The sequence below is a fragment of the Ambystoma mexicanum genome, chromosome 6q (genome assembly GCF_040938575.1).
Source record: "Ambystoma mexicanum isolate Mex_15411 chromosome 6q, UKY_AmexF1_1, whole genome shotgun sequence".
NCBI classification, from domain to species: domain Eukaryota; kingdom Metazoa; phylum Chordata; class Amphibia; order Caudata; family Ambystomatidae; genus Ambystoma; species Ambystoma mexicanum.
The window spans coordinates 1,619,427,569-1,619,499,657 of NC_090937.1; the positions used below are offsets into that span (position 1 = coordinate 1,619,427,569).

Consider the following 72,089-nt stretch of genomic DNA (forward strand, 5'->3'; position numbering starts at 1 on the left):
ATGTATTTATTCTTTGTCCTTTTTTGTATAAACTTATTATTGTAAGGTTGATTAAATTCAACTAATTCAATAAAGGAAAAAAAAATAGGGCCCTGACATGTTAGGATTATGTTCGGTTTGTGTGGTCCCTGGGCCTCTTCACTTGGCTCAGTGGTGGGACTGCAAATGCCTGCATAAGGTCACCACTAGGGGCGCACTAAAACCCCAGGTGGAACTGTACATAAGAGTGGTTATTGATCAGATGGAAATGTACATAAAGTTGGTTATTGACCGGTTCTCTATAAGGAAACTGATGAGTACAGTATCAAGTGGAGGGGCTGCATCACCCACACCCATCTAATGGCAGCCATTTCCACATGTGCATGCTTTTACAGCGATTAGGAGATTTGGAATGTTGGCAGTTTCCCTGTAGACAATGCACAGGCAGAGAGCAATAATGACTGCTATACGTCATCAGTCCCACCACTCCAGTCTTTCACTGTTGCCTCTTTTTGATGTAAACAGACAATTCTGCACTAATTGGTTGGAATGGTCCAATAGCAAGAATTAACCCCTCCTTGGGACATTGCAAGATGATAAAGTCCCTTGGCCCCACTTAAACGCCCTTGCTTTAATAAGTCATTTAAGTTGTCCAGACGGTCGTTATTACCTGGTAATGCCCTCAGAATGTGGCATTATTGTTTAAGTTTAACATCTCCGAAAACAGATGGTAAACACTCCTTAGCAGCTTTGCGCAGCCTAAAGTTCGCCCAGGTGCACGCATTATATTTTGGTGGTGTATTTAAAAGAAATGTGGATGACCCTGAAAACAGTGCCACCTGGTACCTGGAGAGTTCTACCAAAATCTCTGAGATTCATAGCCCAACAGTTCCCAGACAGTTTAAAAACCTAGCCACATTGCATTTTCCCACACTGTTGCCTTATTGTACAACTCTGGATTGTTGTCCCCTAAACTCATCAACATCCATTAAGAGCATTTCCACCCCCCCCCACCAACTTGGTGAACATGCCCCTCAAATGTTGTACTTTAAAGAACCAAGTAGGCTTCTGCAGCATGCACGGCTCAGTATGTCCCACTTACCTGTTGCTATGTAAAGAACTACTCTGTTCCCTAGGGTGAGGGCCAAGCAATATGAATACCTGAAATAACAAATAAATAAATGCAAGGATCTCCGAATTGTCATTCCCCTTGTACAATCACTTGAACATTAAATCCTGCCCAAAACACGTGTCCATGGTCTCTGACCTGTCCTTTCCTATTCAGTACCCTTGCATCCAATCTTCTGAATCACCCTTTCTTCTCCAATACTCTTGTCCATGGTCTCTGACCTGTCCTTTCCCATTCAGTACCCTTGCATTCAATACTCTGAATCACCCCTTCTTCTCCAATACTCTTGTCCATGATCTCTGTATCCTATTTCCCTATTCAGTACCCTTGGATTCAATACTCTGAATCACCTCTGAATCACCCCTTCTTCTCCAATACTCTTGTCCATGATCTCTGTATCCTATTTCCCTATTCAGTACCCTTGGATTCAATACTCTGAATCACCTCTGAATCACCCCTTCTTCTCCAATACTCTTGTCCATGATCTCTGAATCGCCCTTCCCTATTCAGTACCCTTGCATTCAATCCTCTGAATCACCCTTTCTTCTCCAATACTCTTGTCCATGGTCTCTGATCTGTCCTTTCCTATTCAGTACCCTTGCATTCAATACTCTGAATCACCCCTTCTTCTCCAATACTCTTGTCCATGATCTCTGAATCCTATTTCCCTATTCAGTACTCTGAATCACCTCGGAATCACCCCTTCTTCTCCAATACTATTGTCCATGATCTCGGAATCCCCCTTCCCTATTCAGTACCCTTGCATTCAATACTCTGAATCATCCCTTCGTCTCCAATACTCTTGTCCATGATCTCTTAATTCTACTTCCCTATTCAGTACCCTTGCATTCAATACACTGAATGACCCCTTCTTCTCCAATACTCTTGTCCATGATCTCTTAATCCTACTTCCCTATTCTGTACCCTTGCATTTAATACTCTTAATCGCCCCTTCTTCTCCAATACTCTTGTCCATGATCTCTGAATCATCCATCCCTATTCAGTACCCTTGCATTCAATACTCTGAATCGCCCTTTCTTGTCCAGTACTATTGTCCATGATCTCTGAATCATCCTTCCATATCATATTCAGTACCCTTGCATTGAATACCCTGAATCACCCCTTCTTCTCCAATACTCTTGTCCATGATATTTTAATCAGACTTCCCTATTCAGTACCCTTGGATTCAATAGTCTGAATCACCCCTTCTTATCCAATACTCTTGTCCATGGTCTCTGACTTGTCCTTTCCTATTCAGTACTCTTGCATTCAATACTCTAAATAAACCCCTTCTTCATCAATACTCTTGCCCATGGTCTCTGACCTGTCCTTTCCTATTCAGCACCCTTGCATTTAATACTCTGAATCACCCTTTGTTCTCCAATACTCTTGTCCATGGTCTCTGATCTGCCCTTTCCTATTCAGTACCCTTGCATTCAATACTCTGAATCACCCCTTCTTCTCCAATACTCTTGTCTATGATCTCTGAATCCCCCTTCCCTATTCAGTACCCTTGCATTCAATCCTCTGAATCACCCTTTCTTCTCCAATACTCTTGTCCATGGTCTATGACCTGTCCTTTCCTATTCGGTACCCTTGCATTCAATACTCTGAATCACCCCTTCTTCTCCAATACTCTTGTCCATGATCTCTGAATCCTATTTCCCTATTCAGTACTCTGAATCACCTCGGAATCACCCCTTCTTCTCCAATACTATTGTCCATGATCTCGGAATCCCCCTTCCCTATTCAGTACCCTTGCATTCAATACTCTGAATCACCCCTTCTTCTCCAATACTCTTGTCCATGATCTCTTAGTTCTACTTCCCTATTACGTACCCTTGCATTCAATGCACTGAATCACCCCTTCTTCTCCAATACTCTTGTCCATGATCTCTTAATCCTACTTCCCTAATCAGTACCCTTGCATTCAATACTCTGAATCACCCCTTCTTCTCCAATACTCTTGTCCATGGTCTCTGACTTGTCCTTTCCTATTCAGTACTCTTGCATTCAATACTCTAAATAAACCCCTTCTTCTCCAATACTCTTGCCCATGGTCTCTGACCTGTCCTTTCCTATTCAGTACCCTTGCATTTAATCCTCTGAATCACCCTTTCTTCTCCAATACTCTTGTCCAGGGTCTCTGATCTGTCCTTTCCTATTCAGTACCCTTGCATTCAATACTGTGAATCACCCCTTCTTCTCCAATTCTCTTGTCCAGGATCTCTGTATCCTATTTCCCTATTCAGTACCCTTGGATTCAATACTCTGAATCACCCTTTCTTCTCCAATACTCTTGTCCATGATCTCTGAATCCTATTTCCCTATTCAGTACTCTGAATCACCTCGGAATCACCCCTTCTTCTCCAATACTATTGTCCATGATCTCGGAATCCCCTTCCCTATTCAGTACCCTTGCATTCAATACTCTGAATCACCCCTTCTTCTCCAATACTCTTGTCCATGATCTCTGAATCATCCATCCCTATTCAGTGCCCTTTCATTCAATACTCGGAATCACCCTTTTTTCTCCAGTACTCGTATCCATGATCTCTGAATCCTCCTTCCCTATCCAGTACCCTTGCATTCAATACCCTGAATCACCCCTTCTTCTCCAATACTCTTGTCCATGATCTTTTAATCCTACTTCCCTATTCAATACCCTTGCATTCAATACTCTGAATAAACCCCTTCCTCTCCAATACTCTTGCCCATGGTCTCTGACCTGCCCTTTCCTATTCAGTACCCTTGCATTCAATATTCAGAATCACCCCTTCTTCTCCGATACTCTTGTCCATGATCTGTTAATCCTACTTCCCTATTCAGTACCCTTGCATTCAATACTCTGAATCACCCTTTCTTCTCCAATACTCTTGTCCATGATCTCTGAATCATCCATCCCTATTCAGTACTCTTGCATTCAATACTCTAAATAAACCCCTTATTCTCCAATACTCTTGCCCATGGTCTCTGACCTGTCCTTTCCTATTCAGTACCCTTGCATTCAATACTCTGAATCACCCTTTTTTTCTCCAATGCTCTTGTCCATGATCTCTGAATCATCCATCCCTATTCAGTACTCTTGCATTCAATACTCTAAATAAACCCCTTATTCTCCAATACTCTTGCCCATGGTCTCTGACCTGTCCTTTCATATTCAGTACCCTTGCATTCAATACTCTGAATCACCCCTTCTTCTCCAATACTCTTTTCCATGATCTCTGAATCCTATTTCCCTATGCAGTACTCTGAATCACCTCTGAATCACCCCTTCTTCTCTAATACCATTGTCCATGATCTCGGAATCCCCCTTCCCTATTCAGTACCTTGCATTCAATACTCTGAATCACCACTTCTCCTCCAATACTCTTGTCCATGATCTCTTAATCCTACTTCGCTATTAAGTACCCTTGCATTCAATACTCTGAATCACCCCTTCTTCTCCAATACTCTTGTCCATAATCTCTTCATCCTACTTCCCTATTCTGTACCCTTGCATTTAATACTCTTAATCACCCCTTCTTCTCCAATACTCTTGTCCATGACCTCTGAATCATCCATCCCTATTCAGTACCCTTGCATTCAATACTCGGAATCACCCTTTCTACTCCAGTACTCTTGTCCATGATCTCGGAATCCCCCTTCCCTATTCAGTACCCTTGCATTCAATACTCTGAATCACCACTTCTCCTCCAATACTATTGTCCATGATCTCTTAATCCTACTTCGCTATTCAGTACCCTTGCATTCAATACTCTGAATCACCCCTTCTTCTCCAATACTCTTTTCCATGATCTCTTAATTCTACTTCCCTACCCCTTCCCTATTCAGTACCCTTGCATTCAATACTCTGAATCACCACTTCTCCTCCAATACTCTTGTCCATGATCTCTTAATCCTACTTCGCTATTCAGTACCCTTGCATTCAATACTCTGAATCCCCCTTTCTTCTCCAGTACTCTTGTCCATGATCTCTGAATCCTCCTTCCATATTTAGTACCCTTGCATTGAATACCCTAAATCACCCCTTCTTCTCCAATACTCTTGTCCATGTTCTTTTAATCCTACTTCCCTATTCAGTGCCCTTGCATTCAATACTTTGAATCACCCCTTCTTCTCTAATACTCTTGTCCATGGTCTCTGACTTGCCCTTTCCTATTCAGTACTCTTGCATTCAATACTCTAAATAAACCCCTTCTTCTCCAATACTCTTGCCCATGGTCTCTGACTTGTCATTTCCTATTCAGTACCCTTGCATTCAATACTCTGAATCACCCCTTCTTCTCCAATACTCTTTTCCATGATCTCTGAATACTATTTCCCTATTCAGTACTCTGAATCACCTCTGATTCACCCCTTCTTCTCCATTGCTCTTGTCCATGATCTCGGAATCCCCCTTCCCTATTCAGTACCCTTGCATTCAATACTCTGAATCACCACTTCTCCTCCAATACTCTTGTCCATGATCTCTTAATCCTACTTCGCTATTCAGTACCCTTGCATTCAATACTCTGAATCACCCCTTCTTCTCCAATACTCTTGTCCATGATCTCTTCATCCTACTTCCCTATTCTGTACCCTTGCATTTAATACTCTTAATCACACCTTCTTCTCCAATACTCTTGTCCATGATCTCTGAATCATCCATCCCTATTCAGTAACCTTGCATTCAATACTCGGAATCACCATTTCTTCTCCCGTACTCTTGTCCATGATCTCTGAATCCTCCTTCCCTATTCAGTACCCTTGCATTCAATACCCTGAATCACCCCTTCTTCTCCAATACTCTTGTCCATGATCTTTTAATCCTACTTCCCTATTCAGTACCCTTGCATTCAATACTCTGAATAAACCCCTTCCTATCCAATACTCTTGCCCAGCCCATGGTCTCTAACCTGTCCTTTCCTATTCAGTACCCTTGCATTCAATATTTAGAATCACCCCTTCTTCTCCGATACTCTTTTCCATGATCAGTTAATCCTACTTCCCTATTCAGTACCCTTGCATTCAATACTCTGAATCACCCCTTCTTCTTCAATACCCTTGCCCATGGTCTCTGATCTGCCCTTTCCTATTCAGTACTCTTGCATTCAATACTCTGAATCACCCCTTCTTCTCCAATACTCTTGCCCATGGTCTCTGACCTGTCCTTTCCTATTCAGTACTCTTGCATTCAATACTCTGAATCACCCCTTCTTCTCCAATACTCTTGCCCATGGTCTCTGATCTGCCCTTTCCTATTTAGTACTCTTGCATTCAATACTCTGAATCACCCCTTCATCTCCAATACTCTTGCCCATGGTCTCTGACCTGTCCTTTCCTATTCAGTACTCTTGCATTCAATACTCTGAATCACCCCTTTTTTGCCAAAACTCTTGCCAATGGTCTCTGTCCTGTTCTTTCCTATTAAGTACCCTTGCATTCAATACTCTGAATCACCCCTTCTTCTCCAATACTCTTGCCCACAGTCTCCGACCTGTCCTTTCCTATTCAGTACCCTTGCATTTAATACCCTTAAACACCTCTACTTCTCCAATATTCTTGCCCATGATCTCTTAGTCCAACTTCCCTATTCAGTACCCCTGCATTCAATACTCTGAATCACCACTTCTCCTCCAATACTCTTGCCCATGGTCTCTGACCTGTCCTTTCCTATTCAGTACCCTTGCATTTAATACCCTGAAACACCTCTACTTCTCCAATACTCTTGCCCATGATATCTTAGTCCGAATTCCCTATTCAGTACCCTTGCATTTAATACCCTGAAACACTTCTACTTCTCCAATACTCTTGCCCATGATCTCTTAGTCCAACTTCCCTATTCAGTACCCTTGCATTCAGTACTCTGAATAAACCCCTTCCTATCCAATACCCTTGTCCATGGTCTCTGACCTGTCCTTTCCTATTCAGTACCCTTGCATGTAATACCCTGAAACACCTCTACTTCTCCAATACTCTTCCCCATGGTCTCTGACCTGTCCTTCCCTATTCAGTACCCTTGTCATGAATACTCCCTATCACCCCATCCTGCCTGGTCTGAATTCTCTTCTCCTTCAAATACTCTTTCACATTATAATTCACCATTCCCAAGGCAATCTTCTTCTGCACACATTTTGATTTTTTTCCCCTTCTCTACATACTTGGTTTGCGATCTCTCAGTTGTACCCTGCTCTCTAATCAAGAGTCTCTGATTTGGCCCTACACCCCATAACTTCCTACATGATCTGTGATTTGTTTCCCTACCTCTTCCAACTGCACGGAAATCCTGAATCATTTCCTATCTGGTACGCCGAACCAGGAAGCAGCAACTCATCGCTGACAGCATGATACGCTTGCACACAATCTCTATGATGTCCCAAGAAACCCCTATAGTCTCCTCCATGACACCTGAAATCCCCTTCACAATTCCATATTTCAGCTCACAATCTCTGATTCATCCCTCCACGTCCAATACTTCATTAAATTGCCTTGCAATTGTATCTCACCATCTGATACTCTTATCCACAAAATATAACTAAGACAAGAAGTCATGCCCAACCATATTAAGCAATAGCGTGGCTTGGCTATTGAGTTCGTTTTGATTGCTTTAAAAACGGAGAGTTGTCAGGGTTAGGAAAGGTTGTGTAAAAGGTTTGTACTTTAACATTGGGGTTAGGACCTCTACTTAAAACAGAATCATGACAATTAGAGGATGATACACTTGACTCCTCAACTCCCAAGATTCAAACCTTATTCTGTTCCGATGACTTTTTTCGTAACCTGTTCTTTGCATAGTTTCACCTGTTCATTGACAACATGCCATTATGTGTTTGGGAATTATAGGACTCGCGTCCTCAGAATACTGCATCTCTCCTGAAGGAGTCATCACTTCCCCCTGACAGCCATCTCCTCCACTGTGATCCTCCTTCACGTTACCACCCCAAGGTTAGAATCAGATAGTGGCTGCCTTTCTCTGGTCACATGGGAGGAGAGCTTAGGTTGTGGTTTTGTGATTATTCTGCAGGATTAATTACAGTATCCATGGAAAAAAAGAGAGGAAAGGGAAAATGAGTGCTACTAATTATGGCCTCTCTGGCGAATGGTCAATGAAGCACTCACCATGGAAAGATTAGCTAAACCAGGAAATGGGCAATCAGACAATAGACAGTTCCTTGGGACACATTGTAAGGATTGAATATGCACACCCCCTCCAACTTCAAATACCACTTACTGCAGCATAGAGGACTCACGCAAGGTGCTCTGTAGAGAAGGATGGCTATATGTTTATTCTGCCTGAAGCTTGCATCGCGTCAAAGCAGGTGGGTTCCACAGGAATCTGGTGTGAATGCCTCCAGTCATTGTTAGTTCAAGATGCCCGGGCACTCGTTCACCCTTGCAGTGCAAAAGTGGGGCGCAAAGGTGATTTTGGATGAATTTGACACTTTACTTTTCCACTATGTGAATGAAAGGATTACAATTGCTACTTTTTTGCTTCTCCCATCCCTGCAATGTAGGTTTAATAAAAAAATAACCCCCAGATACTTCATTTAATAAACGCTGGTATTCCTGAACAGTGCTCCGTTGGTTACCTATTAAGCTCATGCTATTGAAAAACCTATACATACATAGGGCCTCATTACACGGATGGCGGTAAGGATGTACCGGTACCGGTAAAATACCGGTACCGGTAAATCCTTACCGCCTTACTACGAGGTCCCGTTGCGGGTTGGGGGATTTAACGCCTGCTTTTTGCAGGCGTTAAAATCCAACCCGCTAAGGGACCTCGGAGCTAATTACGGCACCGCAAAATTGCGGTGCCGTAATTAGCGCCTTCCCCATTCCCATAGAGCCCTATGGGGCAGAAATGGGAATGGGGAAGGGCAATGGTGGAAGGGGGATTTACCGCCCCTCCAACCTTGGAATGGGGCGGTAAATCCCCTTACCGCCAAGGCGGTGCCGGTATTTTACCGGCATGAGCCATGGCGCTAATAGCGCCATGGCTCACCGCCTACCGTGTAATGAGGCCCAATGAGTGATAAAATTGACTACATATTTAAATTATGCATAGTTCTTGTCTCAAAATTGTATATTGCAACTATATTGATAACATATACAGGTGTTTTTCCAGGGTGTTGATCATATCATGCCAGCTTTTGAAGGCTTCCTAAGATTTTAATTATGTGATAGAATGTCATATCTATACATCATAACAACAAAATGGAAGAGTTTGTGAACGAAGGATGGCCGAGTGAAAAAGTGGATCCTTTTGAAGCCCAAATTTTCATACAGCTTCAGTGCGGAATACTGGACCATGGTGGTCTCCAAAATCACGCCTTCACAGCCTTCTTGTCTGGCAAAGCTGATAACTGTCTGGCACAAAGCTTTCCCAATTCCACAGCCACGGCAAGCCTTGCTCACCGACAGCCGTTTCAGCTCGACTTTCTTCCCTCCACCTGCACCGTAGTATGGTTCCGCGGCAACCAGGCCAACAACTTCCCCATTAGACTCTGCCACCCAAAAACAGGCCCCTTCTTTCTGAACATAATGGGCTTGTATGTCCAACATGTCTTCTCTGAGCATGACATGGACATAGGAAGCAAATATATGATAAGATCCAAACCAGACAACTACCAGGACTCCAAACAAACAAGTTACTAGACAGAAGATGAGTTGCAGTACAGAAAGGGAAGACGACGTGAACCCCAAAATCTGAGCCAGAAGGACAGCCAACAGGAAAAACTTAGTTCGTGGAAGCTTCATGACATATTTTCTTAAGGCAGTCGCTTGCTCTTTTGTACCACTGGCAAACAGGTCCCGCACTGTCTCGTAGTCTGTGTCCTTGTACCTCCGTATGTGGTAGTCCGCCATGATGCTGAGGTTTGGTGCGCTTATGGAGAAACAAAAAGAGAACCCTTAAAAGACCATACAGTTCTAAGGAAAAGAAAAACACAGAGCACTTTTGGGGACTATTTCAGAAATTACACTAACCAAAACAAGGAAGGTTATCAGATGAACTCTCTGTAAGACCCGTCTTTGATTTACACAGAAGTCATGAAATGATACTCGGGACAGGATCTTGGAAGTGTTGATGTAGTCTCAGAAGCATAAGAACATTTAAAGGATGTGGCCTATGCACCTGTAGGAGGGGCCAAGTAACAGAGCCATATTTTTATTCTATTACTCTATTACTCAATTTATCTGCTGTTAAAATGTAATAAAAATGTATGTTAAATACAACATATCCTTTGCCGATCTAGCGATCTTGGTACATGCACTCTTTCCTCTCGCTGATTCTGTCTCTCCTTGTCTCAGTCTGCGTCTCTCTCTCTCTCTCTCTCTCTGTAAATTTGAGTCTCATTGACAGTTGCACCTGTATTGTTTTTGCTCTGTCAGTATGGTGTGGTGTGCTCTCACTGTCTCTCTTTGTTTCTCTGTCTCTCACTGAAGATGAAAGTCCCGTTGACAGGTGCACCCTTATTGTTCTTGCTCTGTCAGTGCAGTGTTTTATGCTCTGACTATCTCTCTCTGTCCCACTGTGTCTATGTCTCTCACTGAAGATGAGAGTCGCATTGACAGGTTCACCCTTATTTTTCTTGCTCTGTCACTGTGGTGTGGAATGCTCTGACTGTCTCTCTCTATCTCACTCTGTGTCCCTTTCTCAGTAGACGAGAGTCACATTGACAGGTGCACCATCATTGTACTTGCTCTGTCATTGTGGTATGCTCTCACTGTCTCTGTCTCACTCGGTGTCTCTGTAGATGAGAGTTACATTGACAGGTGCACCCTCGTTGTTCTTGCTCTGTCAGTGCAGTCCTGTATGCTCCCCCTGTCTCACTCAGTGTCTCTGTAGATGAGTCACATTGATAGGTGTACTATCATTGTTCTTTCTCTGTCAGTGCAGTATTTTATACTCTCTGTCACTCTCTCTGTCCCACTCTGTGGCTCGGTCTCTCTCTGTAGATGAGAGTAGCATTGACAGTTGCACCCTTATTGTTCTTTCTCTGTCAGTGTTGTAGAGGAGCAGTTACATACCTCTGTAGAAGATCCCAACCCTCTACCTCCTATTTGTTGGAAGCCTGAAATTGTGCCATGTTTGACACCTGCAGTTGTGCCAATACCACAATGAATAGTCGAAAGAAGGTACCCTCTGAGACGACCCTATCGAGTGTATCCCCGAAGAGACAACAATCTGAGGGAAGAACTCCTTGAAGGAATATGAAAAGGAGCAAAGAGAGAAGCTAGTGACGTCACAAGAGACATATGTGGTGTCCCGCGAATGCTGGCTGATGAGAATGTATGGATCCGAAAGAAACTAATGACGAAGCTAAAAATCGAGTAAACATTTGTATGCAAGAAGAAGATTGCACGTGTGAGAAGTAATGCAAAAAATTAACCGTTCAATAATTGTACAGATGTTGTAACGCAAGGTAGATTAAGTAATCTTAGAAGCTGGCAATATGTAGTGAATGGACTGCAGGCGAAGCCGCCACTGTATAGGAGCTGGACATCAGTGTCACAAATTTAGTAAGCCAGGACCCATGAAGAGAAAGGAAGAGAATTGTGTTGCAGCAAGAATAGGCTGAAAATGGTGGAGCTCCATGCCAAAGCTGTCTGGCCTGGTATCGGAGCTGAAGCAGCCAAGGTCGGTTATCTATTCTTGAAAGCAGTGAGCATGCAAGGATGAATCATCTCTTGTTAAGGTGCAAAGAAAGAACACCAAGGGTGTAAAGTTTGATTCATTTAAGACATTTAAATGCTGCAAAATGGACCAAATAGGGGTCTCCTGTCACGTGAGCCAAGGATGAAAATAGAGTTGATCTTGGAGTCGTAGAATGATAGTGAGTGCCTACACTCCCATATATTCCCGGAGACAAGGATACTTTGCAAGGCCAAGCTAAAAGACACTCTTAATGGCAGGAGACTTGGGTGATGAGAGATTTTTGGCTAATTGGGTGGGGAGGTAGAATCAGGCCCACATCCGTGCACCTGGGTCTGGGCTTACATGCTGCTAAGTGAACCGAATGTTCCAGACATGGCACAAGTGTGCCAACCAATTCTAGAGGGCCATATAACGAAAGACCTTATAGTTTGAGGACCAATGATAAACTGTGTACTTAATAGTTTTAAAGAAGATATGTTTTAGAGGTAGGCTTATATTGTCCACCTGACAGTGGGCAACCAATCACAATCCCAGTTATTATGCAATGTGTACTTAGATATTCCCCTTAAGCCTATCACATTCTTTAGCAGGTCTTCTATTATTTGCCATGTAGTATGACATCACCTCTGACATATTTTTTGCATATAAGGACGTTTTTATGAGAAAATCATAGAGAGACTGAGTGAATGTCTGTTGATGTCCGTTGTAACTCCCTGTTTTAGATCATTGTTAATGAAACAGTATCTTTGCCATCTTCCTGAGTTGGTTCAATTATGTGGTGTCAGAGTTATTCTGTAACCCCATCCGTTGCATGCACGTTACTAAAGGGCCATAAACTCAGTGTGGTGTTGTAAGCTCTCACTGTCTCTGAGTCTCTGTCTCTCTCTGTAGATGAGAGTCGCATTGGCAAGATAACCCTTGCTGTGTCAGTGTGATGTGGATGCTCTCACTGTCTCTCTCTGTCCCACTATGTGTCTCTGTCTCTCACTGTAGATGAGAGTCACATTGACAGGTGCACCTTTTTTGTTCTTGCTCTGTCAGTGTGTTGCAGTAAGCTCTCACTGTCACTCTGTTAGCCCCTGTGTCCCTGTCTCTCTCTGTAGATGAGAGTCGCATTGACAGGTGCACCCTCATTATTCTTGCACTGTCACTGTGGTGCGGTATGCTCTCACTCGTTCTCTCTATCTCACTCTGTGTGTCAGTCTCTCTGCAGACGAGAGTCGCATTGACAGTTGCACCCTCATTTTTCTTGCTCTCTGCCTGGTCTGGTAGACTCTCACTGTCTACCTCTGTCTCACTCTGTGTGTCTCTTTCTCTGCAGACGAGAGTTGCATTGACAGGTGTTCTTGCTCTCTGTCTGGTGTGGTAGACTCTCACTGTCTACCTCTGTCTCACTCTGTATCTCTTTCTCTGCAGACGAGAGTCGCATTGACAGGTGCACCCTCATTCTTCTTGCTCTCTGTCTGGTGTGGTAGACTCTCACTGTCTACCTCTGTCTCACTCTGTGTCTCTTTCTCTGCAGACGAGAGTCGCATTGACAGGTGCACCCTCATTCTTCTTGCTCTCTGTCTGGTGTGGTAGACTCTCACTGTCTACCTCTGTCTCACTCTGTATCTCTTTCTCTGCAGATGAGAGTCGCATTGACAGGTGCACCCTCATTGTTCTTGCTCTCTTTCTGGTGTGGTAGACTCTCACTGTCTACCTCTGTCTCACTCTGTGTGTCAGTCTCTCTGCAGACGAGAGTCGCATTGACAGGTGCACCGTCATTGTTCTTGCTCTCTGTCTGGTGTGGTAGACTCTCACTGTCTACCTCTGTCTCACTCTGTGTCTCTTTCTCTGCAGACGATAGTCACATTGACAGGTGCACCCTCATTGTTCTTACTCTCTGTCTGGTGTGGTAGACTCTCACTGTCTACCTGTGTCTCACTCTGTGTGTCTCTTTCTCTGCAGACGAGAGTCGCATTGACAGGTGCACCCTCATTGTTCTTGCTCTCTGTCTGGTGTGGTAGACTCTCACTGTCTACCTGTGTCTCACTCTGTGTCTCTTTCTCTGTAGACGAGAGTCGCATTGACAGGTGCACCCTCATTGTTCTTGCTCTCTGTCTGGTGTGGTAGACTCTCACTGTCTACCTCTGTCTCACTCTGTGTCTCTTTCTCTGTAGACGAGAGTCGCATTGACAGGTGCACCCTTTTTGTTCTTGCTCTGTCAGTGTGTTGCTGTAAGCTCTCACTGTCACTCTGTCACCCGCTGTGTCCCTGTCTCTCTCTGTAGATGAGAGTCGCATTGACAGGTGCACCCTCATTATTCTTGCACTGTCACTGTGGTGCGGTATGCTCTCACTCGTTCTCTCTATCTCACTCTGTGTGTCAGTCTCTCTGCAGACGAGAGTCGCATTGACAGTTGCGCCCCCATTTTTCAGGCTCTCTGCCTGGTCTGGTAGACTCTCACTGTCTACCTCTGTCTCACTCTGTGTGTCTCTTTCTCTGCAGACGAGAGTTGCATTGACAGGTGTTCTTGCTCTCTGTCTGGTGTGGTAGACTCTCACTGTCTACCTCTGTCTCACTCTGTATCTCTTTCTCTGCAGACGAGAGTCGCATTGACAGGTGCACCCTCATTGTTCTTGCTCTCTGTCTGGTGTGGTAGACTCTCACTGTCTACCTCTGTCTCACTCTGTGTCTCTTTCTCTGCAGACGAGAGTCGCATTGACAGGTGCACCGTCATTGTTCTTGCTCTCTGTCTGGTGTGGTAGACTCTCACTGTCTACCTCTGTCTCACTCTGTCTCTTTCTCTGCAGACGAGAGTCGCATTGACAGGTGCACCCTCATTGTTCTTGCTCTCTGTCTGGTGTGGTAGACTCTCACTCTCTACCTGTGTCTCACTCTGTGTCTCTTTCTCTGTAGATGAGAGTCGCATTGACAGGTGCACCCTCATTGTTCTTGCTCTCTGTCTGGTGTGGTAGACTCTCACTGTCTACCTCTGTCTCACTCTGTGTCTCTTTCTCTGCAGACGAGAGTCGCATTGACAGGTGCACCCTCATTGTTCTTACTCTCTGTCTGGTGTGGTAGACTCTCACTGTCTACCTGTGTCTCACTCTGTGTGTCTCTTTCTCTGCAGACGAGAGTCGCATTGACAGGTGCACCCTCATTGTTCTTGCTCTCTGTCTGGTGTGGTAGACTCTCACTCTCTACCTGTGTCTCACTCTGTGTCTCTTTCTCTGTAGACGAGAGTCGCATTGACAGGTGCACCCTCATTGTTCTTGCTCTCTGTCTGGTGTGGTAGACTCTCACTGTCTACCTCTGTCTCACTCTGTGTCTCTTTCTCTGCAGACGAGAGTCGCATTGACAGGTGCACCCTCATTGTTCTTGCTCTCTGTCTGGTGTGGTAGACTCTCACTGTCTACCTCTGTCTCACTCTGTGTCTGTTTCTCTGTAGACGAGAGTCGCATTGACAGGTGCACCCTCATTATTCTTGCTCTCTGTCTGGTGTGGTAGACTCCCACTGTCTACCTCTGTCTCACTCTGTGTCTCTTTCTATGCAGACGAGAGTCGCATTGACAGTTGCACCGTCATTGTTCTTGCTCTCTGTCTGGTGTGGTAGACTCTCACTGTCTACCTGTGTCTCACTCTGTGTCTCTTTCTCTGCAGACGAGAGTCGCATTGACAGGTGCACCCTCATTGTTCTTGCTCTCTGTCTGGTGTGGTAGACTCTCACTGTCTACCTCTGTCTCACTCTGTGTGTCTCTTTCTCTGCAGACGAGAGTCGCATTGACGGGTGCACCTTCCTTGTTCTTGCTCTGTCAGTGCGTTCTGGTATGCTCTCACTATCTCTCTCTGTCTCACTCTGTTTCTCTCTCTCTGTAGATGAGTCGCATTGGCAGGTGCACCTTCCTTGTTCTTGCTCTGTCAGTGCGTTCTGGTATGCTCTCACTATCTCTCTCTGTCTCACTCTGTGTCTCTGTCTCTCTCTCTGTCGATGAGTTGCATTGACAGGTGCACCTTCCTTGTTCTTGCTCTGTCAGTGCGATGTGGATGCTCTCACTATCTCTCTCTGTACCACTCTGTGTCTCTGTCTCTCTCTCTGTCGATGAGTCGCATTGACAGGTGCACCTTCCTTGTTCTTGCTCTGTCAGCGCGTTCTGGTATGCTCTCACTATCTCTCTCTGTCTCACTCTGTTTCTCTCTCTGTAGATGAGTCGCATTGACAGGTGCACCTTCCTTGTTCTTGCTCTGTCAGTGCGTTCTGGTATGCTCTCCCTATCTCTCTCTGTCTGCCTCTGTTTCTCGCTCTGTAGATGAGTCGCATTGACGGGTGCACCCGTATTGTTTTTGCTCTGTCAGTACGATGTGGATGCTCTCACTATCTCACTCTGTACCACTCTGTGTCTCTGTCTCTCTCTCTGTCGATGAGTCGCATTGGCAGGTGCACCTTCCTTGTTCTTGCTCTGTCAGTGCGTTCTGGTATGCTCTCACTATCTCTCTCTGTCTCACTCTGTTTCTCTCTCTGTAGATGAGTCGCATTGACGGGTGCACCTTCCTTGTTCTTGCTCTGTCAGTGCGTTCTGGTATGCTCTCACTATCTCTCTCTGTCTCACTCTGTTTCTCTCTCTGTAGATGAGTCGCATTGACGGGTGCACCTTCCTTGTTCCTGCTCTGTCAGTGCGTTCTGGTATGCTTTCCCTATCTCTCTCTGTCTGCCTCTGTTTCTCGCTCTGTAGATGAGTCGCATTGACGGGTGCACCCCTATTGTTTTTGTTCTGTCAGTGCGATGTGGATGCTCTCACTATCTCACTCTGTACCACTCTGTGTCTCTGTCTCTCTCTGTAGATGAGTCGCATTGGCAGGTGTACCCTCATTGTACTTGCTCTGTCAGTGCGTTCTGGTATGCTCTCACTATCTCTCTCTGTCTCACTCTGTGTCTCTGTCTCTCTCTCTGTCGATGAGTCGCATTGGCAGGTGTACCCTCATTGTACTTGCTCTGTCAGTGCATTCTGGTATGCTCTCACTATCTCTCTCTGTCTCACTCTGTGTCTCTGTCTTTCTCTCTGTCGATGAGTCGCATTGGCAGGTGTACCCTCATTGTACTTGCTCTGTCAGTGCGTTCTGGTATGCTTTCACTATCTCTCTCTGTCTCACTCTGTGTCTCTGTCTCTCTCTGTCGATGAGTCGGATTGGCCGGTGTACCCTCATTGTGCTTGCTCTGTCAGTGCGATGTGGATAATCTCACTGCCTCACTGTCTCTCTCTGTCTCACTCTGTGTCTCACTTGAAAATATTGCTACTTTTTTGTTTCTCCCTCATAAAATAATAGTAACCCCAATACAATCCAATGGGAGAATATGATTTTCATGGGAACTGGTCGGAGCAGGGTGGACTGATTAAAGGAGAGACAATAAATCCATTTCCTCAATCTCAAATAATAGTAATCAACACCACAAAATGTACAAAGTGATTACTACAATACAAAAGCCATATTGGAATATGTGGCTCCCATGGATCGCTCCCAAGCATTTTTAAAAAAGAAAAAAACAAGCATTGGCAAAGCTAAAAATGTTACTGTTTGCAGTTGTTCATTGCATTTTGTATATATAGGGCCAATGCAGCACAAACCTGGGTCCTTCATAGTTAGAAATACTAAACATATATGAAAGTTGGTGTTTACAGAAAACATAAAATTAATAGCAGACCTAGTAAAACGACATACGTTCACATGGTTTAATACCAATATCTGGTGGTATGCAGACAACGTGTAGGGTGGGTGGGTGATGCTATGATGGCTAGGCAGCAATAGAGGAGAGTGGGTGGGAAGGTGTAGACAGGCATGGGGTAGGTGGGATGTGTTAGGTAGGGCAAGAGTGGGGTGAGTGGTTGGGGACAGGCATGTGTTAGGGTCGATGAGTACAACAAGGCTTGGGTTAGTGTGTGTGTGTGTGGTAGGCAGTTTTGAAGTGGGGGTAGGCAGGTGTGGGGGTAGGGTGGATGGCTTGTGTGAGCTGGTGTGTAGTCAGGTATGATGGAAGCATGCATTAAGTAATCCGGGTGAGCTATGTTGGGTGGGGGGTAGATATGTGTGCATCATAGGCAGGCCTGGGGTAGGGTGGGGATGGAAAGGTGCGGATGTGTGGGGGAAGGGAGGCATTGAATGGGGTGGTTGGGGATGACCAGGTGGGGAATTTGGTGGGTGGCCTGGGAAATGTGAAGGCTTGAGTAATTTAGATGGGAATCTTACCTTTGTCTGGCAGACTCCACACAGATGACTGAGAGAAAGCGCTTAGTTCTCCAGTCTGATTTATTCGCTGCTTCTTCTTGGATTTGAGTCATTGGGCACACGGTGTGTGTTCCCATTAGCATTGAGACAGATGGGATTAATAAGTGATATATGGTGTTTCAAAAAAGGGATGGTTAGGTAACCAATTCAGGTTGAATGCCACCTTGGTGACCAGTTTGCTAGTGAAACAACTTTTACAAAATACATTATTTTTTTTTGTGTTTTTGCCAGAGGTTTATAGAAGGTTTAGATATCACGACACAGAACTGGAGGATCACCATCTGTCACTAGATAAAAGGAGGGCTTTCAGTAAAAACAGCTAAAAAGTAAAATATTGGATTCTGTAGGAATGGTCAGGCAGCACACATCTGCTTAGTGACATGGGCTTGTTCCATTGTATTGTGGGGCATTTATTAAGCGCGACATTCGCCCGGGGGCATCTTGGTGCGCCTTACAAGACAGTGAGGGACTTTAGAAGAGATAGGTATCCGGGTCCATTACGGAAAGCTAGACGGGTAACCATTACTCTGTGGGTGCGTGGCAGGGAATTCCAAAGGCCTGCTGCTACCACTGAGAAAGAGCTGCCCCCAATATGACTATATTTCCCCACAGGGATGGAAGGAGGAAGGTGTCAGCAGAGCGCAGAACCCGGCCCGAGACATACGGCCGAAACACAGCCTGTACATTTTCACCTCCTTGACTGTAAAAGGCACGGTGTACCAGACAAAGAGCTTTGAAATGGTTGCGTTTGGCTACTGGGAGGCAATTACGTTTTTGAAGAATGGGAAAGATATGAGCGCAGCGGTGGGCCTAGTTGGCCAGCCATGCCGCAGAATTTTGAAGTACCTGAAGGCGCTGTATAACAGAGGCAGGTTGAGCAAGAAATAAGGAATTACAGTAGCTGATAGAGGAGGCTACAGGCGGAGAAGATGTGCTGGGATGTGACGAAGAACACAACAAAGAAGTTTAAGATTGAAGTAGCCCCGCTTACAGACTGTGCTGACCTGTGACTCTATAGAGAGGGAGGAGGAGACGTTAACAATGGGCATGGGTGAGGGAAAAGGACCCAGAGAAGACAGCCAGAAATCAGTGGTCTAAAAAGAGGAAGCCAAAGGGGGTCCACCACCAGCACCTGCCATTCAACTTGACCCAGTTACGCATTAATTACCCCACAGCCTCCAGACAAGCACAGAACCTGGCTGCTGACTCAGGAATGGAGAGGTCAAGACGGTCCATCCCTGTTGTCTGCATATAAATAGCAGAGGAAGCCGTGGGAGAAGATAAGTTTAATTAGAGGTTGAACGTAGGCGGACCCTTGATGGAGACCACAGGTGAGGCCAGCCACCTGGGAAAAGAAAGGAGAGAGAGAGAGGTTTGGCGATGCTACGATAGAAAAGAGGAGAACCGAGGCAGGACAGTGCCCGAGAGGCCGGCCCCTGCCAGTCCATCTAGCAGGACCCCATGTTCGATGGTGTCAAAGGCGGCAGAGAGGTCAAGTGTATATGCGAGATCATCCATAACAGAGACCAGGAAACTCGCGGTCCTGCGTCCGGGTTGGAAACCATACAGAGAGGCAAGAAAGAAGGAAGATTCCTCAAGAAAGGAAGCTAGCAAAGGACAGACCAAAGATTCCAGAAGTTTCAGAGGAGAAGGGAGGAGAGCGATAGGCCGGACATTAGCTGTGACCAGAGGGTTCAAGGAGGGTGTAATCTGCAGGGGGATAACAGTAGCATGCTTGAAGGATGCAGGGATCACCCCCATGAGGAAGGAAGTCTTAACGGCTTTCGTCAACAGATGGATAAAGTGGGGCACAATGTCCTCAATTATACTGAGTGGGATTGGGTAGCAGGGAGAGGCGGCCTCCAGATACAGCAGCAGAAACATCAAGAGCAGAGAAGGTCGGAAATATGGACCAGGAAGCTGAGGGCCGGGCTCTATAGGGAGCACAGGAGGGACGGATGACTGAAGAGAAGTGAAATTGATGTTGGACTTGATTTCAAGATCATGAGGGAAAGAGAGACGCATAGGTCCTGCAAAGGCCGAACAGGACCTAGCGCAGCTGAGGAAAGACTCTGTACAATTTCAAACAACTCTTTGGAGGAATTAATGGAGGCCTCAATAAGTGTGGCATAGTGAGTCTGTTTGGCACTAATAACAGCATGATGATGCTGGGTAGCGAGCTGCGACCGAGAACGTTTGGCAGTGGGGTGTAAGAAAGTCTCCATTTGCGCTCAGACTGTCTGCGCTTCAGATGTAGCATTCGGAGTTCATCAGTGAACCCCCGTTGAGATGGGTGTGCAGACAATCTGGCCCTCTTAAGAGGGCCTAACAAATCTGCTACCACTACCAGTGTGGCTGATAGGGAGCCTAGAACCAAGGAAGCAGTATCTGAGTGACGAGCGACGCCGACAGACGGCGTGGGACTGAGGAGGTGGCTTCGATACTCTCATGTCCCAGATAAATGGGACCATAAAATGATCAGTCCAGATAACTGGAAAAGTTGGATAAACCATAACCTCAGAGCCTAGTGAGAAAATAAGGTCTAGGATATTGCCTAGACCATGGCAAGGGCCAGTGACTTGTTGGGCAAACGAAACATTCTCCATAGAGGAAATTATTTTTTGGCTTTAAGGTCACTGAAATGAGGAGATGTGCGTGCCTAAGATGAATAACAGTGGTGAAGTCAAGAAAACCATCAAAGAAAGAGGGGTTGTGGCCAGGGTGGTGGAACACAACCAAAACATGTATGCAAAAGGTGGGAGATAGGGAGAAACGCACCAGCATTGCCTCCATTTTAATCTGCTGGCTGATGGTGAGCAGAGAGCATGAATAAAGAGCATTACAAATAATTGCAAGGCCACTTCCAATCCAAAGGGGGTAGGAGGCCGGACAGAGTGCAACATTTTCAAACTAGGCGGTAACATTTGGACCAGAGCATGACCCAATGTCTCACCAAGCCACGTCTCAGTGAGACAGGTGAAATCGTGTGTAAGGTTATTCAAGAGCTCATGGCAATGAGCCGCATGTGGAACCAGTGAGCGATATTTCAGAAGTAGAGACGCGCGAGAAGAAGACATGAGATCATTCACCCTAAACTGTATCCTAAACTCCTCTGGCATAACTGTTAAATATGGCATCCAAGTCAACCGGCCTCATTCCATTCGAGAGATTCCAGTCCAGTCATTTTAGTCTTTGTATACTCGTCCTTGTAGTTCATTAAGTATGTATTAAGGGAAAATCCAAAACTAGAATGTCCATAAAGCAAAGAAAAACAGGCCTGGAGTAACATCTCTTGAATGGAATGGGACATTATGATATGTGTGAATGGAGCAGTTGCATTTTCAGACATGTAAGATAATCACATGCCACAAACATATAATAGAAACATATGTGTTCCAATACTAAAAGAGGTACATGTTACAATAAAAACTTAACATGTACTCTTTCTATAAATATGATCCTTTTACCTTCTTTTGAACATACAGCAGGCCAGTCGCATGCTTTTGCTGCTGTGAACAGATTCGGCGCATGGCTTTATGGCCCGTTGTGTACATATCTCTTATATGCAGCTCTTACATGCCTGTAGTGCAACCTCACACCACTGGGGGAGCGGTGGAAAGTCCCTGTCCCTCGGGATATTGATATTTTATTTCTATCGCACTCGTACACAAGTGTTTCCGAGCGCGACAGGAGACAGGGGCTGCTCTTTTTACAGGCCTGTGATTCCTGCTCCAGAAGTTCTTTGTGTTCAGGGAGGTGCCTACAGGGCCATACTCAACGGGCATTCTGAGGAAGTTGCCAAATCTTGTCCCTATGCTTTGGGGTGATTTAGGGAGGCCACAGCCCCTGCAGAAATGAAGGGGACTGATCCCTCACCATCGTAATCTGGGCCTGGATCTTAGTTGACTGCCTGGGGGGTGGAGGGGGTTCGGGTGTTGTATCTGCCTGACATCTCGCACCACTCAATGACGTGAGGCATATTAAAGGCCCGCCTGCCGGAAGACGGCAGAGTACGAAGCATATGCAGCATTTTGGATGCGGGCACATAACACTGGCGACGAGGAGTAAAGACTACCCGGGCACAGCAATTCGAACTGTCATTCCAGCAGATAATTTTTGGAAACTGCCGAGGAGCCTCACTCCTCGGCACGTGGCAACAATAAACAAAAGAAAAACGGAGAACAAAAGGGAAAGCAGAAAAGATTTACAACATTTAATCCCCTTCCCTCCAATCAGCACATGAAGCAATGTAGTCTGACCATCTGCATTACCCAAGAAAGCAGATGAACCACCAAAAAGGGCCCTTCAACAACGTGGACACACAACACAGGTCAGGAGTGTAATGTCCTTCTTTGTTGTGGTTGTTTACATAGAGGAACAGTCCTCTGTTTATTTCAGTCAAGAGGTGGGCTGCGACCCACGTGTTTAAGGAGGTGGGGTTACCGCCATGAGAGTTCAGTTCGCGCCTGAATAAAGACATATTCAGACGTACCCGCATTCTCTCTGTGATTTATTGAGTGCTTGACATATTGCCTCCTGAATGCATTCCTGCTGTGGTTATGGTGATGTACCCACGATTCATTGAACATTTAACAAGGAGGAAGGCACTGACCCTAGACATTTAAAAGTGGACACCCCCACATGCAGCGACATGGCCACGGGTTTCAGCACACCCAGGGCCAGTACACCGGCCAGGCTGGCAGCAACACTGACACCCAACACTATACACTAGTGAAACACTTGTGTATAGGCGCGTTATAAATGCCATATCATATCATATACTCCAGACACAACCCCCCGCCAGCAATGGGGCATTTCAGCAGCACTGGGACCATTTGACCCTTACACAGACCCATCTTCTGTGGGGCCTCACTGGAAGAAGTGGATCCAAAGGTTTCAAATGGCCATGGATTGCAAGGAAATCACCACACCAAGGAAGATAAAGACACACCTGTTGATCAACGTTGGTGATGATGTCTTACACATCTTCAATTCGCTGGTGATAGGCGACGGCGCAGGCGCATACCAACTGGCCAGAGACATCCTGACTGTGCATTTTATGCCACAACTCAACCCATACTTTGAGACTTTTATTTTCTGCACCACAGTGCAATCGGAAGAAGAGACCCTAGACGCATACCATGTGAGGTTGAGGCGGCTGGCACTATCCTGCGAGTTGACTGACCGGACAATGAGAAAGAGATAAGGCGCCAGATAATACAAGGTATGTCTTCTGAGAAACTGTGCAGAATGGTCCTGGGCGAAAGAGGGATCACATTGGTAAGGATACTGGAGTATGGACGCCAGAGGGAGCTGTCACACACAAGAGCAGCCCAGATGGGCACCACCCTACAGGTGGTGCAAACAACAGCAACCACTGCGCAGGTTACAAATCGGCCCTCACAAAGGGAGGACAACATTGAGATGCAAAACTTGCCATGGTGGCGGCAGAGAATCCCCGGCCCAACAGAGTGTGTTTGGTGCGGAGAGCACAACACGGGAGAAGAAACTGCCCAGCGCAAGAAACCACGTGCAGGCACTGTGGCCGAAGAGACCATTATGCACACGTCTGCAGAGCATCAGCTGGCCAGAACCAACGCACACAACCGCTGCCTATGAAACAATCAACTAAAAAGAAGAAACAGGCGGGGACAATGCCTGGTGGTAACGGAAACAACTCATGAATAGACGAATCAGGCAATGAAGACGAGGAAGCGGTGAAAGCAATCACAGCAGGACGAGTAAAGAAAAGAGGGAAGGTCCTCCTCATCTCGGCACTAAACCAAGGCGGTGACACCCAGAAAAAAAGAAGAGGACAAAGTGCCTTACGAACATACAGAAACAAGAAACCTTGATGACCATCGACACGGGGGCATCAGTGAACGTTATGCCGACGAGTATGTTCCGAAAAAACTGAGCCTGCAACCAACACTCAAGCACACAGACACCCAACTGTTCTCCTATTGCAGCAAGAAACCACTCCCTGTGGTGGGGTAATTCCGAACCACATCGAGTAGGGGCGATACGAGCATGAACTCCAAAATCTACGTGGTCAATACCAGCATCGAGTGCATGCTCAGCTGGGAGGCCGCGAAAAAACCAGCGACTCCTCCAGTTAATTTGTGACGTTACCAACACCACTGAGATCGCCAGCCTTCTAGCCAAACACCTGGATACTCTACGAGATCATCACAGACCTTACCGGGTCGGAGATTTTCTCCACGTTGACTTCAAAGCTGGCTAGCTCCAGTTACATCGGGACTCGAGATACATAACTTCTTGCTCGACCCACCTAGGTCTGCAGCATTACAAAAGGCTAAGCTTCGGGATCTCCTCAGCAGCGGCCATCCAGGAGGTAATACAGGGCATCCCTGGTGTACTAAATGTCAGCGACGATATCCTCATCCACGCGGAAAAGGAAGAACATTTCTGCCGCCTAGAAATGGTACTTGACAGGCTGGAGAAAGCAGGGATCACTATACACAGATAAATTGCGAGTTCCTAAAGGAGGAGAACAAGTTCCGTGGCTACGTTTTCAACAAAAAGGGAATATTAGCTGACCAACAGAAGGTAGCTGATATAAAAGAAGCCTCCGCTCCTAACACACCCACAGAGGTGCGCAGCTTCCTAGGAATGGCCACGTACTGCAGCAGATTTATCCCCAATCTGGCCACCATGTCCGAGCCGCTCTGAGAACTCACAAGGCAAAATGTCAAATGGTAATGTAAGCAACAATGCATGGAAGCATTTGAGTGCATCAAAGTCACTGTCAGTTGACACCACGATGGCTTACTATGACCAAGCTCTGGACACAGAGCTGCATGTGACGCAAGCCCAGTCAGACTCGCGGCAATCCTGGTACAGAGACCTTAACAGGAGAAACACGGCTGATCGCATACGCATCCAGAGCCCTTACACTGACTGAACAGATGTACTCCCACATCGAGAAAGAAGCAATTGCGGGCCTGTTGGGGTGCCAACATTTTCATATCTATCCTTGTTGCCAAAGTTTCAAGGCGTTCAATGACCACAAACCACTCCTCCCGATCTTCACGGATCATCAGCCCACCCGCCGGCCAGGATGGGAAGAGGTTACTGCACCTGCAACAGTACGAGTTTGAGCTGGTGTACCAGGCACGGGCGGACAAACCCACAAACTTCCTGTCCAGGCACCCGCGACTGGCGACACGAGAAGTGGACGAAGTGGAGGAGACCGAGGAACACTTATGCCAAGTCATCAATGCCACGAAGCCCAAAGCAATCAGCATCGCAGACATCGTCGAGGCCACGCAAGATGACCCGTGCTGTGACATCAAAAACATGATCATAGCAGGCGAGTGGAACTCTTTCCTCTGGAATGTTGACAATCGCATCCCAGTGGCTAGAGACTTCCTAACTACGATGTTCCCGGTGCGGCAAGAACTGTCCATCACCAGAGAGGGCTTTATCCTGAGGGGCTCGCAGATTATAATCCCCTGCAGCCTACAAAACAGGATCATCTCCCTTGCACATGAGGATCACCAAGGGACGGTCCATACGAAAGCCAGGATAAGACACCGGGTATGGTTCCCACACCGAGATAAGAAAGTAGAGGACATTGTTGAGGCCTGCCTCCCATGCCAAATTACAGGGGCACTACCACACCCAGAGCCGATCCAATCGGCGGAATGTGGATCCTCGAGGTGGGACGCTATTTAGTGTCAACTTTTGCAACGTACAGGAGGGTATCTATCTCCTGGTAACAATTGACGACCACTCACAGTACCCCGAGGTGGAGATCATCAGCTCGTCTTCGGCGACACCGTAACCCCCGCACTGGAGAAGATGTTTGCGATGCATGGGTTACCACAGCATGTCAAGAGCGACAATGGACCACCATTTCAAGGAACAGATCTGAGGAGATACATGGAGGAACTCCACATCCAGCACATCCACATCACCCCTGTTGGAACTAGTGCGGACGTGAATAGATTTAGGAGGGCAATCAACAAGGTGCCACTTCTCTCCAGAAGCCAAAACAGCATCTGGAGAGTGGGCCTATACCGGATTTTGAGGAACTACCGAGTCCTACCCACAGCTCCACGAATGTACCCCGAGCAGACCTCATGTACGGGATGATAGTAAACTCGTCCATTCCTCCTCACCTGAGCAAGGGTGTGGGTGAGATCGACAGTGAGCGCACTCATGCAAAAGGAGTTACAGGGAACAAACACATGAGCCACAAGAGGAACGCCAAGGAGGCTGGACACAAAGTAGATGACAATGTGTTGGTGTTGGCCCACAAAATCAAAATTTTAATCAAGATACGACCACCATCCATGAAAGGTGACAAGGAGCCAAGTGTCGATGGTGATGGCAAGTAGAGGACAGCAAACATCACGAGAAATGCCTTCTGGTTTAAGAAAGTGTCCGAAGAGATGTGGACATATAGAAGTCAGCAACCACAAGGAGATGACGACCCTGCACAGCACCATCCGGCGCCAGCGGGGGAGGACTAGGTGGCAGCCCAGGTGAGCCATCGGACAAAGAGTTTGCTCCCGACCAGAAAGAAATTAAGCAGGATAGGGGGGTGAATTAGAGACAAGGCCGCCATCACAGCTCCATAGATACAGACTGAGGGCCACCCCAAAGCCCCAGAAAAGTTGCGGGACTATGAGTGGTGATAACCACAAAGACTGAAGGGTACTCTGTTACCATAGAAGCAAGGGAAAAGTTGTGCCTGCATTGGACTTGATTATGCAGGAGTGAGCCACAATGGTGGTTTATTGTTACTTGTTAATGTTCTGTTTGGTTGAGATAAAGGAGGAATGTTGTATCCGTCTCACGCCACGCAATGACGTGAGGCGTAATAGAGGCCCTGCCTGCTGGAAGACGGCAGAGCGGAGCACGAAGCATACACAGCATGTTTGGTTTTATTGAGCTCCCGCATCGCGCCCCCGCTGACAACGTGGTGCGGCCTGACACATACACATTGCCCGCCGGCGTCCCAGCATGGGAACGTAACAAGGGAGCGCCGTCAAACATGTTGAGTCTAGGTTTGTTAGAAAAGCAGATGCCACTCCTGGCCTCGTCAGACTGAATCACCACTGGGCCTGGCATCTGAGGTAAGAGCCCAAAGGGGAGATTTCTTACAAGTCCCATACTTTCAGAACTTTGGCATCCACTAATGGTTCCTGCTTTGCATTCTGAGGCTTGTCTTTCCGTTCTTCCTATTTTAAATCTTACACTACAAGTCCCAAAATGCAAGTCAAAAGCAGAACAGGACTGGCATCTCCAAAATCACATGGGGAATGATAATATGATATATGTTTACTTTTCTCAGTGGGGACCAACTTTGACCAACTGAAAATGCGAAACAATGTTTTGGTTGAGTCTCTTATGTATGATTCCATGCCATCTTGCAAACCATGCCCTGGGTTTGTGTTTCACTGCCAGTTGCATTATGGGAGGTGTAGTCTTGTGTTATTTAAATCAAATAAAATGGATTAAGTTAAAGTGCAGAGTTAGAATCTGGCGCTCCTAGTGATATTGTGTAATATGGCAACAGGTCAATAAGGTCCTGCTAAAACGCATTCAATTATTAACCTGTTTCGTTCCGAGTACTACTAAAAGACAACAAGGTGTACCCATGTGCACCCTTTGAGAGAACATTACCAGGAAACAGTTAACACAAGCTTATCAGAAATAACTTTGCGTAAGAACTGCTATAAGCTTTGAGCATGTTATATAGAGGCATGGGGTATAGGGAATGCTGTGACCCTCTCCAGTAGTGGCTCAATAGAATTATTGGCATGGAGTTTGCACTCCAGAAACGTGGGAGCGCTGTGAACTACCGCAGAAGAGTACATGTCTCTCATTGAGTGCTAATATACACAAAGCCTCTTACAAAGACTCTTTGAGCAACATGTTTGTTACAGGGCTATTGTCTCCCTAAGAGACCGACGCCGGGTCACGTGGGTAGCATCACGTGACGAGTGACGTATGGGGGAGGGGACGTTTGGGACAGTTAAGTTTGTACATGTGAATAAAGAAGACGCATGTACTACCTTGGCGTGTCTGTCCTTATTCAAGGTGCCCATCCAGGCCCATCAACTGGCGACGAGGTCACTTCCAGGACCACCTCCTTCTCCTCCTCCTCCTCCTCCATTCTCCAAGAGCGATCCCGCTCTGAGCTACGCCGCAAGCAAAGTCTTGCCGGCGCGTGTGTCTGATCCCAGGCCCGCCCTCCTCTTCCTGCATACAGCGGACCGATCCCGGCCCGTCCAGCATTGCCGGCGTGTCTGATCCCAGACTCGCCCCCCCCCTCCTCCTATATATAGCGGACCGATCCCGGCCCTCAGTGGTGCGCACCTGATCCCAGGCCTGCCCTCCTCGTCTGTGCACGTACAACCACACGGCACACAGGCTACCAGCAGACGGCTCATTCCAAGGCCACCCTTCTCCTCCTCCTTCATCACAACCACGTGAATCCCACGTGTGCAGCGGAATGCCTGATCCCAGGCCCGTCCTCCTCCTCCACTAGTGAGGACACCAGCACCACGTGGCCCACCACCTCCTGCTCCAGCGTTTCCACGCACCAAGACAACTGGCCCCGGCAGGGTGGAAGGGAAGCGCTCACCATACATCGACTGCGCAGCAATCCGCCAGCGGTTGCACTGGAGGCTTACGGCCCAGCTAACTCCAGAAAAAGGTGGGTAATACCCCAAAACTAACAGTGACTGCAACATAGCAAGCCCAAGCTATCCATTTGCAGCTCCTCGTACACAAAACAAGCTGCAGCCCCAGGAGGCCTAATCCACACCCCAGCAGTGACACCAAACCCAACCACCACCTCACCACCTCAAAATGAGCTCTCCACCAGATCAGCAAGATCCAACCCCTGCAGCTCCTACAGGAAACACTGCGGCCACTGCATGGTGCTTCCCCCCCATTTTCCATGACGCCACAAGCAGACAAAGGCCCGAGGTGGGTAGAGTGGTTAGAGGTTTCAACAAAGGTAGCAGGCACCCCTCTCTCGGAAGAACAAGGCATGATAACCTGTTCAGTGGTTGTTAACCACATTGAGAGTTCACTGCCATCTGCTTTTTGCTCACTGCACCTTTCACAGATGGGAAATATCCATTTGCATATCAGTCTTTGTCCCGCCCACATGGGCAGTCCAGCACCAAAATTCTATGGCAATTCCTCTCTGAACAAGAGAACCACCAGCAACCCCATACACGTGTTTCAGCCTTGCTGGGCATCATCAGTGAGGTGAAGCTGGGCCTCTCTAGGCACAGTGAGCAGGGTGTCCACGTCTGGTTGCCCACAGGTAACCTAGGGTGACCAACCCTTCAAAGAATTCAACAAAGGTAGCAGGCGCTCCTCTCTCGGAAGGACAAGGCATGATAACCTGTTCAGTGGTTGTTAACCACATTGAGAGTTCGCAGCCACCTGCTTTTTGCTCACTGTACCTTTCACAGATGGGAAATATCCATTTGCATATCAGTCTTTGTCCCGCCCACATGGGCAGTCCAGCACCGAAATGCTATGGCAATTCTTCTCTGAACAAGAGTACTGGGCGGGCGGGACAAAGACTGATATGCAAATGGATATTTCCCATCTGTGAAAGGCACAGTGAGCAAAAAGCGTGTGCTGCAAACTCTCACCTCAAGTTATCATGCCATGTTCTTTCTGGAGAGGAGCGCCAGCTACCTTTTTTGAAATATTTGTACGGAACTTGGGGTTGGTCACCCTGAGTTACCTGGGGGCAACCAGACGTGGACTCCCTGCTCACTGTGCTCAGAGAGGCGAATCTTCACCTCACTGATGAGGCCCAACAAGGCTGAAACATGTGTATGGGGTTGCTTTTGGTACTCTTGTTCAGAGAGGAATTGCCAAAGAATTTTGGTGGTGGACTGCCCATGTGGGCGGGACAAAGACTGATATGCAAATGGATATTTCCCATCTGTGAAAGGCACAGTGAGCAAAAAGCGTGTGCTGCAAACTTTCACCTCAGAACAGGTTATCATGCCATGTTCTTTCTGGAGAGGAGCTCCAGCGACCTTTTTTGAAAGAGTGGTTAGAGGACTCAACACATTCATAGATACTACGGGAGAAGAAAAATCACCGAGACTACGCAGTATGTTCTTAAACCTATCAGGGAATGACATCAAAGTGCTGCTGAAAACCATTCCAATGGCCGAACAAACTGACTTCCCAGCACTAACAGGGACTATGAAAGGTACATATTTAAGCAGTGCACGCAAATGACCGCCGAGACTGTTGATGAGTTCATCATCTGCCTACGAATAAAAAGAGCAAACTGCCAATTTCATGCTTTTTCGCTTGATAAAACCATACGCCTGAGAGTCATTGAGGGATGTGTATCCCAGACCCTAAAAAAGCAACTCCTCAAAAAGCCTGTCACAATAGAAGAAGTAAGTGAGGTGGCTAGGATCTTAGAAAGGGTTGGCAAACAAGCAACACAGATAGCAGCCAACACCTCGACGAAACAAGACAAGAATGCAATGATAGCAGCAATGCAGTCCAACACCACCAGAACAACAGAGAGACCTTCCAACTCCAATTACTCAATGATACCGAGAACCCAACGCCAGTGCTACCGCTGTGGGACGGCTTTCCCCCACGCAGGGACCTGTCCCGCACTATCCCAGCGATGCGGCAACTGCAGCAGGGAGTAACACTTTCAGTCAGTCTGCAGGGAAGGCAGATTGTTTCTGACAAAACAAATGCCTGTCGCCTCCCAGTACAAATGGCCCAGCAGGAACCCACAAGCCCAGGCGTACCAAGCCCAGGTGTACCAAACGCACCCCTACCATTAAAACCCAAGAAGATATGTCAGAGTAATTGAAGACGTCTACCCCACCAATGAGTCCCAAGAAAATGAAGGACACAAGCAGGTATCCCACATAAGAGATGAATATGATGGACTCCCATCACATCAGAACTACTATGAGGCAGAACAACAAGGATTCGACTACAAAGTCGATCAATATGACCAATACTCGCAAGACGAGTACGTCAATCTCATCATGGATGAAGGAGAAGCCAGTGAAGCACCCAAAATACTGGTAGAAATAGGAGGGAGACAATTCTGCTTCCTATTTGACTCAGGAGCAACCGTCAACATAATGGGAGAGAAGGAGTTTCACCAAATCCCTGACAAATCGGCCCTTATATCATCCGTCACCAAGATGTATCAATGGGGTGCTGCAACTCCTCTACAAACAACTGGCTCTTTCAGTCGACGATTCATCCACGGCAACCACTCCACAACAACATGCATTCACGTCTTTCGCAGCCCATCCAAAGGGAGATGCCTTCTCAGCTATAGAACCGCCTCTTGCTTAGGACTCATAGACATAGATGTCCAAGAGGGCAACAAAATCCACTCAACAGAGCCAACGCACGAGACAAGAGACAATGGGGGTAATTCCGAGGTTGGTGCTAAAGGACAAACGATGCCGGTAAAGGAATACCGGCATCGATTACCGCTACAGGATATTCTGACCTGCCAGACCGCTATTAACGGCATCGTAAAGTACAGAGCCGTTAATAATGGTCTGGGCGTGCGCACGCGACCCACCATGCTGGCATTAGCGGCATGCCGTAAACTGGAGTAGATCCCAAGTTAGGCGGAGATGCAAATAACGGCCTAAATAAGTCAGAAAAAGTGCTTACCGGCATGCCGTAAATACCGGCATCGCCGACCTACCGTTAAATACCCTGAGCAGTGTTCCCAACTGCCACAGGTGCACACAATCAGCACAGGTGGAGGTAATGGAGTCTGTCCCAGTATAAAAGGAGCACACTCACACACCACACCCCCTCCCACACCAAGATGATTCCAATAGTAGTAGCATTACTGGAGCTGGAGGACTTGCTTGCATTGCCACAACATCAACAACAACAACAACAGCAGCCACCACAGAGGAGATGCAGGAGGAGAAGGAGGGTGAGACAGGCCCAGCATGCCCCACCAGTGCAGCCACCATTACCACGCCAGCAGCCCCCAATCCCTTGCATCAGAGCCAGTCCTTTCAACCTAATCCCAGAGCAGATCCACAGCCTGTACTGTCTGGAACGGGACACCATCACCACCATAGTGGACCTGATACACGACGACATAGTGAGCCTCATTGAAATATATACCGCCATCCCCCCTCTACTGAAGGTAGTGTCTGTGCTTGCAACAGGCACCTACCAGCACACAGTGGGGCACATGCATGGTGTATCTCAACACTTTTTTTCCAGGATACTGAACCAAGTGCTGGATGCCCTCCTCAAGCACACAAGGGACTACATATCCCTACCATGAACTCCCCAGGAGATATTTGATACAAAGGTTGCCTTCCACGCACTGGCAGGCATGCCAAATTGTGTACGTGCCCTCGACTGCACCCACGTGGAGTTGGTGGTTCCGTATGCCATTGAGGCGGTGTACCGCAACTGCAAGCAATTCCACTCCGTCAATGTGGAGATGGTATGCGACGCAAGCAAGATCATCACACATTGTTGTGCCCGATATCCAGGATCGGCTCATGATTCTTTTGTCCTGCGGAATTCCACGCTACCACGCTTCAAGGAGTGACATGCTGGACGACGTGCCTGGCTGCTTGGTAAGTAGTAGGACTGGCACATGGCATTGAAAAGGGGGGAGAGATGTATACAACACCATGCTGCCAATGTCGATGTGACTGCACGATGTGCACATCACCAAACATTGTGCCCAAAACCATCACAAACAGTACAAGACACACAAATCCCATATGAATGAAGTAAGGTCGACACCTATCACGACATGACTAACAGGAAATCACCCCACATCCCACAACACGTGCACCACCCATTTGCGACCGTCACCCTCCGTAACGCCATCCTGCACCTTGCAGTGCATATGCACTATGTTGCTGTCTCCAGCATATCACCACACAGGACAAGCATCCCTGGGAGTGCATCAAACTGAACCTACTAGGGAATCCACTGTCCGGCACAGGGCTGGCACACTCACAGGAGTGCTGCATGTCACCATGGGAATGATCAATGCTGATTGCCCAATATTGCACAGGCTACTGCCATTGCTCCCTCTAAGTAAACTTCACAGGACAGAACACCTCACTAATTTGACACTAACACTGCTGTATGCATACACGATGCATGTGCAACAAGACGGCAGTGCGCACCATGTATCATCTTGAAGATGCAACCCACACCATTAGACCATGGCACAGGACACATGGAGGGACAGAAAATGGCGTCAGTACATCAAGGGACATGTGCAGGTGGGCAACGATAACCTGCTGGCATATGTGACTAGTACAGCTGTCCCTCATGATTCCCCTGATATTTACCTTCCTTTTCCTCTCATATAGGTGATAGTGGCTATCCCTTGAAGCTGTGGCTCCTCACCCCTGTCCGAAACCCACAGAACAGGCACGAGGAGGACTACAATCATTCCTATACCTGTAACAGGCACGAGAAGGTGGCCAAGATCATCATGGCATGTGTAATGCTGCACAATATGTGCATCTGCCGGAACGTGCCCCTGCACCCTGACATTGAACTGCTACCACCTGATGAAGATGAAGAGGAAGATGAAGATTTGGCAGGACATCATGGTGCCGATGCACAGGAGGGACGTGCTGTGCACCAGTCAGTGATTACACAATATTTCTGACACACATGTCAGCAAAGGGTCACATGATGGTTGGACAGAGGGCACTGGGTGTGTGGGTACATGTACAATATGCACTGTAAATGATTAAATGACACATGTGCATTGATGAATGTCCACTCGTTGTACGCAGCCCACCAGAAAAGAGTGAATATGCCTCTATGCTCATTCATTCCTTAGCCTCTCTCATGAGACTGACCTTCAGCCCTCCTCAGAGTATTGCAGCCATGTGACTTGCCATGAGACTTGTGTATTGGACCGTCCCTTTCTGCTGAACCTGCCTTCACATCTCCTAGTTCTGGCGTTTCACTTTCCCATGTTCATGTCAATCATATGACTTCACCTGTAGGCTCTCTGGTCCGGCCTCACAGGATGACTCCTCACCAGGAATGATGCCTTCTCAATGCATCGTGCCCATGGCTGTGCAAGAAGACCCCTGAATGGGTTACACTGTGGATTTATCCGGGTCCTGAAGGTGGTTGCCTGCCCAGGTCTGAGCCGGGGCTTTGAGTACAGTTTGTTGCTCTCTAGTGTAATATAACGATCATGTACAGCCTGTTAGTTAAGACCTACCAGTGTGCTGCAGACTGTATAGCTAATGTCTGCCAGTGCAGTGAAAGAGGCAAACACTATACCTGCAGTGTGGATGTATGGAGTAAATTCCTGCTACTACAGTGGTTACTGCTTTTGCTGCAGTGCTGGGAGGAGTCTTCAATGGCAGCACTGCAGGATTGTAGATAAGATGTTTAGGGGTGTTGAAGCGGTGCCTCAAAGGCACAGCGATTTGTGTCCAGCGCCAAACCTTGGGGTGTGCAGAGCCCTGCACTTAAATTACTGTTGTGTGTAACCACGATAGGAGGAATCAAATTTGTTCATTTTTTTATTTGTGTTTTTTCAGCACAAAGTTCCTTTACACAAAAGAAAACCAAAGTGTAAACAATGACATTCCAATTAAAATATGTACACAATAAAGTAGAACAAATGTAGTAATTGACTATTGTTCACACTCCCACTCTAATACATTTCTTAAAACAAATGAATTCACTTGCAACTAAAATAATACACATAATATTAACCACAGATCGTATTAACAGTAGAGCCCCCATGAAACGGCACAAAGTTCCTGGAGCGCATAAGCCCAGCATTTATCTTGCTTAAACAATGGTCAATAAATATCTTCCATTGGCATCACGTCAATCCTCCCTTGATCTGATATTTTATCCAAGTCCACAAAAATCCCTGTGATCACCCTACCCAGCGCTACATTAAGTGACATGTGTGGGGGGGTCATAAGCCTATTCCATACATTGTGAACCGAAACGTGTGATGTTGAATAAACAAGTCCCTCGAAGCATTTTATTCTTAGATCCCCAAAGCAGTTCATGACGTGATTGTAAATATTGTCCTCAACCTCTCATTCTACACATTCTACAATTCCTCATACCCTTAAGAATACCCTGTTTAGGGACGATGAATCTACTGTCGGAAGGCACTGGGCCTCATTACAAGTCTGCCGGTAAAACATTGGAATTACCAGCATGCTGGTGCTAACGTGTCCGTGTGGCACTGCTGCCGGAATCAATGGTTGATTCTGAGTCAGCGTGCACGCGCATTCCGGCATGCCGGAAACAGTAGCCCCGGCATGCCGGTAACACCATCAAACGACCCCAAAACCCCATACCGGCATCCTTGCTGACACTGACTCCAATTCCGGCTACGCGCACATGGACCTACCGGCACTGCCGTTACCTGTACCGGTATTACCGTGACTGGAAACAACATCATCCTGCAACAGGAAATGCACCGGCAGCCATTAAAACAACACCATCCATTGCAATCCTCAGTGCACAGGAGTCAGAGGCATATTCTGAGCACTGAAAAACGTACACAGACATGTCCTCAAAGCAATCTGCCCTATGGCGGCACAAGCCAAGATTCAGTGAAGCCAAACTGAACATGTTGGCGGACACGCTGGTCGAGAACGCTGCAGAAGTCTTCTGCCATGACCTACAGCCCCAAACCGAATTGAGGAAGAAGGCCATCTGGGAGGAGGTAACCATGAAGGTGCCAGCGGTGGGGACAACCCCCAGAACAGTTAGTCACTGCCGTAAGAGTTTGGACGATCTACTTCTCTGTGTGTGGATCCTCAAAGCCGCACAGCGCGCCCAGGGCACGGCCACAGGAGGGGGCCACCATCATCAATAAAACTGTAGGCCTGGGAGGAAACATGCAGCAGCAAGATGCAAATGGAGTTGATCGAGGGAGTTGGAGATGCTGAGGCTGGAGATATCACATCCAATGAGGCTGGTGAGTCCCCGTAAACCCAATGTCATATCACACATCTTGTAGCCCCAATGCTAATGGGTTGGCCAACATGTCAAGTATGTTGTACTTGAGGCTAGTATAGCCCTACTGGCGGTCCACCCGCCATCAACCTTGTTGCACACATCTAAATCAAACCTGCCTACAACCCACACCCATGCACCACTCGCACATCACACAGGTCCCTTGTAATGCCACCAGAAGTAGCACCTGCAGGGACTCAGACACACATCCCCCTGACACTGCACAACTGCTGTCGTCAATGCTGTGCTACCACATGCCAAAAGTCACGTTGGGTGGCACGTACCCCCACCACCAGCAGATGACAAGATGCACACATCAATGATACATGTGGCACACTTGTCCCACCCACCATGTCCCATCCCGCTAAATCACCATCTACGCAGCAAATGCCATAGGCAGCAGAGACGTGTGTAACACATCCGTGTGACAATCAGACAACCCCATGTCATACAGCTTGCATGGCACACCCATAACAAAAAGAAAATACCAGTACCCCAGGCAACAGGCACTGTACACACACCGCACATTCCCCGACACATGCCAGTGTGCACCCTGCCATGACCATCAGCATGCCCATGCCAACGCACAGACATCTGAAATCACTAGTGCTTATGTCTGTCTGATGGATCCACAAAAATCACTGATGTCCTGCCTTTCTGACCCACACAGGCACATCATCTGGCAATGAGGCCGAACAGCCGACCACATCACGGAACACCAGGGCACAGCGCTGCCGGCCAACCACCACCTTCACTCAGGAATCCAGTGCATCCGGCAGCATACGGGAGCAGGCTACTATTACAGTTGCCCAGCCACCACACGAACAGGAGCAACCTGTTGTCCAGCCACCCTCCCCCAACAGAAGCAACCTGTTGTCCAGCCACCCCCCGACAGGAGCCACCTGTTGTAAAGCCCGCACCCCAACAGGAGCCACCTGTTGTTCAGCCACCCCCCCCCCCCAACAGGAGACACCTGTTATACAGCCACCCCCTCGACCCGACAACATTGGGGAAGACGGTGAGCCCGATAATGTATCCAGCGACCACAGCTACGCCGATGCTGAGAGATTCAGTCCCCTGGGCCCAATGAGCCCCAAACCCATACAACCACCACCCCTACGCAATGTTCGTGACATTGAGGGCTGCCTGTCCAGGATAGGGGACAACAAACCTCTATGCATACAATGGTGCAACAATACCTAGAGGAGGCCCGGCTCATGCGGGAGACACTACAGGACACCTCCAGGAGGACCGCACGGATGCTGGGCCAAACCACACAAAGCATATACCATCTGGCACGGCGTGTGAGGGAGGGGAATGGGTCAATCTCAACCCTGGTTGAGTTCATCGCTGTGTTGTTGCAGACACTTGCTGAACAATGGCACATGCCCTTGCCACTGGCACCATCCTCAAACAACACTCCCACAAGTTCAACACAAAGCAGCCCAAGGGGTAGATCGCTGCGGCTGATCGCCCTGCAGAAGTGTGCACCCATCCACATAAACGTGGATTAAAATAGAACACAGACTTGGTGTATGTGGGGAGGGATAGTTGGGATGGAGCTGCGGGAGGGATAGTTGGGGATGGGTTATAGGAAGGAATAGTTGGGTGGTATTGTAGAGGTAGTTAAGGCCTATCACAAATGTAAATATACATTTTTCTCACACAATATATGGTGTTCAAAACAAAATCATGACTGGACATTGACCTTTCAGTGTAAGTGCATTTATTTATGTACAGTGTCTAGTGCCCAGTGTGCTCGATGTCCAATGCCGTGTGTGTAGCAGGTGCTCAAAAGTAATGGTGTATTAGGTCTGCACGTGTGGTATGTCCATTATTGCTATTGCGGTGCTGGGCGTTATCCTCCTTCTCATTAGTCTCATCCTCAGCCTCTGGTGGCAGCATGTCCATGTCGGGGGAAAGCGGGACATTGCGCCTGATACACATGTTGTGCAACATGGCACATGGCAGCACAATTTTACCCACCTTCTCAGGCTGTACAAGAGGACTTCTCCTGATTTGCTGAGGCAGTGGAACCTGCCAAAATGCTGCTCAATGGTGCAGCGAGTGCGTACATGGGCACGGTTGTACGCCTGTTCGTGCCTGTTGTGGGGATGCCTGACGGGGTTCATTAGCCATAGCATCAGGGGATACACAGCACCACCTGCACAGGATCCACAGAAAGGGTACATGCCAATTTCCGGATCATTCCATGTTGGCACAGGCTGTATAGTGTTAAATTGAGAAGACTAACATGCACAGGCAGAATTGAGTTTAGATCACATAAGTTCTTTTTCGTGTACCAGAAGGGAACTTTGTCAGGGTGAGTGTGTGGTGTTTGTTGTGCTGTTGCATTCAGATGGACCGTTCACAGACAAGATTGCCTATAACAATTTCCCAGCAACTGAAACAAAAGGGTGTAAATGTCATGAATGTGTCACATATGAAAATCAACTATATGTCCTGGTAAACAGTACTTTTAGTATTTGAATGGTATGCATTTGTGATTTACTGGTGGTACCGGTATGTAGTCTTTATTACGAATCCTTTATATAGAGATGCTTTGATATCGTAACCCATATGATGAAGGACATATTGATGGAATATGTGTGTGTTGGGTAAAGGGTTAAATATTTGCTATAAGGGGGGGTATTTTGGGGTGTGAAACTTTGGATCGGGTGATGCCGCCACCTTGAAATCATACATTAGTGTTAGTGAAGAATTTTCCCATTCAGAGGTTTTGGTCTAAAAGCATTCAATTTAAAGGTGTTACTTTTGAAGACATGACACGGGTACTAACAGGCATTGCACCTGCAAATGTGTGTGCATCCACAAATTTTTCTGGGGTGGCAGCTTCTAGATTCGCTGGCAGAACATCATGTGTTGTGATTTCCTTGACTGTGTATTTGCCTATCATTGTCACTATGGTGTGGGGCATTCTGCTACATGTGGTTTTGGTTAATTGCTGGACCAAATAGATGCAGTTATGTATGCACTGTATATATCACATACATTGAGACACGGCTGGCAAGGCCTTGCGCTTTGGCATGCTACTACTGTGTTGCACCTTCAGTTGCACTAGCACAGTTCATGCCCTCACAACGCTGAGTAGGGACATGTCCCCTTCAATGTGTGATGTTTATTATTGTTACAATTGTGGGTAATGATGTACCTTGCTCGTAGTCCTCATCTACTTTTGCCTTTTAGTGACCTATCCGACCGCTGTGCACTTTCACAGAGATTTGGTAATTGTATCAGGAAATTGCAGTAGGAGTTATGATGGATTAATGCATGCAGTGTGCACATCCACTAGTCATGGGTGTCATACTGGGCCATTTTTTCTACACTCCACATGGGCTTGCAGCCAGGTATGATGTCCAGCGTATCGTGCCATGTACCGGGGCAGAGTGGAGTTCCGCAGCAACATGGAGTCTTGTGTAGAGCCAGGGAATCTTGCACAGCAATGTGTGATGAGTTGGCGGGCATCACACACCATCTGTACTTTGAGGGAATGGTACAGCTTCCTGTTGGGGTACACCACTTCCAAGGCATGCCTGACCACCAGCTCCACATGTGTGCAGTTCACTGCACCAATTACATTAGGCATTCCTGCAAGTGCATGGAATGCTATTGTTGTGGCATTCACCTCCTCAGCAGTCTGTGGTAAGCTGATGTGGTCCCGTACGTGGGACAGGAGTGCATCAAGCATCTGGAAGAGCACACAGGAGAAACAGGGTTGGGAGATACCATGTAGCTGCCCCACTGTGTGCTGGTATGTGCCTGTGGCAATAAAGTGTAGCACAGACACTACCTTCAGCAAGAGCGGGTTGGCTGTCCTAATATTAATGAGGATGACCATGTATGAGGTCCACTGTTGTGGTGATGCTGTCCCTGTGTAGCTGGTACACGGTGTGGATCTGAGCAGGGGTCAGGTTTAATGAGGTGGCCCTTAAGCAAGGGATTGGTGCTGCACATTGGGGATTTGCTGGCCAATGAGGGCCCTCCTCCTCCTCATGCGCCTCCGCTGCATCCTCTGCCTCACTGCCTCTTCAATCAGTAGCTCTGCAGGCATGTCCTTCATCTTCAGTACTGTAACAGCTAATGCTAGCATGGTTTGTTTGTTTGTTTGTTTGTTTGTTTATTTATTTATAATGCGCACCAGACCCGAAGGTATCGGGGCGCAGGAACAAGAATATTTACGGCTTGCAATGGTTATGTATTTATAACATGACAGATTACAAAAGTGAACTAGATATGTACAATACATATACACACATGGAGAGCTTCCAGGTTATAAAGTACATAGTAATAAAGTGCCAGTTAGCTTACACTGGTGGCATGGATATGTACAATACATAACTCCATGTAGTAAGGTTGGAAAGGAGAGAAAGAGGTGATCAGTCTGGTTAGGAGTGGGAATTTCGAATAGCAAGGAGAGGGGGGGAAGGGGTGGAAACAGGTGAAATTTCAGGGGTGATGCTGTAGAGGTCAAAGTAGGTAGTTATAATGTCAGTTCTGATAGTTAGTGGTAATTTTCATTTAAATAGATAATGATGTTACATCTAAAGTTGGAGTAGGTTTGGTCTACCCTAAGAGAGGGGGGTAAGGAGTTCCAAAATTGGGCTGCTTTGACAGGGAAGCTGTTGCCTCCATCTTTTGTCAGTTTAAAACTTGGCACTGACAGACAATTGGAGTAGGCCGCCCTGGTGTGTCGGTGGGAAGGTTTTCTGTTAATTCTGTCTACGAGATAGCGGGGTGCCGCATTGTTAAGGCATTTGTAGGTTAGTGAAGCAGTTTTAGTAGGATTTTATCATTGGTGGAGAGCCAGTTTTTCTGCCTCCTTGCCTCCGAGATATGTTCCTTTCTGGCTATTCCTAGTGCTGGTCTCAGGGCGTTGTTCTATAGAGTTGGAATTTTTCTAGTGATGTATTTATTGGAACCAAGATATAGGGCGTTGCAATAGTCCAGTTTGGATTGGATGAGCGCTCTAGCCAGTGTAGTGCAACTGCTTGTGGAAAGGAAGGGTTTGGCTGCTCTAATCAGTTTACATGTATAGGCCGTCGAGGATGCCATTGCATTTACCTGTTTAGTGAAGGTGAGGCTAGAATCCAGGTAGAAACCTAAGGTTTTTACCTCTTTGGCGACCTTGATAGAGTTACCGTCTATGTCAAAGGAGGTGTATTTATGGCCAAGTTTGTTGAAATTAGACGTAGTTCCTAGAATGATGAGTTCTGTTTTGTCATCATTCAGGCATAGCTCATGTAGTGCCATCCATGCCTGGATGATGAGGTATTGTTACGCTCACCTGGTTTCCACAGGGGCGTCGATCGAACCCGGACAGCAGCGGCCTCCACCAATGTGAAACGTAGGGCAAAGATGGCTGTCTGGACGGACCCAGCTAGTCTCGTGTGCTTGACTCATAGGAATATTCTCCTGTAGATGGGGAAAGGGATTTAGTCCCGTGGATTTGAGTGCAGACCCCTACCCACTGCTCCCGCTCTCTCCGCTGGCCACCTCCGATATTCCCACCTAGTGTTCTCACCTTATGTTTTTAATGGATGAGCTCTCCATCCTGCGTGGCTTGCAGGGGTGCGTAGATACCAGTTACTTCACTGGTTTGGGGTATTGGAGTTCTGGGATATTATTGACTCCGGAGTTTACCAAGTTTAAAGAGTTCAATATGTCCAATGCTCACTATTGTACCCCTTGGTGATTTTGTGGCAACAAATACTGTCTGGAGGTTGCTGGTGGCGTTCAGATAAGAGTCTGTATTACCCAACACTATCCGGTAAAGTTGCGTGAGTTTAACTTGTTGTTTTGTCCATGCGGCGTAAGAACCTGAAGGATAATCCGGTGGTAAATCAGGTAAGCCTTGTGGTAAAATGATTGTCTTTGTAGTCTCTCTAGTCCAACCTCGCTATTCCTTTGTCTTTTTCCCCCAGGTGTTGAGGATCGCCGAAGAAAATGATGGAGGCAGCGCGAGTCGAAGATGCTGTGGACTGGTGAGAATGGAGCGGCGCTGCAGCTGCAAAGCGAAGCGTGTCGAAGTATGTCCCTTCAGGCTCGGAATGGAGCAAGATCCTGAATCAGGTAAGTAATTAGATTAATGTCCGTAACCTAACCTCTTCTTCTATTTTCCCCTTTCTTCTAGGAGCTCCGGATGCGAGGCGGGCGTGGCAGAAGACTGGATGCAGGTTTGCAGGCACGGTGAGGGTTACGCTGCAGAATGCAGAATAACGTGAAGCGTGTGTTGTAGATCGGGCGTGGTTTAAATAGCCTCAAAAGTAGTCCGAGGTAAGAGGTCCCTAGAACCACACCCGAGTAAAAAATAGTCCTTGCAGAAAAATAGTCCCATCCAGTTCTCACGTTGGCCTGGATGCATGTGCAGCATGGTCTGCCTTAGGTAAGTAATGACTATGAGCCTGGTGCCTAAGGCGCCAGGACTGAACCCAGATAGCCCCTAGCCGGGGCTTCTGAGGTTTTAGTAAATGTCTGGATTCCTGCTTCCGGGGCAGATGGGCTTGGTCCAGATGCCCGGGGGTAGGCATCATGACAGGTATATTCTATTCACCAAGGCCAAATCCTTATCGTAGTCCCCAGTAAGAGGTATGAGAATCTGGGTGTCATCTGCATAGTTAGTGTAGGTGACACCGAGATAATCCGGATCGTCAAAAGGGGGCTTGGTGAATATATTATACATTGTGGGGAAGACACATGATCCTTGAGGAACTCCACATGTGATGGGGATGGGATCTGCTGCTGCTGTGGACGAGAAGACTCTCATCGTTCTACTGCTTATGAAGGATTGGATCCAGGCAATGGCATACTGAGAAAAGTGTGGTGCTGAATCGAGATGGTTACAAAGGAAGTTGTGATCCACCAAGTCAAACGCTGCTGAGAGATGAAGAAGGAGTAGTAAGGCAGATTTCGCTTTGGCTCTCAGCTCGTCGACCTGAGCCTTGAGGTCAATTAGTGCAGTCTCAGTGCGATGTTGGGGCCTGAATCCTGCTTGCCGGCTCCTAGAAGTTGGTTTTGCTCGAGGTATTTCTGTATTTGGAGGTAGGCCACCCTGTCTAAAATGTTTAGAAGGAAGGGCACTGTTGTGATGGGCCTGTAATTGGTGGGTCTGGAGGTGTCTAGAGATTGCTTTTATATGAGCGGAAGAACCCAGGATTCCTTCAGGTTGCTTGGGATCGTGCCCTTAGTGAATGAGGCATTGATGAGCTTAGAGATGAATGGAGCTAAATCTCTGGCTGCGTCTTTAATAATTTGGGCCGGACATTTATCTCTCTGACAGTTAGATGTTTTAAGAGATAGAATGATTTTTTCAACTTCTAGAATTGAAACTTTATAGAAGGTGCGCACCGTGGAAGTACAGCAAAGTACTGTTTACTGTTGGGAAGCACTTCACGGCCGTTATTCAGCGTTATTCAGCGCTTTTCTATTCAAAATTGTTGCATTGGACACTGCTAGATCCAAGCTGCCGGCTCTATTCCAGGAGGACTGCAGCTGGCCACTTAAGAAAGAAGGAAGGTGACTCCGCCCTCTGAATTCAGTCACACCCCTTCAAATAACCACAAGACAGTGCACCCGCGCGCTCCGTGGAAGTACAGCGAAGTACTGTTTACAGTTGGGAAGCACTTCGCAGACGTTATTCAGTGCGTTTCTATTGAACATTGTTGCATTGGACACTTCTAGAGCCACGCTGCCGGCTCTATTCCAGGAGGACTGCTTTTGCAGGAACACCGGACTGCAGCTGGCCACTTAAGAAAGAAGGTGATTGTGTGGAGCATATGGATTGTATGGATGTTTGTTTTAAACTTGAGTAGAGGTTTCAAGTCCCTTATTTATGTTTAATGTCCCCTCTAGGAAGGTGACTCCACCCTCTGAATTCAGTCACATCCCTTCAAATACCCACAAGACAGCGCACCCGCGCACGCACCGTGGAAGTACAGCCCCTCATAATCCCATCCACCACTTGTTCCACACAAGAGATTCGACCGCAAGATCTGCCTGCTCCACCGTGCACAGTGCTTGCATAACAAAAGCTGCGTGCAGCACATGAGGCACTGGTCACTGCAGGTGAGGTTGACGAGGATATGTTAAGTTTCATGAACACATCTAACACCTGCATTGGCACTGCTGATGTACTGTACATATGCTCAAATACACGTGACTTGACCCATTCGAGTCAAAGGAGCACATCATCAGAAATGCAAAAAAGAACACCTGTCAGACAAGAAACACCCCTTAGGCACCATATGAGAGAAAATGAGACAAAAACTCCATCTCACGAGTTATCTAAATCACTGGTTATGTTCGATAAATCACCTGGACGCTTATCTAATAACTCGGTCTCATTCATAGCGCCCGCACAACAAGGCACTCAATTTGATGAGGCACCTTTAGAGCACAACCTTTTCATTAATGGCCATCGCTCTGGTCGCCCTCCTTTCCGGAGGCACCAGCGTTAAACAATACTCTAAGTGCCATGAAGATCGCCTTGATGTCCTTAGCGAGACTGTATGAGGTCCTTGAGACCAAAATGAATATCCAAACAAAAATGCTGGAGGAATTGATAAGAGAGAGTGTAAAGATCACTGATATACCCAATGTATCATCAGTGGTGCCATCCTCGATGGCTATCAAGGTCCCAGAGGGACCCAGTATGTCACCTCCAACCATTTCGTCTGAAAATCAACTTAACTCATTAAAAAGTGCCGAAAACAAATCTAATAGTACACCAGAGTTTGGAATATTTCAGAACAAAGCTCAGCCATCTGCCCCTAAGGATGATACATCTAGTGGAAGATGTGCCGCTATTAGTAAAACAAAAAAAAAGCTTGTCCAGATCCAACCTACATGGAAGACGATAGGATCCTTCATAAAAAACACAAGTCAAAATACTGACAGTGACTAACAATTTGGAGGAAGCCAAGGAAACCCCTAGTTCCAATATGTTGACTAATGTGGTTGGTCCCGACAGTGAGAAGGTACAACTAGCAGGGAGATGTCACAGTCCAAAACTGATCAATCCATTCTCCTTTTTGGGGAAAACAACGATGTGTCATCAATCAAAAAGACATATGCCCGTGATGACAATTAAACGAAGAGCCCCTAAAAGCTCAGAGATAAAGAAACTGGTCGGGATGAAAACCTGTTTAAACATCGCGAAAATTAAGGATATAAATCCAGTACAACAAAACAAGCCCAGTAAAGACCAAATACCAAATGTACTCTTACCTCAGGATCATGAGCCATTAAATACTCTGGTAGCGATGATATCTAATCCTACGAACTTGAAGGCGGTGATAGAAAAAGATAGTCAAACTCATCATTCAGATCAATTAGAAGTAAACAAACAAATTTGTCCCACACTAGATGACTTGTGGAATGAAAATAGGGGTTCCATAATTCTATATTTTGCGGAAGCAAAAACATCTACCACGACACAAGCTAAAGAAGTGCCACCACATCAAATGGATGGCAAAGCACAAGAGGTGGATAAGCAAACAATCTCCACCAGACAAGAACTACAAGTTGAGATCAGAGAATCTATTGCTCATTACATCACACAGTCTAAAGATGCATTAGGAAACATTATAATGACACAGAAATCTCCTCCTTCGATGCCAAATCTGTCCCTGCTGCTAAAAGGACCCACTGGTAATCACAGTGGCTCGGCTCCACTGCCGGTAAAATCACAAACCATAAATGTGATGAATAGCAGAGATACAATGGGATGCGACCGGCAGGTTTATGATCATGGTGAGTACAAATATTGCCATTGATTAATAATGACTTGTCACGAACACCTATTCCAAAAATGTGATTTAAATCATATGAGCATCCTGGATATATGTGCCGAGATCTCTAATTTGCAGGATTTAACAAGCCCAGATATTGATTTAGTTGAGTTCATCGATCATAATGATCTATCCAGAGTGAGACTATTTATGAGATCTGAGATTATGCTGAATGCGCTCTGGCAAGCAAGATCAGAACTTTATAATCTTGGCTTTATCATTGCACAAGATATAACAAAAGGGATGCCCTCAGTGACATCCTCTATGCCTCTTAGGACTTTCCAAACACGACGAGCTCGTCTCAGAGTAATCACTTGAACAAAGATCTGCATGGTGACTGGAAACCTCATGCAAATAACTCATAACAATGCGAGATAGACGAAGATGTTAAATTGCTCTCCTGGAACAGGCGAGGTCATAGGCATTTCATAAACACACTGAATAATGAACTCAATGCCTTTGATATCATTGTGCTCCAGGAGACATGGCTCGTCAATGAACCCATATGGGATCTATTCTATATCTTTATGACACCTGCTATCAAGAACATGTTTGGTCGGCATTTGGCAGGTCTTTTGATAGCTGTCAAAAAATCCATGAACCTCAAAATAACCCCATGCGCCTCTCCATCCCCCTACATCCAACTGGTAAAGATACACAAGGCATCATTTACGATTGCCATGGTTAACCTATACTGGGGAAGACAGCAACTATCATCGGATCAATTTTATTACGTATCAGTAATGTGCTCAACTCCTTGGTTTTGGACAAAACTATAAGTCACACGATAATAATGGGTGACTTTATGTTACGCTCACCTGGCTCCCACAGGGGCGTCGATCAGAACTGGACATCTGCGGTCTCCACCAATGTGACGTGTAGTGCCGAGATGACAGACTGGACTGGCCCACCCAGCTTGGTTTGCTTGGCCCGTAGGAGTATTCTTCAGTAAATGGAGAAAGGGAATTAACCACCCGTGGAATTGAGAGTTAAGCCCCACCTCCCCCTGCTGTTCTCCCCACTGATCGCCTCTAATGTCCCTTCATAAAGTTTCATCTGATGGTTTGGAAGGATGAGCTTTCCATCCTGCATCGAGCGCAGGGGCGCGTAGATAACCAGTTGCTTCACTGGTTAGAAGGAATTGGTGAGTTTCAGAATATTGTAGTTCGTAAGAGTTCAAATGTCTGACTTTCACTCTTGTCCGATCCCTTGCAGTGTGCAGCTCGACCCCAGCGAAGAGTTCCTCGTGGTAGCTGACGAAGTTCAGGTAAGGATTTGTCTTATCCAACACAGTTCAATAAAATAAGGCCAGAATGTAACCTGTTGCTTTCTCCCTTATTCAGGTGCGGAGAGAAAATATGAAGTTCGGGGAATAATGCCTCCGGCGGTAAAATTAGGTAAGTCTATTGTGGTGAGAAGGATTCCCCTTGTTTGTCCCTTTGTCTCACCTTGTTGTCCTTTTGTTCCCCTTAGGGGCCGGGGTACGGCGAGGATGCTATGGGGACTGCACCGACCTGTGAAGAGGAATAGTACCCCCGGCGGTAAATCAGGTAAGTCTATGGGGGTAGTTACTATTGCCTCTGTTTATTCCCTTGGCTCACCTTTGCTGTTCTTGTGTTCCCCTTAGGTGCCGGAGTGCGGCGGGAACGTGCAGAAGGATGCAGTGGATCGTGAGAATGCTGTGAAGGCCGGTGAGTTCAGCGCAGCGCTGCAGCAGGCGAGGCGGCGTGCGTGAAATACTTCTTTCTTCCAGCTCGGAGGTGCGGTGGATCCGGAATTCAGGTAAGGATCGAAGGTATTGCTCTTGTTCTAACCTTTTCTCCTTCTGTTTCCCCTTTTTCTAGGAGCTGCATTCTCGAGGCGGGCGTGGCAGAAGACTGGATGCAGGCTTACAGACACGGTGAGCGTTACGCTGCTGGATGCAGAATAACGCGAAGCATGTGCTGCTCTTCGGGCGTGGTTTAAATAGCCTCCAAAGTAGTCCCAGGTAAGTATTCCTCCCCAGCCCCACCCGAGTAAAAAATAGTCCCAAGGTAAAATAGTCCCTCCAAGCCTCATTTGGCTTGGAGCTCTTGCAGCATGGTCTGCATCAGGTAGGTTTGCAGCATGATCTGCATCAGGTAAGTTCTACTCTATGAGCCTGGCGCCTGTGGCACCAGGACTGACTCTCCATATGAGCCTGGCGCCATAGGTGCCAGGACCGCACCCAAACAGCCCCTAGCAGGGGTTTTTGGGTTTGCTCAAAATAACTTGATGCCTGCTTCCGGGGTTGCTGGACCTGGTCTGGGTCCCCGGAGGTAGGCATCATGACACTTTAACCTTCATCTACTCTCATGTAAGCCTGAGGGGCGCTCGCATGACGAACTGCATTGGCTGGAGATGATGAGGGAAAGAAACTATGTAATGTTAAATGGTTCTATAAGGGGGGACATTCCGGCCAAGGTCACCTGGCACAGAGAATCACTGTCTGCACATCTAGATTATATCTACTCGGATGACAGATTCCTGCAATTGGTCACATCACTGGTTGTGAGCGAAACTGAGTTGAGCAACCATACTCAATTATGTTTCTCGTGGAAATGGCTGCGCCCTTATGACCACAATGCTCTGAGCATTCAACAGGAATTAAAACACTTTGAAATTAACCAAGCAGGAAATCGCATAAAATGGACAAATTGTAAGCTATTGAGGTTCAAACATTTACTAGAGATTGATCTAGGAGGACAGAATCCCAAAGAGGGAGGTTGCTACACAGAATCCATGCAGATGTTTACTGAAAGGGGGCCTTATGGTATCATCATAAAAACAGACACATCCAAGCTTTTGATTTAGCCTTAAAAAATAAGGAAAACTCAGTTACACAAAGACATACGATATCTAGCAAAAAACCTGACGAAGAACATCGAAGGGATAAAAAATGTGATGATGATATATACAAATTGGCTACGAGCACGGAAATCTGCTCAATATCAGATTGATGGCGAGAGAGTGATGAGCCAGATTGCAGCAAAGTCATCAGGGGGCATCTGGTCTCTACTCAATGAGGCCACCTCCATGACACAAATGGCATTACAAACAAATCCAATACCGGAAACAATGTGGTCTGAATATTATGCTGATCTCTATCGGACCCCCTTTCCCCAAATTGAGTTTGACTGGCTAGCTTTAAAAATGAATCACCATTTTGACTTTGACAAGGATGATATAACACACTGCATATCGAAGCTTAGTAGATCTAGAGCAGCTGGCCCTGACGGCTTACACAACCTGATGATGAAACAGAATCCAGCAGTATGGGCCACTATTCTGTAAAAAATGTTCAAACATGTGTTGCAAATAGGTTCGATACCTTGGTCTTGGAAGAAGTCCATAATATTACCTATCTACAAAAAAGGAGCTAGGATTGATCCAAGGTCATATCGACCGATTGGATTACTAGATTGCCCTGGCAAGATCTTTGACCGACTGTTGTTAACTGCATTTAACATATGGTTAACCGAATGGAATTTAAGGGACGAATTTCAAACCGGTTTTATAGCGGGTCTTGGCACGACAATCAATTTGATCACTCTTAACACATTAATAGAGGTGAGCAAACAACGTAAACAGCCAGTTTTTGCAGCATTTATTGACTTTCAAACTGTGTTTGATGCAGTGCCCCGTGAGCTACATTACAAAAAAACTATTGAATAAGGGCTGTTCCTGGTCAATTTTGAAGTGGATAGTGCAGTTGCATTCTGACACAAGCATCCAAATTCGCGTACACAGAGATGGCTTGCTATCCAAAGATATAAAAATGGAGCGTGGCTTCAAATAGGGGTGCCTATTAGCCTCTGCAGTATTCAATTTCTTCATTTCAGATATAGGTTGTACCTTTAAGGGACTGAACACTGATGCACCGAAACTCATGGGAACTTCCATAAATTGGCTGCTATGTGCAGATGTTATGGTTCTCTTGTCAAAAACACCACAGGGTCTCAACAAAAATGCTGACAGCACTTGATGATTATGCTCAAAGGAATTGTATATCCATCAATGTGACCAAGACCCAGATCATACAATTCGGCAACCCAAAGCAGAGATGCCGTACATACTCTTGGATATTGCAGAATAGCAACCTGAGAGTGGTCACAAGTTATCTCTATTTGGGAGTCATAATAAGCAACCAACCATCCGACACACCCTATGGAGAAGGTAAACACATCAAACTCCATACAGCTATATCTCAAGCCAGAATCATCAGAGCCAAATTCTGCAAATTCTCCATACACCCTGAATTGTTTATTATAAACAAAAGATTTAACCAATATTATTGTATGGTACGGAAAACAAAAGATGGTGCTCTTATACTTATTGGGCTAAAATTGAAGGCGCCTTTTGGAAAAACATTTTAAAACTAGCGAAAGCAGAGCCTCTCCCATTGATTTGATATGAGTTCAGCTTAATATCGCTGCACGGCACATATAAGTGGAAATGGTGCACATTGTACCGAAAGTTGCTGGCGGGTGATCACAAAAATGGCTTAGTTCGAATGATGGCCTTATACATTGCTCAGGAATTGCATGATGAATTCATGAAAACATGGAGACTGAGAGCGCTCAAATTGCTGCGCGAAGCAGATATATCGACAAAATTACTAATCGAAAATCCAGACAAGGCTAAACAAAAAATGTGGGCGCATGACTGGAATTTAACACATGCCCAGTGCTTACGATATAAGAAATTCAAAGAAAATCCCCTTGAATTGAAAAAGCACTGGCAAACAGCATGTTATTTGCTAATATCACCGAGCCCACAGCATCGCTCAGCGTTTCTGCGCTTCAGGCTCCAGCTATGCTTTACTGCAGATTTACTACGTAAGCGTACGTTATTACCGGAAGATAAAACAAGATGCCGATTCTGTAATATAGAAACTGGGACACTGAGAAATCTGCTAATTGATTGCGTTAAGTTGTTGCCATGGAGAAGATGTAAATGCTTTAAGCCTTTCTTTGAAGGAGTTGTAAATGTTACGCATGAACAACTGTGGCTGACTATATTTCACACGAATAAGAAATCAGTGCACTACGCAGCAATCAACTATCTAAATGCACTAAAATTATAGAAACTAAACAGGAGGGCATGACAAACATTGCAATTATGATATAATCCACTGCATGTGGCTTTTCTTTTAGGAATCAAAACTAATTAAGTTTTATAGACTGGAATGTTCTAATGTAATCTTCATCTGTGGAAACTCTTCATGAATTTCATTTGAGAAGGACTGATGTGTAATGTGATGATAAAGGACGGAATGTAGGTTTATTGTTGTTACAAAGAAGCAATGAGAAATTATTTGTATTTTTAATTTTGGAAACTGGTGAAAGGCTAGGAAATTCGTTATCTACAGCCAAAACAACTATAAATAAATGTATTTAAAAAAAATAAAAGAAGTTGCAGCGTTGTGCTGGTTTAGGTGGAATAGATGGCATCATTAACAAGCATACTTGTAGGGTTGAACTATACTGTAATAACCATTGTTACAGACGGATTATCAGGATGGTTCTTGTCAGTAATCACTGTTGCCAATAGGGCATCAGAGTTCACAAGGATGTTCTCAAGGTGATGGAATTTCTGTATCTTGATGGCTGTCAATAGTGCACCCAAAGGGTACCCCTTTCCCCCTTTTTTTGCCAATGTAGAGGATATTGCAACTCCATCCCATAAAGGGTTGGTCCACAGCCATGTCTCTTGGAAAATAATTAAGTAAAAGTCATCGAGAAACAGTTTCTGTAGGTTCTTTGAGAAGAACTTAGCAGCACGCGAATTCCAGTTTACCAGCCGGTCAAGTTAGGCAGGGTTGAACCAAACCAGCCCCAACTCGGATAGAACTGGCCAAATGACCAAGCTCAAAAGCCGGAATGTGTGATTTGGTCGAATTACGGCCGTTTGGAAATTTCGACCGGCCTAAAGGTTCGACCAAATCACGCATACTGTGCTGGGGGCTGCAGAGGTGTTTATATAGTGTTTATATTTTGGTTTTATTGGTAGCATATTCGACCCGAGGCACACCTGCCACCTGTTGAGGATCAAAGGGGAACCCCACAGTCTCCAACAACAAGGTAGGCGGGTGCACAATCAGCTGCAAGCGCAAGAAATTGGCTGACCCATGCACTGAAATGTGTTCACTCACCGCAGGTCCCTGGCCGGGCTGTTTTGAAGGCGGAGTCTCGGAGACAGTGACCCAACTCCTTGTCTGATGCAGAATGCAGACCGCTCCCACTTAAATCCCATTTGTTAAACAGGGATTTGCAGGAAGAATGGCGCACAAATCCCCGTTTTTCGGCGCAGATAATTCCATGAATCAGCCCATACGTTGTGAATGTCCTTGGGTTGGTTCTTTGAGGCACCCCGGGGCCGGTTTTATAACCGCAGACAACATCCATTATGTTATTGACTTAGAAAGTGAAGTAACGTTGCCTGCCGCACACAGGCACATTCATCAAAGAAAGTGAACACTTTGTTACCAAGTGTTCACTTTACTTTGATGAATGCAGCCCACAAAAGCATCAGGCAGGATCCCATCCACCAGACAGAAGCAAACAGTCGCTTTCTGTCGGCCCAGGAGGCAGCCCCGCCACCCCGCTTGTGCAGTGCTCTGCCAGCTAGCCATTCCGTGGCTGGACTGTGGTTGTGGCTTGGACTTAATTTAAGGTATTAAGAATTGGTTAAGGTACTGCTAAGATGGTAGGGACTGAGTAGCTTCTCAATGTTAAGATACCACACCCCTAATGCTTGAAGCATGTAAAGGTTTGGTGCAAATTAACGTTTTTTTGCAATATCGAAAAAAAGTGTGAAACGAGTCCGCTAGCTTCTCCGTCCCTTTTATGCTGCGAAAGCAAACTGTGCTTTCATTTCTCCATTCTTTATAAATCTCAGAGTTGCCTATTCTCTTAGTGACAGTCCAGGGGGGCGATGGCACCTCGGGAAGATATCTCCCCACGCTTTGCATAACATCTCTGTAGTGGTCTGAGGGAAGACAGGACACCAGTAATGTTCCCAACTGTAATTATTGGGACGATTACAGTGAGGGAGGTGAACTGTTATCCATGGGGAAGGATAGGCTGTACTCACTGTTCAGTTTGTGTGCCTCCCAGTTGTTTCACTGGGGGCAAGGTGTGCAGATGGGAGTGGAACAGAGCAGGCTTCCAGGGCACCCAGGTGGCCTTATATGGCCTTGTGATTACGCTCCTGGAAGCTGAGTTCTTTGTAGAGAGAACATCACGTCACTAGGCCCCTCCTAGCAGGAGCAGTGCTGGGGCGGACCAGTTGCTCCTTCTCCGCCACCCGTTCTGCCACTGAAGAGCGCGGGTCCTCGTGCTTCTCGCGGGGAGACGAGATCTCGCAAGATCGCCTGCCTGCGATCTTGCCACGTCTCCACAATCTCCCTTTCTCATATTTACCACAGAAGCATTGCGATATGATACTGCAAGTGCGCTTTTGTCCCTTCCTGGGGTAACTAAGCTGTACCACTGACCCAACACCTGCTATTTACAGATGGCACCACCAAGCCTGCAAGCGCTATATAAAAGAAGTGATTCCGATTAGTGCAATCTACTGTTTTACTTTTATATTCTTTCTTAATTGTTTGTGATATTTTTTTTCTGTCATCTTCTTGGGAGTGTGTGTGTGTGTGTGCATGCAGCAGGCGTGTACAACATCTCATTGCTGTCCATGCGGCCCAGCATCATTTCTAGGCCGATGCAAGCAGTCCATGGCATTGAGTACTAATAAATAAAGGCCTCTCTGGTTTCCATTAGCTGGTGGATCCGTGTTGTTGTCTCCATGGCCTATGTGGTTTCTGGCCTGCCTGGGTTATGGGTCAAAGTTTCGACTCAAAAAGGGGCGAATGACAAAAGGGTCGAGTCAATTTGACCGAAAAAAAGGGTCGAATTTTTTCCCCCGTTTTTTGTGTAAAAATACCTTTTTTTATGTCCTAAAGCAACAAAAAAAATATACATTTTTAAAAAAAATTCGATCCTTTTGTTTTCTGTCCAATTGACTCGACCCTTTTGTCATTCTACCCTCTTGAATCGAACCTTTGACCGGACACCGCCTGCCTGTGTCTGAGCACGTTCAGGGGCGTTGAGGTAAATACTGGGACGAGGAGGAGTAGACATGGAGGTAATGCTCTGATTACTTACCAGTAATCTTCATTACTCCTAGTCTTACTCTTCCGCATCACAGTACTGACGCCCTCCTCTCCTACCCTGCAGGGAAGGGCCCATACTCCGGCTTGGATATGTTAAACTGGATGACGTGGGTCAAGGGGAGGAGTTATAGGAATTAAAATAAATAGAAGAAGGTCTTGTGTTGGACACCGGGGCCTCATGAGGTAAGTACTGTGATGAGGAAGAGTAGGACTAGGAGTAATGATGATTACTGGTAAGTAATCAGATCATTTCCTGCTCTATTTTTCCCAGGTTTCCTTTGGGCTGGTAGTCGTCTCTCCTCAGACCAGCTCGACCTAACCTCTGCATACTCTCTGAGCTGTTACACAACCTGTCTTTGCTACACATGGTTGCCATTTTGTCCATAAACATAATTTTAGCTTTTGTCAGCGGGTGTCTAAGCTTTTATTTGTATTAGAGTATGTACTGAGCGCGGTCCTAGTTTTGAAAAGCAACAGAGTGCTTTATAATCATAGGGGGAAGATCATGGGGGAGCAGAGAAACAAGGGAGTGGGTAGTTAACAACAGGGGAAGTGGAAGTTGGGCAATCTGTCAGCAAAGGATCTACAAGCAGACAGAGAAGGAAACAGTGGGGATCAGAACACCCCGTCTGAGGTAGGGTGGGGAGTGGAGGGTGTGTGGACCTAGGTGTTAGGGAAGAGACATTGGGGGTCATTACGAGTTTGGAGGTAAGTAACTGGCCTTACCGGCATGGAGCAAATACTGTGTCCGTGTAGCAAAGAGCCCGCTATTAGAGGGCTATTAGGAGTTCGCGAGCACGAGCTTTGCGCCATGACGGTAACAACCTTACCGCCATGCTGCTAAAGACCCAAAAATCGCCCTTAGCGGTATGGAGGGATGCGCAGATACATACATGCCAACTTTCTGTGACCAAAAATCTGTAGGAATCTTAAAGTTTCAAAAATAGTCAGGCGAGGAGGTAATGATAGGAATAGGGCGCATCAGCAGCCCATTGTCATTGAATGAGCCCACCGCCGCGGGTGCATTCAATGACAATGAGGCGCCTGCCACGCCTTCTGCCACCACGCCAGCTCGGGGAGCCCTTGAAAGACTCCCCTGAGTTGGCGTGGTGGGGGGCTAATGGTGCCTTTTGTGAAAGGCACCCGCAGCAGAGGGGCGCATTTAGCCCACCGCCGTGGGCGCCTTTAACATCAAAAGCCTGCATGCCGTGCCTTCTCCCACTACGCCAGCTCTGGGGGAGCGTTTGAAAGACTCCCCCGAGCTGGCGTGGCGGGGGTCTAATGGCGCCTTTTGTCAAAGGCACCCGTGGCGGAGGGGCGCTCTTAGCCCACCGCCGTGGGTGCCTTTTACATCAAAAGCCTGCATGCTGCACCTTCTCCCGCTACTCCAGCTCGGGGAAGCCCTTGAAAGACTCCCCCGAGCTGGCGTGGTGGGGGTCTAATGGCGCCTTTTGTCAAAGGCACCCGGGCCGGAGGGGCACAAAAAAAATCGGTATTTGGGGCCAATAAATCGGTAGGCAGTAGGACTGCTTAATAAGCAGTATCCTACCGCCTATATCAGTAGGGTTGGCAAGTATGCAGATAGCACCACTGCCATCCATGGATCCGGCATTAGCGGTCACCGGTAATAGCTATTACCGGTGACTGTAAATAGGCGGAACCGGAAATAGCGTCATCGCACAGGAATGGGAAAGAGCACGGCAGCCATCTTTAAAAAAAACAATCCATTTCCATCCTCTGCACCCAGGATCCACATCACCAACACACCTGTCCCAAAATCAACCAACAGCATATTAGATTGCCCAAGACACTGAAAAAAGGAGCTGTGCACCTGTGCAAGGAGCGCTTCTCCGAAGAAGAGCTCAACATGCTTGCAGACACCTTGGCCGAAAATGGTGAGGTTGTTTTTGCCAATGATATGCGTCGACCTGCACTGTTACGCAAGAAAGAGATCTGGGCTGAGGTGGCGCGTTAAGTGAGTGCGGTTGGCTCCACCCCACGCATGGTAAAAGATGTCCGGAAGCGCTGGGATGACCTGCGCCTGCGCGTCCGGAACATCATCTCAGCAAACCGTAGCCAGGGATGGCAACAGGTGGCGGAGGTGCCTCACCCATTAAGATGACTCGCTGGGAGGAGACTTGGTGAGCACCATTGGAATGGAGGCAATCGAGGGAGTGGGGGATATGGAGCGTGGAGCCCTGTCATCGGCTGATGCAGGTAAGTGTTCCAAATAAACCACTTTGATGCACCCCATAAATGTGTCAGCCCAGACGCATCCCTGCATGACCCACCCATAAGGCTAGCATAAGGCAAGCAACCCGTATGTCACTACGAGGTGGTGCTGTGCACTGCCTGTAGGCAGGGTTGCGTACATGTGTCTGGTGGCCCCTGCATTGCAGCGTTTCACTGTCAGTTCTGGGGGACATCTTCATGTTCTCTACTCCAACGGCAAATACCTGCCATTCCATAGAACTGCAGCTACCCCAATGCATGCCTGATGCACGTAGACCCATCAATGATGCTGTCCCTCTCATGGTCCCCCACAGGCACACAATCTGACAGTGATGATCAGGACCCCACGGACCATCCCGCGACACCAGCGAAGAAATCCAGGGGCACGGAGGGAGCAAACAGGCCCGCAACATCAAGGGGAAGAGCCAAACCAGGACTACCTCACAAGCCCAACACAACCCACGAAGCTACAGCACCAATATGCAAAAAGGTGACCACCACAGCACCCACACCAGCCACCACCACACCGGAGCCAGTGGCTGAAGGCTCTATTTCCACTGCCAGCAGCACTATCGGAGAGGCAGCTGCCAAGGCAGCCCTGTCGGATGATGATGCACATAGTCCGACACCCGGAACACCTAGCGCAACAGACCCCTGCAGTCACCCCACCTCTCCCCACCCAGCATACACAATGGCAGCAACCATGAGCTGTCTGCTGTGGAGTCATGGCCAGGGAGCTTCAACCCCACGCGGAGCATCCATGATGCAGCATCCATGTTGCATGCAGCTTCGACATCCACTCATGTCCGGGACAGGCAAGAGGGAATCACGGTAATCCAACAGCGCTGGGAGGACCTGACAGGGCTGGTGACCCAGCACATCATTGAATGTGGCCAGGCAAGGGAGGAATTCAGGGAATGTGCAGTGTCCCTCGAAGCTGCCATTGAGTCAACTTCCACAAACATATGCAACTAATTGGCGGCTGTGAGGCAGGTCCTCACCCGCATGGTGGAAGCCTTGGAGGCCCTGCGTCCCGCAAAGGTGATCGAACAACCAGGCACCTCCTCGCATGCCAGCTCCACACAGACCAGCCCCCTGCATAGGTCTGCGCAGAACTTGCGCAGGTCGGACAGGGTTCCACCCGATGCTGGCAGTGGACAAGGGTTGTAGGTGCAGCCTGCCATTCCAACTATTGCAGAATAATAGTGCATGCAAGTGCACACCATGTGTGGGGAAGTTCAGGGGGAGGGGGTAAAGGATGTGTGGGGAAGTTGATGGGGGAGGCGGAGGGGGGGAGAGGGTGTGTGGGGCAGTTGAGGGGAGAGGGGGAGGGGGAGAGGGTGTGTGGGAAGTTGAGGGGGGAGGGGGAGGGGGAGAGGGTGTATGGGGAAGTTGAGGAGGGAGAGGGAGGCGGAAGAGGGTATGTGGTGTGGAGGGCTTGTGCACAATCAATGTTCTATTTGTTCAATACACCTGTTGTGATATGAGAATTCACATGACCGGACATTGCTGATTGTGTACATGTGCTTTATTGGTGAACAGTGTACAGTGTCCATGTCCCCGACACTACCAGTGCCCTGAGTCCCACCTCCATGGCACATTCCGCATCCATGTGTGTTAGAAACATCGGTTAATCAAAGTCTGGCGCACGGCACGTCCCTCCTGTGCATCGCTACCTCCCTGATGTGCAGCCCCATCTCCTCCATCCTCATCCCCCTCGTCAGGTGGTTGCAGTTCAACGTCAGGGGGCAGAGGCCCATTCCTTCTGATGCACATATTGTGTAGCATGACACATGCCATGATGATCTTTCCAACCTTCTCATGCCCGTACAGGAGTGCCCCACCAGACCTGCTGAGGCAGCAAAACCGTGCCTTCAAAATCCCAAAAGTCTGCTCGATCACTCAGGGGTAGGTGTATGTGCACGATTGTAGTCCTCTTCGTGCCTGTTCTGTGGGTTCCGGACAGGGGTAAGGAGCCACCTCTTCAAGGGATTTCCAGCATCACCTGCATGTGTGCAACAATGGTTATGTGTAAGTGATGACACCAAATGTGACCGATATCAATGACACAGTAGCATGCATTCATTTCCTGTTGGCATCCACATATCCATGCACGAATAGAGCTACTCAAGGTAACTGCAATGTTTGAATTCATATGATCGTCACGTGTGCGTGGCATCGTGTAGTGGGCGCAGGGGTGTCCTATAGTGCTCATGCACTGTAGTTGCTCACGCCGGTTTTTCCCATGATCTAGGTGATGTGAAGTTGATTGTATGCTTTTATCCTGTCACCGTTGAAGCCAGACGCTTCATGATCTGACTTTCCACGCCTGATGTAGCCATGCTGGTATGATGGACCTCTGTGATGGTGTAGGATTGAGATTCTGTATTTTGGCCTCATGTGACTCCTTTGTACGCACTAATGGACACATGTCCATTGTGGTGATGTTATTCGGTCATTTGCATTGGCCATACTAACTGCATGTCGCTGAATTGTGTTGCAGGGGCTACAGTCTGATTATGTGCAGTGTTGATGGCTATAGAATGGTTGCAGCACTGCCTCATTTTAATAGTAGTGCATCTTACGTCTTGCATTTAGGTGGCAGGTGTCAGGTCCAGTCTGGCCTGCTTTGGGGTATGAGAATGGTCCATCCTCTCAGCTCATTTCAGCCAGGTGAAGTATGCATCTTCCCCCCTCATCTCAGCCAGGTGAAGTATGCATCTCTCTCCCCCCCCATCTCAGCCAGGTGAAGTATGCATCTCTCTCCCCCCCATCTCAGCCAGGTGAAGTATGCATCTCTCTCCCCCCCATCTCAGCCAGGTGAAGTATGCATCTCCCCCCATCTCAACCAGTTGAAGTATGCATCTCCCCCCCATCTCAGCCAGGTGAAGTATGCATCTCTCCCCCCATCTCAGCCAGGTGAAGTATGCATCTCTCTCCCCCCCCATCTCAGCCAGGTGAAGTATGCATCTCCCCCCATCTCAGCCAGGTGAAGTATGCATCTCCCCCCCATCTCAGCCAGGTGAAGTATGCATCTCTCCCCCCATCTCAGCCGGGTGAAGTATGCATCCCCCCCCCCATCTCAGCCAGGTGAAGTATGCATCTTCCCCCCCATCTCAGCCAGGTGAAGTATGCATCTCCCCCCATCTCAGCCAGGTGAAGTATGCATCTCTCCCCGCCATCTCATCCAGGTGAAGAATGCATCTCCCCCCCCCATCTCAGCCAGGTGAAGTATGCATCTCCCCCCCCCATCTCAGCCAGGTGAAGTATGCATCTCCCCCCATCTCAGCAAGGTGAAGTATGAACCTCTCCCACCAATCTCAGCCAGGTGAAGTATGCATCCCCCCCATCTCAGCCAGGTGAAGTATACATCTCTCCCCCCATCTCAGCCAGGTGAAGTATGCATCTCTCCCCCCATCTCAGCAAGGTGAAGTATGAATCTCTCCCCCACACCCCATCTCAGCCAGGTGAAGTATGCATCTCCCCCCCCATCTCAGCCAGGTGAAGTATGCATCTCTCCCCCCCCATCTCATCCAGGTGAAGAATGCATCTCTCCCCCCATCTCAGCCAGGTGAAGTATGCATCTCTCCCCCATCTCAGCCAGGTGAAGTATGCATATCTCCCCCCCCCATCTCAGCCAGGTGAAGTATGCATCTCTCCCCCATCTCAGCCAGGTGAAGTATGCATCTCTCCCCCCCATCTCAGCCAGGTGAAGTATGCATCTCTCCCCCCATCTCAGCCAGGTGAAGTATGCATCTCTCCCCCATCACAGCCAGGTGAAGTATGCATCTCTCCCCCCCATCTCAGCCAGGTGAAGTATGCATCTCTTCCCCCCTATCTCAGCCAGGTGAAGTATGAATCTCTCCCCCCCATCTCAGCCAGGTGAAGTATGCATCTCTCCCCCCCATCTCATCCAGGTGAAGTATGAATCTCTCCCCCCCCATCTCAGCCAGGTGAAGTATGCATCTCTCCCCCCATCTCAGCCAGGTGAAGTATGCATCTCTCCCCCCCCATCTCAGCCAGGTGAAGTATGCATCTCTCCCCCCTATCTCAGCCAGGTGAAGTATCCATCTCCCCCCATCTCAGCCAGGTGAAGTATGCATCTCTCCCCCCCATCTCAGCCAGGTGAAGTATGCATCTCTCCCCCCCATCTCAGCCAGGTGAAGTATGCATCTCTCCCCCCCATCTCAGCCAGGTGAAGTATGCATCTCTCCCCCCCCATCTCAGCCAGGTGAAGTATGCATCTCTCCCCCCCCATCTCATCCAGGTGAAGTATGCATCGCTCCCCCCATCTCAGCCAGGAGAAGTATGCATCTCTCCCCCGATCTCAGCCAGGTGAAGTATGCATCTCTCCCCCTCATCTCGTCCAGGTGAAGTATGCATCCCCCCCAACTCAGCCAGGTGAAGTATGCATCTCTCCCCCCCCCATCTCAGCCAGGTGAAGTATGCATCTCTCCCCCCCCATCTCAGCCAGGTGAAGTATGCATCTCTCCCCCCCTCCCCCATCTCAGCCAGGTGAAGTATACATCTCTCCCCCCATCTCATCCAGGTGAAGTATGCATCCCCCCCAACTCAGCCAGGTGAAGCATGCATCTCTCCCCTCACCCATCTCAGCCAGGTGAAGTATGCATCTCTCCCCCCCATCTCAGCCAGGTGAAGTATGCATCTCTCCCCCCATCTCAGCCAGGTGAAGTATGCATCTCCCCCCCATCTCAGCCAGGTGAAGTATGCATCTCCCCCCCACCATCTCAGCCAGGTGAAGTATGCATCTCAGCCCCCCATCTCAGCCAGGTGAAGTATGCATCTCTCCCTCCCCATCTCAGCCAGGTGAAGTATGCATCTCTCCCCCACACCCCATCTCAGCCAGGTAAAGTATGAATCTCTCCCCCACACCCCATCACAGCCAGGTGAAGTATGCATCTCTTCCCCCCCCCCAACTCAGCCAGGTGAAGTATGCATCTCTCCCCCCATCTCAGCCAGGTGAAGTATGCATCTCTCCCCCCCATCTCAGCCAGGTGAAGTATGCATCTCTCCCCCCCATCTCAGCCAGGTGAAGTATGCATCTCCCCCCCCCCCATCTCAGCCAGGTGAAGTATGAATCTCCCCCTCCCCCATCTCATCCAGGTGAAGTATGCATCTCTCCCCCCCCATCTCATCCAGGTGAAGTATGCATCTCTCCCGCCCATCTCAGCCAGGTGAAGTATGCATCTCTCCACCCCATCCCAGCCAGGTGAAGTATACATCTCTCCCCCTCATCTCGTCCAGGTGAAGTATGCATCCCCCCCATCTCAGCCAGGTGAAGTATGCATCTCCCCCCCATCTCATCCAGGTGAAGTATGCATCTCTCCCCCCCATCCCAGCCAGGTGAAGTATGCATCTCTCCCCCCCCCATCTCAGCCAGGTGAAGTATGCATCTTTCCCCCCCATCTCATCCAGGTGAAGTATGCATCCCCCCAACTCAGCCAGGTGAAGTATGCATCTCTCCCCCCCCCATCTCAGCCAGGTGAAGTATGCATCTCTCCCCCCCATCTCAGCCAGGTGAAGTATGCATCTCTCCCCCACATCTCAGCCAGGTGAAGTATGCATCTCTCCCCCCCATCTCATCCAGGTGAAGTATGCATCCCCCCCAACTCAGCCAGGTGAAGTATGCATCTCTCCCCGCCATCTCAGCCAGGTGAAGTATGAATCTCTCCCCGCCATCTCAGCCAGGTGAAGTATGCATCCCCCCCATCTCAGCCAGGTGAAGTATGCATCTCCCCCCCCCATCTCAGCCAGGTGAAGTATACATCTCTCCCCCCATCTCATCCAGGTGAAGTATGCATCTCTCCCCCCCCATCTCATCCAGGTGAAGTATGCATCTCTCCCCCCCCATCTCAGCCAGGTGAAGTATGCATCTCTCCCCACCATCTCAGCCAGGTGAAGTATGCATATCTCCCCCTCATCTCGTCCAGGTGAAGTATGCATCCCCCCCAACTCAGCCAGGTGAAGTATGCATCTCTCCCCCCCATCTCAGCCAGGTGAAGTATGCATCTCTCCCCCCCATCTCAGCCAGGTGAAGTATGCATCTCTCCCCCCCATCTCAGCCACGTGAAGTATGCATCTCTCCCCCCCATCTCATCCAGGTGAAGTATGAATCCCCCCCAACTCAGCCAGGTGAAGTATGCATCTCTCCCCCCACACATCTCAGCCAGGTGAAGTATGCATCTCTCCCCCCATCTCAGCCAGGTGAAGTATGCATCTCTCCCCCCCATCTCAGCCAGGTGAAGTATGCATCTCCCCCCTATCTCAGCCAGGTGAAGTATGCATCTCCCCCCCCCCATCTCAGCCAGGTGAATTATGCATCTCACCCCCCCATCTCAGCCAGGTGAAGTATGCATCTCTCCCTCCCCATCTCAGCCAGGTGAGTATGCATCTCTCCCCCACACCCCATCTCAGCCAGGTGAAGTATGAATCGCTCCCCCACACCCCATCACAGCCAGGTGAAGTATGCATCTCCCCCCCCCATCTCAGCCAGGTGAAGTATGCATCCCCCCCATCTCAGCCAGGTGAAGTATGCATCCCCCCCATCTCAGCCAGGTGAAGTATGCATCTCCCCCCATCTCATCCAGGTGAAGTATGCATCCCCCCCATCTCAGCCAGGTGAAGTATGCATCTCCCCCCCCCCCATCTCATCCAGGTGAAGTATGCATGTCTCCCCCCATCTCAGCCAGGTGAAGTATGCATCTCCCCCCCATCTCAGCCAGGTGAAGTATGCATCTCTCCCCCCCATCTCATCCAGGTGAAGTATGCATCCCCCCAATTCAGCCAGGTGAAGTATGCATCTCCCCCCCCCATCTCAGCCAGGTGAAGTATGCATCTCTCCCCCCATCTCAGCCAGGTGAAGTATGCATCTCTCCCCCCCATCTCAGCCAGGTGAAGTATGCATCTCTCCCCCCCCATCTCATCCAGGTGAAGTATGCATCCCCCCCAACTCAGCCAGGTGAAGTATGCATCTCTCCCCCCCCATCTCAGCCAGGTGAAGTATGCATCTCTCCCCCCCATCTCAGCCAGATGAAGTATGCATCTCTCCCCCCGAATCTCACCCGGGTGAAGTATGCATCCCCCCCATCTCAGCCAGGTGAAGTATGCATCTCTCCCCCCATCTCAGCCAGGTGAAGTATGCATCTCTCCCCCCATCTCATCCAGGTGAAGTATGCATCTCTCCCCCCCATCTCATCCAGGTGAAGTATGCATCTCTCCCCCCCATCTCCGCCAGGTGAAGTATGCATCTCTCCCCCCCATCTCAGCCAGGTGAAGTATTCATCTCTCCCCCTCATCTCGTCCAGGTGAAGTATGCATCCCCCCCAACTCAGCCAGGTGAAGTATGCATCTCTCCCCCCCCATCTCAGCCAGGTGAAGTATGCATCTCTCCCCCCCATCTCAGCCAGGTGAAGTATGCATCTCCCCCCCCCCATCTCAGCCAGGTGAAGTATGCATCTCTCCCCCCATCTCATCCAGGTGAAGTATGCATCCCCTCCAACTCAGCCAGGTGAAGTATGCATCTCTCCCCCCACCCATCTCAGCCAGGTGAAGTATGCATCTCTCCCCCCATCTCAGCCAGGTGAAGTATGCATCTCTCCCCCCCATCTCAGCCAGGTGAAGTATGCATCTCCCCCCCATCTCAGCCAGGTGAAGTATGCATCTCTCCCCCCCCCATCTCAGCCAGGTGAAGTATGCATCTCACCCTCCCATCTCAGCCAGGTGAAGTATGCATCTCTCCCTCCCCATCTCAGCCAGGTGAAGTATGCATCTCTCCCCCACACCCCATCTCAGCCAGGTGAAGTATGAATCTCGCCCCCACACCCCATCACAGCCAGGTGAAGTATGCATCCCCCCCTCATCTCAGCCAGGTGAAGTATGCATCCCCCCATCTCAGCCAGGTGAAGTATGCATCTCTCCCCCCATCTCAGCCAGGTGAAGTATGCATCTCTCTCCCCCCCCCCATCTCAGCCAGGTGAAGTATGCATCTCTCCCCCCCCATCGAAGCCAGGTGAAGTATGCATCTCTCCCCCCCATCTCAGCCAGGTGAAGTATGCATCCTCCCCATCTCAGCCAGGTGAAGTATGCATCCCCCCATCTCAGCCAGGTGAAGTATGCATCCCCCCCATCTCATCCAGGTGAAGTATGCATCCCCCCCCATCTCAGCCAGGTGAAGTATGCATCTCTCCCCCCTCATCTCATCCAAGTGAAGTATGCATCTCTCCCACCATCTCATCTTGGTGAAGTATGCATCCCCCCAACTCAGCCAGGTGAAGTATCCATACCCCCCCCCCATCTCAGCCAGGTGAAGTATGCATCTCTCCCCCCCATCTCAGCCAGGTGAAGTATGCATTTCTCCCCCCTCATCTCAGCCAGGTGAAGTATGCATCTCTCCCCCCCATCTCATCCAGGTGAAGTATGCATAACCCCCAACTCAGCCAGGTGAAGTATGCATCTCCCCCCTCCCCCATCTCAGCCAGGTGAAGTATGCATCTCTCCCCTCTATCTCAGCCAGGTGAAGTATGCATCTCTCCCCCCCCCAACCTCACCCGGGTGAAGTATGCATCCCCCCCATCTCAGCCAGGTGAAGTATGCATCTCCCCCCCCCCATCTCAGCCAGGTGAAGTATGCATCTCTCCCCCCCATCTCATCCAGGTGAAGTATGCATCTCTCCCCCCCCATCTCATCCAGGTGAAGTATGCATCTCTCCCCCCATCTCAGCCAGGTGAAGTATGCATCTCTCCCCCGTTCTCAGCCAGGTGAAGTATGCATCTCTCCCCCTCATCTCGTCCAGGTGAAGTATGCATCCCCCCCATCTCAGCCAGGTGAAGTATGCATCTCTCACCCCATATCAGCCAGGTGAAGTATGCATCTCTCCCCACCTCCCCCATCTCAGCCAGGTGAAGTATACATCTCTCCCCCCCATCTCATCCAGGTGAAGTATGCATCCCCCCATCTCAGCCAGGTGAAGTATGCATCTCCCCCCCCATCTCAGCCAGGTGAAGTATGCATCTCTCCCCCCCATCTCATCCAGGTGAAGTATGCATCTCTCCCCCCCCCATCTCATCCAGGTGAAGTATGCATCTCTCCCCCATCTCAGCCAGGTGAAGCATGCATCTCTCCCCCGATCTCAGCCAGGTGAAGTATGCATCTCTCCCCCTCATCTCGTCCAGGTGAAGTATGCATCCCCCCCAACTCAGCCAGGTGAAGTATGCATCTCTCCCCCCCCCCATCTCAGCCAGGTGAAGTATGCATCTCTCCCCCCCATCTCAGCCAGGTGAAGTATGCATCTCTCCCCTCCTCCCCCATCTCAGCCAGGTGAAGTATACATCTCTCCCCCCATCTCATCCAGGTGAAGTATACATCTCTCCCCCCATCTCATCCAGGTGAAGTATGCATCTCTCCCCCCCATCTCATCCAGGTGAAGTATGCATCTCTCCCCCCCCATCTCAGCCAGGTGAGTATGCATCTCTCCCCCACACCCCATCTCAGCCAGGTGAAGTATGAATCGCTCCCCCACACCCCATCACAGCCAGGTGAAGTATGCATCTCCCCCCCCCCCCCCCATCTCAGCCAGGTGAAGTATGCATCCCCCCCATCTCAGCCAGGTGAAGTATGCATCCCCCCCATCTCAGCCAGGTGAAGTATGCATCTCCCCCCCATCTCATCCAGGTGAAGTATGCATCCCCCCCATCTCAGCCAGGTGAAGTATGCATCTCCCCCCCCCCATCTCATCCAGGTGAAGTATGCATGTCTCCCCCCATCTCAGCCAGGTGAAGTATGCATCTCCCCCCCCATCTCAGCCAGGTGAAGTATGCATCTCTCCCCCCCATCTCATCCAGGTGAAGTATGCATCCCCCCAATTCAGCCAGGTGAAGTATGCATCTCTCCCCCCCCATCTCAGCCAGGTGAAGTATGCATCTCTCCCCCCATCTCAGCCAGGTGAAGTATGCATCTCTCCCCCCCCATCTCAGCCAGGTGAAGTATGCATCTCTCCCCCCCATCTCATCCAGGTGAAGTATGCATCCCCCCCAACTCAGCCAGGTGAAGTATGCATCTCTCCCCCCCCATCTCAGCCAGGTGAAGTATGCATCTCTCCCCCCGATCTCAGCCAGATGAAGTATGCATCTCTCCCCCCGAATCTCACCCGGGTGAAGTATGCATCCCCCCCATCTCAGCCAGGTGAAGTATGCATCTCTCCCCCCATCTCAGCCAGGTGAAGTATGCATCTCTCCCCCCATCTCATCCAGGTGAAGTATGCATCTCTCCCCCCCATCTCATCCAGGTGAAGTATGCATCTCTCCCCCCCATCTCCGCCAGGTGAAGTATGCATCTCTCCCCCCCATCTCAGCCAGGTGAAGTATTCATCTCTCCCCCTCATCTCGTCCAGGTGAAGTATGCATCCCCCCCAACTCAGCCAGGTGAAGTATGCATCTCTCCCCCACCATCTCAGCCAGGTGAAGTATGCATCTCTCCCCCCCATCTCAGCCAGGTGAAGTATGCATCTCCCCCCCCCATCTCAGCCAGGTGAAGTATGCATCTCTCCCCCCATCTCATCCAGGTGAAGTATGCATCCCCTCCAACTCAGCCAGGTGAAGTATGCATCTCTCCCCCCACCCATCTCAGCCAGGTGAAGTATGCATCTCTCCCCCCATCTCAGCCAGGTGAAGTATGCATCTCTCCCCCCCATCTCAGCCAGGTGAAGTATGCATCTCCCCCCCATCTCAGCCAGGTGAAGTATGCATCTCTCCCCCCCCCATCTCAGCCAGGTGAAGTATGCATCTCACCCTCCCATCTCAGCCAGGTGAAGTATGCATCTCTCCCTCCCCATCTCAGCCAGGTGAAGTATGCATCTCTCCCCCACACCCCATCTCAGCCAGGTGAAGTATGAATCTTGCCCCACACCCCATCACAGCCAGGTGAAGTATGCATCCCCCCCTCATCTCAGCCAGGTGAAGTATGCATCCCCCCATCTCAGCCAGGTGAAGTATGCATCTCTCCCCCCATCTCAGCCAGGTGAAGTATGCATCTCTCTCCCCCCCCCCATCTCAGCCAGGTGAAGTATGCATCTCTCCCCCCCCATCGAAGCCAGGTGAAGTATGCATCTCTCCCCCCCATCTCAGCCAGGTGAAGTATGCATCCTCCCCATCTCAGCCAGGTGAAGTATGCATCCCCCCATCTCAGCCAGGTGAAGTATGCATCCCCCCCATCTCATCCAGGTGAAGTATGCATCCCCCCCATCTCAGCCAGGTGAAGTATGCATCTCTCCCCCCTCATCTCATCCAAGTGAAGTATGCATCTCTCCCACCATCTCATCTTGGTGAAGTATGCATCCCCCCAACTCAGCCAGGTGAAGTATCCATACCCCCCCCCATCTCAGCCAGGTGAAGTATGCATCTCTCCCCCCCATCTCAGCCAGGTGAAGTATGCATTTCTCCCCCCTCATCTCAGCCAGGTGAAGTATGCATCTCTCCCCCCCATCTCATCCAGGTGAAGTATGCATAACCCCCAACTCAGCCAGGTGAAGTATGCATCTCCCCCCTCCCCCATCTCAGCCAGGTGAAGTATGCATCTCTCCCCTCTATCTCAGCCAGGTGAAGTATGCATCTCTCCCCCCCCCAACCTCACCCGGGTGAAGTATGCATCCCCCATATCTCAGCCAGGTGAAGTATGCATCTCCCCCCCCCATCTCAGCCAGGTGAAGTATGCATCTCTCCCCCCCATCTCATCCAGGTGAAGTATGCATCTCTCCCCCCCCATCTCATCCAGGTGAAGTATGCATCTCTCCCCCCATCTCAGCCAGGTGAAGTATGCATCTCTCCCCCGTTCTCAGCCAGGTGAAGTATGCATCTCTCCCCCTCATCTCGTCCAGGTGAAGTATGCATCCCCCCCAACTCAGCCAGGTGAAGTATGCATCTCTCCCCCCCCATCTCAGCCAGGTGAAGTATGCATCTCTCCCCCCCATCTCAGCCAGGTGAAGTATGCATCTCTCCCCACCTCCCCCATCTCAGCCAGGTGAAGTATACATCTCTCCCCCCCATCTCATCCAGGTGAAGTATGCATCCCCCCATCTCAGCCAGGTGAAGTATGCATCTCCCCCCCCCATCTCAGCCAGGTGAAGTATGCATCTCTCCCCCCCATCTCATCCAGGTGAAGTATGCATCTCTCCCCCCCCCATCTCATCCAGGTGAAGTATGCATCTCTCCCCCCATCTCAGCCAGGTGAAGCATGCATCTCTCCCCCGATCTCAGCCAGGTGAAGTATGCATCTCTCCCCCTCATCTCGTCCAGGTGAAGTATGCATCCCCCCCAACTCAGCCAGGTGAAGTATGCATCTCTCCCCCCCCCATCTCAGCCAGGTGAAGTATGCATCTCTCCCCCCCATCTCAGCCAGGTGAAGTATGCATCTCTCCCCCCCTCCCCCATCTCAGCCAGGTGAAGTATACATCTCTCCCCCCATCTCATCCAGGTGAAGTATGCATCCCCCCCACCTCAGCCAGGTGAAGTATGCATCTCTCCCCTCACCCATCTCAGCCAGGTGAAGTATGCATCTCTCCCCCCCATCTCAGCCAGGTGAAGTATGCATCTCTCCCCCCCATCTCAGCCAGGTGATGTATGCATCTCCCCCCCATCTCAGCCAGGTGAAGTATGCATCTCCCCCCTCCCATCTCAGCCAGGTGAAGTATGCATCTCACCCCCCCATCTCAGCCAGGTGAAGTATGCATCTCTCCCCCACACCCCATCTCAGCCAGGTAAAGTATGAATCTCTCCCCCACACCCCATCACAGCCAGGTGAAGTATGCATCTCTCCCCCCCCCCCCAACTCAGCTAGGTGAAGTATGCATCTCTCCCCCCATCTCAGCCAGGTGAAGTATGCATCTCTCCCTCCATCTCAGCCAGGTGAAGTATGCATCTCTCCCCCCCATCTCAGCCAGGTGAAGTATGCATCTCCCCCCCCCCATCTCAGCCAGGTGAAGTATGAATCTCCCCCTCCCCCATCTCATCCAGGTGAAGTATGCATCTCTCCCCCCCCATCTCATCCAGGTGAAGTATGCATCTCTCCCCCAAATCTCAGCCAGGTGAAGTATGCATCTCTCCACCCCATCCCAGCCAGGTGAAGTATACATCTCTCCCCCTCATCTCGTCCAGGTGAAGTATGCATCCCCCCCCATCTAAGCCAGGTGAAGTATGCATCTCCCCCCCCCATCTCCTCCAGGTGAAGTATGCATCTTTCCCCCCCATCTCATCCAGGTGAAGTATGCATCCCCCAACTCAGCCAGGTGAAGTATGCATCTCTCCCCCCCCATCTCAGCCAGGTGAAGTATGCATCTCTCCCCCCCATCCTAGCCAGGTGAAGTATGCATCTCTCCCCCACATCTCAGCCAGGTGAAGTATGCATCTCTCCCCCCCATCTCATCCAGGTGAAGTATGCATCCCCCCCAACTCAGCCAGGTGAAGTATGCATCTCTCCCCCCCCCCATCTCAGCCAGGTGAAGTATGCATCTCTCCCCGCCATCTCAGCCAGGTGAAGTATGAATCTCTCCCCGCCATCTCAGCCAGGTGAAGTATGCATCCCCCCCATCTCAGCCAGGTGAAGTATGCATCTCCCCCCCCATCTCAGCCAGGTGAAGTATACATCTCTCCCCCCATCTCATCCAGGTGAAGTATGCATCTCTCCCCCCCAGCTCATCCAGGTGAAGTATGCATCTCTCCCCCCCATCTCAGCCAGGTGAAGTATGCATCTCTCCCCACCATCTCAGCCAGGTGAAGTATGCATCTCTTCCCCTCATCTCGTCCAGGTGAAGTATGCATCCCCCCCAACTCAGCCAGGTGAAGTATGCATCTCTCCCCCCCATCTCAGCCAGGTGAAGTATGCATCTCTCCCCCCCATCTCAGCCAGGTGAAGTATGCATCTCTCCCCCCCATCTCAGCCAGGTGAAGTATGCATCTCTCCCCCCCATCTCATCCAGGTGTAGTATGAATCCCACCCAACTCAGCCAGGTGAAGTATGCATCTCTCCCCCCACACATCTCAGCCAGGTGAAGTATGCATCTCTCCCCCCATCTCAGCCAGGTGAAGTATGCATCTCTCCCCCCCATCTCAGCCAAGTGAAGTATGCATCTCCCCCCCATCTCAGCCAGGTGAATTATGCATCTCACCCCCCCATCTCAGCCAGGTGAAGTATGCATCTCTCCCTCCCCATCTCAGCCAGGTGAGTATGCATCTCTCCCCCACACCCCATCTCAGCCAGGTGAAGTATGAATCGCTCCCCCACACCCCATCACAGCCAGGTGAAGTATGCATCTCCCCCCCCCATCTCAGCCAGGTGAAGTATGCATCCCCCCCATCTCAGCCAGGTGAAGTATGCATCTCTCCCCCATCTCAGCCAGGTGAAGTATGCATCTCTCCCCCGCCCATCTCAGCCAGGTGAAGTATGCATCTCTCCCCCCCCATCTCAGCCAGGTGAAGTATGCATCCCCCCCATCTCAGCCAGGTGAAGTATGCATCTCCCCCCCCATCTCATCCAGGTGAAGTATGCATCCCCCCATCTCAGCCAGGTGAAGTATGCATCTCTTCCCCCATCTCATCCAGGTGAAGCATGCATCTCTCCTCCCCATCTCAGCAAGGTGAAGTATGCATCTCCCCCCCCATCTCAGCCAGGTGAAGTATGCATCTCTCCCCCCCATCTCATCCAGGTGAAGTATGCATCCCCCAACTCAGCCAGGTGAAGTATGCATCTCTCCCCCCCCATCTCAGCCAGGTGAAGTATGCATCTCCCCCCCCCAATCTCACCCGGGTGAAGTTTGCATCCCCCCCATCTCAGCCAGGTAAAGTATGCATCTCTCCCCCCCCCATCTCAGCCAGGTGAAGTATGCATCTCTCCCCCCCATCTCATCCAGGTGAAGTATGCATCTCTCCCCCCCCATCTCTTCCAGGTGAAGTATGCATCTCTCCCCCCATCTCAGCCAGGTGAAGTATGCATCTCTCCCCCCGATCTCAGCCAGGTGAAGTATGCATCTCTCCCCCTCATCTCGTCCAGGTGAAGTATGCATCCCCCCCAACTCAGCCAGGTGAAGTATGCATCCCTCCCCCCCATCTCAGCCAGGTGAAGTATGCATCTCTCCCCCCCATCTCAGCCAGGTGAAGTATGCATCTCTCCCCCCCATCTCAGCCAGGTGAAGTATGCATCTCTCCCCCCCATCTCATCCAGGAGAAGTATGCATCCCCCCCAACTCAGCCAGGTGAAGTATGTATCTCTCCCCCCACCCATCTCAGCCAGGTGAAGTATGCATCTCTCCCCCCCATCTCAGCCAGGTGAAGTATGCATCTGTCCCCCCCATCTCAGCCATGTGAAGTATGCATCTCTCCCCCCCATCACAGCCAGGTGAAGTATGCATCTCTTCCCCCCACAACTCAGCCAGGTGAAGTATGCATCACCTCCCATCTCAGCCAGGTGAAGTATGCATCTCTCCCCCCCATCTCAGCCAGGTGAAGTATGAATCTCCCCCCCCCATCTCAGACAGGTGAAGTATGCATCTCCCCCCCCCATCTCAGCCATGTGAAGTATGTATCTCCCCCCATCTCATCCAGGTGAAGTATGCATCTCTCCCCCCCCCCATCTCATCCAGGTGAAGTATGCATCTCTCCCCCCCATCTCAGCCAGGTGAAGTATGCATCTCTCCCCCCATCTCAGCCAGGTGAAGTATGCATCTCTCCCTCCCCATCTCAGCCAGGTGAGTATGCATCTCTCCCCCACACCCCATCTCAGCCAGGTGAAGTATGAATCGCTCCCCCACACCCCATCACA

At 48.8% G+C, this 72,089-nt stretch overlaps 1 protein-coding gene across 2 annotated transcripts; it reads right to left on the reverse strand.

Annotated features, from left to right (window-relative positions):
* Window positions 1–9,241: 9,241 nt before the first annotated feature.
* On the reverse strand, window positions 9,242–52,201 carry LOC138515667 (probable N-acetyltransferase camello). Of its 2 annotated transcripts, none has more exons than XM_069630348.1 (2): window positions 52,014–52,201; window positions 9,242–9,977 (listed from the first exon to the last, which is right to left on the reverse strand). In XM_069630348.1, the coding sequence occupies exons 1-2, from the start codon at window positions 52,112–52,114 to the stop codon at window positions 9,263–9,265; spliced, it is 816 nt and encodes a 271-aa protein (XP_069486449.1). In that variant the 5' UTR covers window positions 52,115–52,201; the 3' UTR covers window positions 9,242–9,262. The 2 variants fall into 2 exon arrangements, with proteins under 2 accessions (XP_069486449.1, XP_069486450.1); XM_069630349.1 differs by lacking the exon at window positions 52,014–52,201 and adding an exon at window positions 17,976–18,057.
* Window positions 52,202–72,089: the final 19,888 nt, after the last annotated feature.

Coding starts and splice junctions, on each gene's coding strand:
- LOC138515667 (XM_069630348.1), bottom strand. CDS start 52,114: ATGGGATTTAAGTGGGAGCGGTCTGCATTCTGCATCAGACAAGGAGTT. Junction 9,978..52,013: donor AGCCCGGCCAGGGACCTGCG/GTGAGTGAACAC, acceptor TTTCTCCATAAG/CGCACCAAACCTCAGCATCA.